The sequence below is a fragment of the Hevea brasiliensis genome, chromosome 17 (genome assembly GCF_030052815.1).
Source record: "Hevea brasiliensis isolate MT/VB/25A 57/8 chromosome 17, ASM3005281v1, whole genome shotgun sequence".
Classification (NCBI taxonomy): Eukaryota; Viridiplantae; Streptophyta; class Magnoliopsida; order Malpighiales; family Euphorbiaceae; genus Hevea; species Hevea brasiliensis.
Window position 1 is genome coordinate 23,995,356 of NC_079509.1, and position 72,089 is coordinate 24,067,444.

Below are 72,089 nucleotides of genomic sequence, written 5' to 3' on the forward strand. Positions count from 1 at the left end.
TGCCTAAAAGTTTTAAATCAACAGTTAAAGGAGATCAGAGGAGAGTTCTTATCTGGTCTCCAATCCGAAATCCCAATAAAAGAAGATCGGAGGAGAGTTCTTATCCGGTCTCCAATCCAAAAATCTCAATACTCTTAAAGGAGATCGGAGGAGGGTTCTTATCCGGTCTCCCTTCAAAATTTTAATAAACATTAAATAGGGATCGGAGAAGAGTTCTTATCCGGTCTCAACTCAAAACATTAATAAATAACTCTAAAAGAGATCGGAGGAGGGTTCTTATCCGGTCTCCCCTCAAAATTTTAATAAACAACTTAAAAGAGATCGGAGGAGAGTTCTTATCCGATTCTCACACCCGTTCACTGAGGTTATCTCATTTACTTATGTATCTGGGTGATCCAAATTTAGTGAAAAATCAAATATTCCTTCTACCAAAAGGATTAACATTGCCGCCTAAGCCCTCCTAACTAATTTATAAAGGACGCAGAATTAAATCTACTTACCCTTATTAAGGGACGAGGTGGGGTGCCTAACACCTTCCCCACCCGTTTACGGACCCCGAACTTAGAATCTCTGTTTTGAAGTGGTTTCATTTTTAATTTAACTTCTCAAATGGTTTTCTTTAGTTTCCCTCAAAACTAAGGTGGCGACTCCTCACTTTTTCCCACTTCAGTGAGTGATCGTCCAGGCGACCGCAAAATCTATTGCGACAGCTTGGCGACTCCGCTGAGGATCTATTCCCGGTCTAGTGGTCCAAAAGTAGATTTAATTTTGTCTGATCAAATTATAGTTAGATGGGTTCACTCGGCGATGTCTTATATGTTGATTATCATTACTGCTAACTATTTTGTTTTGCCTGTTCTATCTCTTACAGTGCTCTTCATTTCAAAAAGGAAAAAATGGAAAAAAATGGAAAAATAAAATCCCCCTAAATTGGGAAGAGGTAAAGGTGTCCCTTCACACACCGAACACTCACACAATGTCCTCACACACTATGCTCCTAACCCGGGCTTTCTTACCCTTTTAGGAAAAGTAGGAGGGAGTCATGCAGCGGTACCCGTGGGTTTTACCCCGTTAGTATCCGTGAAGGCTTCTGCTCAAATTGAAACTCGCTCTATCCACTGTGATACTCGTGGAATTTTCCCGATAACATCATGGGGGTAGAATGGGGCTCTACTGTTTACAGTAGAAGCAATTTGGGAACCTGTGGCTTTTAGAAAATTAGTTCCTGAGCTAAACTATCACAATAGTTGAAGGCCGTAGTAAACTACCTCATAAGATAGAACTATCCAGGTAGGTAGCACTCACCCGGTGTTAGGAGTCTCCCTACTATAGGACAAAAGGGGCATACTTTCTCTTACCCTATTCTGCTTTAATTTCCTTCTGTTCATTTCTTTTGAGGGTAATCTTGAATCCTACTAGAACACCTACACATTTTCCTACTTTGATAAATGTGTACATGTCACTCTATCAACAGTATGATTCAAAGTTACCCTAATTTGTCTTACTAACGAATTTTCTCACAGGCATTACCAAACCAAGAGTCTGTAAAAGGATAGGCATCATTTTTATCATGGCATCCTCGAGTCAGTCGGCAGAAAAGGTTCAGAATGCTAAACTTTGGTCCAAATCAGCTCATAGTCCGGTACCCTCGCAAAATGATGCTTCCGAGGCACCTGCTGGCTCGCTACCTTCGCTAGATCTGAATAAAATAGAGGTCAGAATGAACATCCTAGAGGGTCTGTCTAACGGATGGAGGTCGCTTCCCGATCAGGCCAAGGTACGTTTTGAAGAGAAGTACGGGAGGATTGCAACCTTAATGCAAGTCAAGGTCCAAATCCCGGCATTAAAAGCCATGTTGTCGGTTTGGAATCCTAAGTACGGGGTATTCTCTTTCAATGACATTGATACGGTCCCCACTATGGAAGAATATCAGGCATTCTTTGGGGATCCCATACTCATTGCGAGCGGATTTACTTACACCTCGAGCATAGGCAAACACGAAGCGGTTGGCACATATGTTGGGTTCTCCCCGGAAGAAGTAAAGTCAAAGAAAGCGCCAAGGAAAAACACATGGTTAGTATTGGACATACCTCCGAAATGTTTAGATCAATGCCTCCAGAAAGCAGTGGGGCCAGGGTAGCTCTCGCTTTGGGAATCTACGGTCTGATTACATTCCGGGACCATTGGGAATCATAACTTGCAATGCGGTGGAAGTGTTACGGGCGGTGGAAAGCGGCAGATTAATCCAATACTGCAATCCTTGCGGAGACTTTATTAACCCTTACCTCTGCGGACAACAGGCGGAGGATCCCTTAAGTGTTGTTCTCAATGTTATACCTCTGGACTATCGGTCACATGTGTCTGTGGAGACAAAGGATTGACTTGGTACCTTGACCAGCCTCCCATTGAGAAGATGATCCGGTTAGTGATCAGCCGAAAAATGAAAAACGATGGTGGGAACGGATTTTGAGTTTCAATAGCCATGATTCTTGTTGGAGGAAGTCGTGGGCGTCAAGCCAACCCGTTTTGATCGATGCAGGGGTATTCAGTCGGTTTCCCTGATCGGAGTAACCGGATACACAAGTTACACTCCGGCATTGGTAATGAGGCAGTTCGGCTCAACACAGTCTGTGATCAACATTGAAGAATACCACCAAGGTCGCTTCTACCACGAGCGCAAAGGAGAAGAAGGGTTGAAAAAGGCTCGCAAATCTTGGGAAAACGTCACTCTGATGGAGAAATCGCCTAAGGGCCCAAGCACCTCAGGCGATTATCTTAAATGGAGAGCTGACAGGGACCGAGAACATTCAACTGTGAAATTCGAAGACAGTAACCCGCTCCGAGATGTCCTATTAGAAGAAACGAATGGCCATCTGGATGACTCACTACGAGAGGCTAATACTGAGAACTCACAACTGCAGGAATAAATAAAACAGCTGAAGGACCAACAGCAGAGATTTAAAAGGAGAGAAAGAAGACTTAAGGAAGAGGTAAGGGCCGAAAGGATGGGGTTCGAGGAGCAAGAGGTGCAGTGGGAAAAGGAAAAAGACTCTCTTCAAGCTGAAACCAAAGAAATAAAAGTGCAGAATAGTAAGCTTCAGGAAAAGATGAAATACCAAGAGATACTCATCGAAGAGTATGAGCAAGAAAACAAAAAGAAGAAGCTCGAATCGAAAGAACAAGCACTACTCATCAACGATATCTTGAAAGAGTGTGCTAAAGAAAGGAAAGAGAAAGAAAAACAAGCTGCTCTCTATCAAGGATTGAAAGAGAATGTTGACCAGCTGGAGAGAACAATATACAGTGGAAAGCGAGAACTATTACAGAATCAAGTGCGCTCACGAAAGCATTCGACCCCGCCAAGCAAGAAGAAAGGTTATATGAGTATCTCAGAAAATGTCATCTTATTATAAAGAACCTTCCAGAGCTTAGGCCAATGTAAAAGATACGATGTACAAATTACTCAGTTAATGAAGTGATTTTTGGACCATTGTTTAGCAAAATTTGTGAATGAATAGTATGACTCCCGTAGGAACTTCCTCGCTAGGGTTATGTGAAAAAATGAAATGCGCCATATGAACAGGTATCATAAATGCGCATTCAATCCCGTCATTCACGGTCAGACTATCGAACGATGCCATGATAAAGCTGAGGCGATTATCCTTTTTACAGATTTCAACCTGGCTCTCAAATGCCACTGTATCCTTCATCCAGACCAGGACTTTTAGTTTATTTGCAAAATTCGAAGTTTATTTAAAATTTTCTTTTTTTACTCCTTACAGGAAATCAATATTGCTTCTAACAACGCAAGTCTGACCAAGCACAGTTCAACCCCAGAGTGTACTTAACAAGATCTCGAACAAGAAAACTAATGGAAGACCAGGAACAAGTACAGAACCTACAGGGGCAAGTGTCTGAACTAAAAGACCAGGTTTCAAAACTTATGAAGATGATGAGGGAGATGTCCCAAAATAGGCCCACTTCTGACCCTAACCTACCATTACCTCCCCCACCTCCTACAACGGTTGATTCTCACTACGCTTCAACCTCCTTCACTTTCCAGCCATCAATCCGGACGGCCGTCACTGTCAATCCGGTGACCATAAATAATGACCTACCTTTTTCCTATTACCGGCTATCTCAAATGCCGAGCCTCACCCTTCAATCCGATCCCTCAGTTTACTCCACCCTCGGCTCCCAGTTGGAGGAGCACATCATACGGTGGAAGGAGAATATAGGCGAGAGAAAGCGAGAAACTATCGACTCTAGAAGAAAGGCGAGAGCAATAGAAGGGTGAACATGTATGGTTCGATCGATGTGTCATCACCGAGATTGGTGCGATGTGGTGGTACCACCCAAATTCAAGGTTCGGATTTCGACAAGTACAGGAAACTCAGATCCCGCATCCACTTGGCAACCTACATTGCCAAAATGTCCGCCTTATGAGAAGGCGATAGACTTCTCATTCACTTCTTTCACGAGAGCCTCTCTGGGCGGCTACGAGATGGTGTATACAATTGGGCAGAGCAAGTTGCACTCTGGAAGGATTTAGCCGATACCTTTCTAAAGCGGTACAAATTCAATTGTGATGCGGCACCCACAAGGAGGGACCTCGAACACACGCAGAAAGACGGGAAGGTTTCAAGCGGTATGCCCAACGATGGAGGGAGAAGGCTGCGAGTATATCCTCCGGTGTCGACAATGAACTCTGCTCCTATTCATCGAAACTTTGAAGGCTCCTACTTCAACCCGATGATTGGAAATACCTCCAACGACTTCTCGGATATCATCCAAGTGGTGAGAGAATTGAAGCTAATCTGAGAATAGGAAGACTACAGGAGTTGGCTGAGAACCCTGTAAAGAAGACTGCCAGCTTTGGCAAGAAGAAGGAGGGTGATGTACACTCTATCACCCGTCAGAATAATTACCCCCAATTTCCCCAAAATAACTACCGGCCATATCCTCCCTCTCATGGCGGACCATATAAACATTCCACCTTCTTTCCCTAATTATCCACAACCACGCTCTGTCGCCCCACCTACAAATTTCCAACCAAGACCACCTCCTCCTCCAGCTCAACCTAGACCACCACAAAACAACCCGAGACCTCCAAGGAACCCTGATCCACCTCTTCCCCTCCCTCTCAGTGAAATATACCGATACCTTGTCGGTATAAACCAAATTGTACCAGTCCCCTTGGACCCAATCCAGCCGCCATATCCCAGGTGGTATGATGCCACTGCCCGTTATGAGTATCATGGAGGAGCACAAGGGCACTCAACCGACAACTGCGGGGCACTCAGAGGAAGAGTGCACGCTTTAATCCGAAACGGGTGGTTGAAGATCGAGGGAAATGGTTCCCTCCCCAATGTTACCTCAAACCCACTGCCTAACCACAATGCGGGCAGTGGTGTAAATATGATAGAGTCTAAGGGAGAGGGATCAACACCAGAAGTGGATGAGCTAGTCCCATACTTCGAGGAGATTTTTACTGTAGCAACGAGGAAAGGCTACCTTTGCCCTAAGGTAGCGGGATTCGAAGAAAGTACGAGGTGTCCTTACCATGGAGCGGCAGCTGACCATGAGCTGCGAGATTGTGAGGGGTTCAGGCAAGAAGTCCGGAACTTATTATCACTCAAGGTTCTGAGATGCCAGACAAGGCTGAAGACGGAAAAAGGAGTGAACACCACTGGATACAGCCAGAACGCTTCTACCTCCAAACCCAGAATCACCTTCTCACCCCCGGTAGCCTCACCGCCGGTAACAGTTATCCGAACTCCACCTCAGCTCCCCATCACCAATACTCACGCTGTCCCTTGGAACTATAACTTCCAAGTTTTCACTCAGGGAGCGTCAAGCAGTACATCCGCTCCTAGTCTTGCCTCACCTCCGGCACCACCAAAACCATGTTTCGCTCCTCACGAGCACTTCAGAATGACTTATGCTAGACCTGCTAGCAACATTACTCCCCAAACCAGTTCTCGGCCCGTTATTGCAACAAAATCCTCTCCACCTGAGCAAGAAGTCGAGTTTATAACTCGAAGTGGGAGGTGTTACGGGAACGAAGAAAGAGAAAAGAGAAAAGGGAAAGTAAAAATGGGAGAGTCATCCAGAAACACGGAAGAGGAAGTTGAGAAAGCAGGGGAAGCAGAGCCTATTGAACACAAGGAAGATGAAGAACTGCTGCTCCAAATAATGAAACAGAGCGAGTATGATGTGGTGGAGCAGTTGAGAAAAACACCCGCCCGGATTTCACTGTTATCACTGATCCTGAGCTCGGAAGTGTGCAAACAAGCCTTACAAAGAATCTGGATCAAGCCTTTGTGAACCAGACATTACTCGGGACAATTTGAGAAGATAGTAGAACAAATCCAGGCATCCAGCTTTGTAGCCTTTTCTGAAGAGGAGGTAGACCCCGCAGGCTTAGGGCACAATAAAGCTCTGCATGTAACTGTGAAATGCAAGGGTTGTATAGTGGCCAAAGTTCTCATCGATAACGGATCGGCCCTTAATGTACTGCCTAGCGCAACCTTAGCCAGGCTGCCGGTCGACCAATCATATATACGTCATAGTGCTATGGTGGTAAGAGCCTTTGGCGGTACCGGAGAGAGGTCTTTGGGAGACATTGACTTGCCAATCAAGTTGGTGCATGTACTTTCAATGTCACGTTCAGTCATGAACATTGGTAAACTTACACTATCTTTGTTGGGAAGGCCGTGGATCCATTCTGCGAATCTTTGTTCCTTCGACTTTGCACGGAAGATCAAATACATTAAGGACGGCAAAATCATCACTGTGAGGGGCGAAGAGGCCATACTGGTCACCAAGCCGCAATCACTTCCCTATGTGGAAGCGGCCGAGGAATCGTTGGAGAGTTCTTTCTAGGCCCTTGAACTGCAAGATACCGGGAAGGAGGGGGCTATGGCTATGGTAGCCAAAATGCTGTCAAAGAACGGGTATGAAGAGGGTAAAGGCCTAGGCGCCACATTACAAGGGATCGTGGAACCCATACTGGCTATTCAGAAGGTGGGCCGTAGTGGTTTGGGATATGAGGAGGATGCCCTCGTGGATGGGCGATTCTGGATGAGGAAAATACTTCGGGATCAGAGGTTTGACCAGAAGATAGGAAAAATGAAAATAGTCCCGAGGATCACGGAGATCTTCACTAAACCGGTCATTCAACATCCGGCAAATGCAGAAGAATCACCCGATGATCCATCCATCGATGTCATCCAACTGGACTCCTTGTATGAGGCCCTAGTCTCGCTTGATGGTTGAGGCAGGAGCTGAACAACTGGACAACGGAGGATATCCCTGTACTCAATCTCGAGTAAAGTACCTCTGGTTATCTACACTTGATCACTTTGTCCATGGTGACAAGTGTAATACTGTAAATGGACCTTTTCTTATGGCATTAATATTATTAATGAATTGATAGCGCATTTTTAAATCCAACACTCTCTTTCTTTCCTTTTTAAATTCCATCCTTATAACATGTTCTATTCTTTATTCATTCAGGACCATTCATCAATTAACACCTAATAATCCAATAGACTCGTAAATCCCTCAGTTAATTTTGAAATCCCCATAAGCGCCATTACTTCAAGTGATTACGAGGAAGACCTCACGAGAAAAGACAATGAAAAGATGAACCCTCCCTCATGCCTTGTGAAAGCAACGCGCACAATAAACTTAGGCACGGAGGAAGTAAAGGGAACTTAAGGTAGTGGAGAGTGAGGAATTGGGAGATATGATCATGCAGCTTAAGGAATTCCTCGGCGTGTTTTCCTGGAGCTATGATGATATGGTGGGTTTGGACCCTCGGATAATGCGCACAAAATTCCCTTAATCCGGGAACAATTCGATGCGAGAAACTAAGGAGAATGAATCGATACACCGCTCAAGGTTCGGGATGAAGTCAAGAAACGATATGGCGGATTCTTGGAAGTGGTCAAATATCCCCAATGGGTGGCTAACGTCGTTCCGGTAATGAAGAAAGACGGGAGAGTCAGAATGTGCATTGACTACAGGGACCTTAATAAAGCTAGCTTGAAAGACGATTTCCCTCTCCCCCACATTGATGTGTTAGTTGACAATGCTGCGGGATTGGGCAGGTGTTCGTGTATTGATGGGGCATCAGGGTACAATCAGATCCCAATGGACGAAGAAGACAAGGATAAAACTGCTTTCATCACTCAATGGGGAGTATTCTGCTATCGGATTATGCCCTTCGGGTTGAAAAATGCAGGGGCTACTTACCAGCGCGCAATGTTCACATTATTCCATGACATGATGCATAAAGAAGTGGAGGTGTACGTGGATGATATGATCATTAAATCCAGGGGAGAAGAGAGCCACGTTCAGGTGATGAGGAGGGTATTCGAAAGGCTCAGGAAATACCACTTGAAGCTGAACCCTGCTAAATGCATATTCGGAGCTAAATCGGGAAAGTTGTTGGGATTCATAGTAAGCGAGAAAGGGATAGAAGTAGATCCAGACAAGGTTCGAGCTATTCAAGAAATGCCATCCCCAAAAACAGAAAGGGAGGTGCGCAGTTTTCTGGGAAAGCTGAATTACATTTCGAGGTTTATTTCTAATCTTACTGCCAAAGCTGAGCCTATTTTCAGATTACTCCGGAAAAACGACTCTACTCAATGGGATTCAGTTTGTCAAGAGGCTTTTGAGAAAATCAAGCAGTATCTGTCAAATCCACCGGTATTGGTTCCACCTGGGGCAGGCAGGCCTTTGATACTGTACATGGCAGTCCAGCAGAATTCAATGGGATGTGTTTTGGGACAACATGATGATACCAGCCGAAGAGAGAGGGCCATTTATTACCTAAGCAGGAAATTCAACGATTGTGAGTCAAGGTATTCTTCCTTGGAAAAGACTTACTGCGCGTTAGCCTGGACAGCAAATCGCCTCAAGCACTACATGTTGAATCACAAGACATGGCTCATCTCCAGGATGGATCCTATTAGATATGTATTCGAGAGCCCATTCGTGCCAGGAAGGATAGCCAAGTGGCAGGTTATACTCTCCCAGTACGACATAGTCTACATGACCAGGAAAGCGGTGAAAGGCAGCGTAATTGCTGACCTCCTAGCAGAAAATCCTATCCAGGATTATGAAGCTCTGGATTTTGAGTTCCCTGATGAGCATATTAATGAAGTAGACTGCGAAGAGGAGAGGCCCGCCGATGTATGGGAAATGTATTTTGATGGAGCAGTCAATTTATCCGGAAACGGAATCGGAGCTGTACTGGTATCCCCGGATGGAAAACACTTCCCGATAGCTGTCAAGTTGAGGTTTGACTGTACCAACAATGTCGCAGAGTATGAAGCTTGTGTGATGGGTCTACAAGCTGCTATCCAAATGAAAATCAGAAAGTTGGAGGTGTACGGAGACTCGGCTCTGATAATTTATCAAGTCAAGGGAGAATGGCAAACCAAGGATCCCAAGTTGATCCCATATCAGAAGTACTTACTGGAGCTGCTCAAGGAATTCGAAGAAATCTCTTTCACTCATCTTAGCAGGGACAAGAATCAATTTGCTGATGCTTTAGCTACTCTAGCCGTTATGGCCCAAATGGAAGAAGGGCAGACAACTCAAGCATTGAGGGTTAAAGCAAGGGATGAACCAGCCTACTGCTTCACGATTGAAGAAGAACCCGATGGAAAGCCTTGGTATCATGACATCCTGGTCTACTGTAGAACCAGAGAATTCCCCTCAGGGGCAACCAAAAATGAAAAGAAGATGATTCGGAGATTAGCATTGGGATACTTCCCCAGTGGAGAAACCCTATACAAAAGGAGCTCCAACGGCGAATTACTGAGATGTGTAGATGCAAAAGAAGCAAAGAGAATCCTCTTTGAGACACATGAGGGAAATTGTGCAACCCATGCCAATGGACACATGATGGCTAAGCAAATCATGCGACGTGGGTATTTTTGGACCACAATGGAGAGGGATAGCATCGAGTATTTCCGGAAGTGCCATAAGTGTCAGATCTATGCCGATCCGATAAACGTCCCACCTCATAAACTGTTCAACCTCACCATGGCCTTTCGCAATGTGGGGCATCGATGTGATCGGTCCTATCAATCCTAAGGCATCCAATGGGCACAGATTCATCCTAGTGGCCATCGACTATTTCTCCAAATGGGTCGAAGCAACGTCGTATGCTCACATCACGCAGAACACGTTCCTTAAATTCTTCAAAAGCAACATCATCTGCCGGCATGGTCTCCCGAATGAAATTGTCACTGATAATGCCAAGAACTTGAATGGTCCGAAGATTCAGGAATTATGTGATCAATACAAAATCCGGCATCTCAATTCCTCCCCATACCGTCCCCAGATGAATGGAGCAGTGGAAGCTGCAAACAAAAATTTAAAGAGGATAATCCGGAAAATGACGGTCACATATAGGGATTGGCATGATATGCTCCCTTACGCTCTTCACGCATACCGGACTTCCGTGAGGACTTCAACCGGGGCAACTCCATACTCGCTGGTCTATGGTATGGAGGCGATGCCCATTGAAGTTGAAATCCCTTCCCTAAGAATCCTGAAGGAGTCAGGAATTGATGAGTCAGAATGGATTCAGTCAAGGTTGGATCAGTTAAACTTGCTTGATGAGAAAAGGTTAGCAGCGGCATGTCATGGGCAATTATATCAAAGGAGAATGGCTAGGGCATTTGATAAAAGCGTTCGCCCACGCGAATTCCAACCCGGGGACTTAGTTCTGAAGAAAGTGCTGTCGAACCAAAACGATCCACGGGGCAAATGGTCACCAACATGCGAGGGACCCTATGTGGTTAAAAGGGCATTTTCCGGAGGAGCCTTGATCTTGACCCAAATGGACGGCGAAGAGTTTCAGAGACCTGTGAATGCCGACATCACAAGAGGTATTATGCATAAACGAGTGAAGGATGATGAAAACCCAAAGGGCGTCCAAAAAAAAAAAAAAAAAAAAAAAAAAGCTTGGGGTGAAAACCCCAAAGGGCAACCCAAGGACCAAAACGGAGAAATAAAGAAGGGGGTATTAAACCAAGGAGGGAGACCGATTTACAGGAGGCTTCAGAGAACTGAAATAATGGCGATTAAAAGACTTCAAAACCAACTATAAGGATTATGTGAAATCTATCCTTGTACCTTCCCTTTCAAAGTCTATCCATGTTTCTCTTGAAGCCATAATAAAGTCATACTTTATTCCTTCTGCTTTTGTTTTCCTGTTTACTCACCTTTTAATACTATCCTTTATCTTTGTTTAATGTGCTATTAATTAGTTAAATTTTTGCCATAAGATTTGAATTCGAAAATTGATAACCTCACGTACTTTATTATGAGATTTGCAGGGAATGGCCGTTTAAAAAAAAAAAAAAAAAAAAAAAAAAAAAACTAGAGGTGAAAACCCGAAAGGGCGCTTCTGGTTAAATGGACGGAAAGAAAGTGAAAACCCCCGAGGGCGCTTTCCAAAGAATAAGAATAAAATCGAATGTAAGAGGGGCATTTGAAGAAATGGGGTTATAGGTCAAGTCTTGCAACTTCTTTTCCGTTAATCATCGGCCTTCGGTATCTTGTTAAGTACACTTCGTCAGGGAAAGAACTTCATGTGTCAGGGTTAAACTTGCCTTGTAAGTTGATTTTAATTTCATGCAATTTAAATTTTCTGTCATCAACCTCTGGTTCCTTGATCTAAGTTGATTTTAATTTCTTGCAATTCACATTTCCACCATCAACCTCTGGTTCCTTGATCTAAGTTGATTTTAATTTCATGCAATTTAAATTTTCTGTCATCAACCTCTGGTTCCTTGATCTAAGTTGATTTTAATTTCTTGCAATTCACATTTCCACCATCAACCTCTGGTTCCTTGATCTAAGTTGATTTTAATTTCCTGCAATTTAAATTTTCTGTCATCAACCTCTGGTTCCTTGATCTAAGTTGATTTTAATTTCTTGCAATTCACATTTCCACCATCAACCTCTGGTTCCTTGATCTAAGTTGATTTTAATTTCATGCAATTTAAATTTTATGTCATCAACCTCTGGTTCCTTGATCTAAGTTGATTTTAATTTCCTGCAATTTATATTTCTGCTATCAACCTCTGGTTCCTTGATCTAAGTTGATTTTAATTTCCTGCAATTTACATTTCCACCATCAACCTCTGGTTCCTTGATCTAAGTTAATTTTAATTTCCTGCAATTTACATTTCTGCTATCAACCTCTGGTTCCTTGATCTAAGTTGATTTTAATTTCACGCAATTTAAGTTTCCTGCTATCAACCTCTGGTTCCTTGATCTAAGTTGATTTTAATTTCATGCAATCTACATTATCTGGTTTTAATTTCATGCAATTTACATTTCCTGCTATCAACCTCTGGTTCCTTGATCTAAGCTGGTTTTAATTTCACGCAATTTACATTTCCTGCTATCAACCTCTGGTTCCTTGATCTAAGTTGATTTTAAATTTCATGCAATTTAAATTTCCTGCTATCAACCTCTGGTTCCTTGATCTAAGTTGATTTTAATTTTCTGGTACTTCAACTTCTGTTAACAATTTCTAGGTCATTAGTTCCCTAATTTCAAACACTTAATCGTCCAAAATATGAGTCTGAATCTTTACATAATTCCTACACGGAAATTTCTTTCCTTTAATAGAAATTATGTAAAGAGGGGCAGCTGTCGACACCATATTTTGGCCGATCCCCAAAATCAACAAGACTTTGAAACCGATCCCCAGCACTAGGTCTCCCTGGGCCAGCCAATGACATTTCCGACTTCTATTCATTTTTCTTTACCAGATGACCATATTTCCGAACTCTCCTTAAAAGGAATTGAATCAATGCTAAGTCCTAACATTCGTTAAAGCCCTGCCGATTTCTCAAATCATTTACCGATCTCTTGGGTATATCCCTGATCTCTGTTAGATCTTTTCTTACCAGTTTTAGTGCCGATCTCCTTTTCGGAAGATTAAGAGCTAAGGTTTTGGTTCGGTTTAACGAGGGTTCCGATCTTAAGTCTTCAAGTTAAATTTTCAATTTTAATCAAGTCCCGTTCAAAGATTTCTTCCCCACCGATCTAATGCTTATTGTGCTTTCCGATCTCTTATACTTAGATTAATAATTGCATTTTTGTCTTGCTGTGCTCATACAATCAAATACTCAAACAAACAATGGTTTAAAATTTTCCAAAGAGGCATTCCATTTCATTTCATAATTTGTACAAGTTATTCGGCTGGGGGATCACCCCCAGCCTGATTTACATTCTGCTCACTCTCTCTCTCACCCTCGGCTTCACTGTCCTCATCGTCGCCCTCAGGAGCCAGGTCGGCCATCCAGGAGAAGTCCTCTTCAGGGTAGCGCTTCTGGAGTTCGGCCAAGAGGTCCTTGTGAGCATTCACATAGGCTCCGGCTATCCCTGTCACCATCTCTTCATCCTTCTCTTTAAGCTCCTCATCCTTCGCCTTAAGCTCCTCGTCTTTTTCCTTAAGCTCCTCGATGAGTTGGGCGACTGGCAGCTTTCGTTGGCGTGAAGCGCCTGGACTTCCCCAAGAGCACGGTCCCTCTCAGCCAAAATATGATTCTGTTCGGCCAGCCTGTCTTCATGGAACTTTGCCCGTCCCTCGACTTGAGATATATAATCCCGAGCGGATGAGAGTTGGGATCGGAGAAAAGCCAATTCCTGATTTTTCTTCCCGATCTCCTTACCCAGACGCTGGACCTTTTCCCAAACCATGGTCTGATTCACCAGGCACTCCACATTCAGACTCATGGAGTGAGTCAAGATGTCATCAAGGCTGCTCGAGGATAGCCTGTCCGATCCCCGAAGAAAGATGGAAGACCCCAAGACTTGGGCAAACCGGGTTCTCCTGCAGTCGGTTATTCTTCAAAGACTCCATTAACTTCGGCGCCACGAGAGGAGGTCCTCCCGAGAAGATTGAGAAGGCCCCTTTCCGTGCTTGGGACAACCGAAAGAGTCGGAGGTCGCTCTTCCGTTCTAGGAGGAGATCGGACGACTTCCGAGGTCGGCGGACCAAGGTTGAGGCGAGTCTCTTTGTATCTCCCGTGCTCATGACCGGGTGTTTGAAGTCGTTCCGAACGCTTCATCTCCTTTATCTTCCGGGAGATCTCTCTTTCCTTCTTCCGCTTCCTAGAACCCTCACCACCCGCCATACCTGCACAAAGAAAAGGTTAGTGAGATCGCTAAGGTCGTGAGAACCGAGATATAGAAAATACCAATGCCGAGGTCAGAGAGCGGAAGTTCGCGGTCTTGGCCAGTGAGCAATTGAATAGTCCAATGGTGCATTTCGATCACCGCATCCAAACAAGAATACTTTTGAGTGGCGGCACGACTCTTCAGATCCATCACTATTAAACTTTCCTCCTGACTCAGGGTAATGTGCCTCGAAAGCAAGGGCCCCTGGTACCACCAGCTACGAGGGAAGTCCTCAAAGCAGCTCGGATCTTTGCTCCTCAGAATGAAGAAACGGTTCTTCCAATTCTTAAGGGATGAGGGCAAATCGGAAAAGAGCCCGCAATTAGGCTTCGCCTGAAAGAACCAGTGTTCGTCATCCTTTCGGCGAGTTAGTCTGTGCAGCTCGGCGAACACCTTAGCCGTAGGACTGATTCCCTTAGCACGGCATAGACCTCGGAAGGCTACCAAGATCCGCCACGAGTTGGGGTGAATTTGAACAATGCATGCTCGGTGAAGTTTTAAGACCTCCTTGTAGAAATCGTCTAGAGGGAACCTCAGACCGGCCTTTAACTGTTCCTCGTACACCATAACCATGTCATTCTCTTCAAAGGAGTGATCGACACGAAGATCGCCGTGGCACTTGATTAGCTCGCATTTAATCGGCCGAATATTATATTCTTGGCTGAACGATTGCAGATCGGATTCTCGAAGAACCGACGGTAGCTCGTCTATAGGGAGAGTCTCTCTCCCTGAAGAAGGTGCGAGCCTCGATGGTATGACCCGCCCCCGAGTTGGAGCGGAGGCCCTGGGAGGTTCTTGTTGAACGTTTGGCCCGACTGCCTCTTCTTCATCAGACGATGACCACGAGAACTGAATCGAAGGAGGGCTCGCCGCTCTCTGACCTTCGGCACCGTTCATTTTCAAAAGAAACAAAGAATTTAAATTAAAAAGAGGATCAAAGCCCTTACCGGAGTCTGATCGGCGTCGGAAGAACTTGAGAAAACGAGAGAACTTCGAAGTTGTGAGCAGGGGATTGAAAATGGAATGAGAGAACAACTGGCTAACCCTCCCACCCCTATTTATACTAGTCCGAGCATTTAATGCTCGGGAGGTTCTAGGCAGCGCATCGATTGGTGGGACTCGACAGTTGTTCTGACACTTCTCTCAAAATGTTCAGAGATCGGTTAATTGGAGATCGGCATAATAAGTTAAATATTTTGAATAAAGGATCAGTTAAGTATCATTCAGGTAAAGAACCAGATCGGATAACCACATTAGAGATCGGAAAAATAGTCAATAAGATGATAACCGATAAAATAAAGTCTTTATTTTCAAAAGATCGGATTACATCATTTGGGCGATCTCTAGGGATCGGATTACACTAACATTGGATCACATCATTTCTGTGATCTCTAGAGATCGGATTGCATTGAAAATAAAATACATCATTTGGGCGATCTCTAGGGATCGGACTACAATAAAGGTCTAACTACATCATTTGGGCGATCTCTAGAGATCTGATTACATTTTAGGATTACATCATTTGGGCGATCTCTAGAGACCGGTGGAACATCCTATCTAAAAGGCCTATGTCAAAGCCTAGTCTTGTGGCTGAATCAAAAGATGTGTTTGACCAGGAGACCGGCTGTTGGCATCGGATAGATGTGCAGCTCAGATGGGGTGACTATGACTCCCATGAAGATGAGAGACATCGTCACCGATGTTACCACCCGAAACCGACCCGCTGTCGGAACACCCAATGTGGAGGAAAACGTGTCGAACACTCAATGTGATGAGAAACCGAATGAACTTCGGTTGAGCGACTCGAGATCGCTACAACCAAGGTCCGCAATACAGACGGTCAAATCCATCCTCTCACCATCGTCGCTAAGGTCATTCGATCACCGGGAACGTGAATTTTCAGTAGGTGAGTAAAGAAGTTCATCGGACAAAGATCAAAGCCACAGTTATAGCCAGAACTTCCACAGTAGCACCTAGAACAGGGAAAGTAAGAAAGGAAGAGAGGAAAATCAGATGAAAGAAATGTCTCATCGACGGGAGTATATATAGGGGAAAATGAGCATTTATTGTCGAAGGTAAAACGGCTTAACGCCGGAATCGAGGACAATTAATACTTTGACCAGACCGGACCTAAAGAAGGGAAAAGATCGGAATAATAGATTGGAAGGTGGGAGACCAGCATGAAAGGTCGGAAAGAACATGTGAAAGAGATCAGAAAGAGGAGGGATCGGTAGGCAAAAAGAATAAGATAAATTCCAAATAACCGTCGTCAGAATCAGAGCCGAGGTAGTTAAGGCGTTGCAGACGAGATCTCCACCGCACGCCTAAGAATCGCCCGCAATGCTGACAGGTGCCAGGGTATGTCATGACACCTCTGACATCCCAATCTCCATCGTTGATCCCACTTGTAAGGACAAACCCGAACCCTTAGATCAAGAGAAGGCAGACGATGCAGCGTCTTTCGCTCTTAACCCTCGGATCGTTCCGGACAAGGAAATTTGGGACCGTCAGATGGAAAGAAGAAAAGGACAAATATTATGAAGAGTGATCTCAACCATTCATTTTGATTCTCTTTAATTCCTGAACCTCCGATCATGTCCTTCGAAATCTCGACCCTCCATCTCCCTCAAATAAATCCTGACCCTTCACGAAGAGCACCCGATTCCTATAAATACCTGCATAAAAACTGTTCAAGGGACGGGCAAGAAAAATAGACAAGAGGCTGTTATTATAGCAGAGGAACTCTGAAATTTCATTTAGTTTACTACTCTGCTACTTAGAAGTGTCAATCAAAAAGACTTTTGAAACAAGTTTTCTGAAGTGTTTTTCTTGAAAAGATTCTGAATACTGGAACTCTACATTTCCAGTTTGTTCATTATCTGGTCACACTCTCACTTTCTGCCTTTTATCATTTCTGTCCAAGCTCAACTTCATTCCATTCGGTTCTTTTCATCTTGATCTGATCGCATTTTAGCTAATCACCCTCCAGTTCACAAGGAACACCACCCTCGTGCCAATCAATCCTTGCCTTATCACTATTTGGCACCCCATAGTTATTTTAGTAGCTTTGGCTCCTCACAGGTAAGAGCTCATACTACTGTTTTATTAAATGCTTACATTTACTTTCTGCATTTTCTTTGTTCTTCTCACATCTATGACTTTCTACTTTTGCACAAACGATCCCCAAAGAATGTTACTGTAAGAGCTCATATCACTGTTTTATCGAGTGTCTACATTTACTTTCTGCATTTTCTTTGTTCTTCTCACATCTGTGACTTTCTACTTTTGCACGAACGATCCCCAAAGAATGACACTCTCAAATCATCTATTTAGTGATCAGTTCATTTTTATTAATCTTCATCCTTTTTGAAAGTAAGTTTTCTAACTCCTAGTAGTATGTAAGTGGTTGGGTAAACGTAGGTAACTGCAACTTAGGGGTCTCTTTTTAAAAGAGAGAACATGAATAACACGTCAGGAAGATAGCCAAACTATTAGGCTGACGTAAACAGCAATTCGGCAAGATGTCATAAAGCGAAATAGAACCAAAGTAAACATAACAGAATAGATCGGATGTTAATAGATATTGGTAAAATGACTACATGAAAAGGTCAGTGAATCAAGTCTAGTGTTCCCCGTTCAGCCACGTGGTATCCGAAACCTTATCCCGGCATTTTTGAATGCGGAATTCTTAGTTTTCGGTTCTTAGGACCCGTAGTCGTGGTTAAATTTTTAAAGGTCGGAAAAGTCTTTGTCGAGTCCGTCAAAATAGAAGAGGTCGGAAGAGTCCTTATCCTATCCTTGCCTAAAAGTTTTAAATCAACAGTTAAAGGAGATCAGAGGAGAGTTCTTATCTGGTCTCCAATCCGAAATCCCAATAAAAGAAGATCGGAGAAGAGTTCTTATCCGGTCTCCAATCCAAAAATCTCAATACTCTTAAAGGAGATCGGAGGAGGGTTCTTATCCGGTCTCCCTTCAAAATTTTAATAAACATTAAATAGGGATCGGAGGAGAGTTCTTATTCGGTCTCAACTCAAAACATTAATAAATAACTCTAAAAGAGATCGGAGGAGGGTTCTTATCCGGTCTCCCCTCAAAATTTTAATAAACAACTTAAAAGAGATCGGAGGAGAGTTCTTATCCGATTCTCACACCCGTTCACTGAGGTTGTCTCATTTACTTATGTATCTGGGTGATCCAAATTTAGTGAAAAATCAAATATTCCTTCTACCAAAAGGATTAACATTGCCGCCTAAGCCCTCCTAACTAATTTATAAAGGACGCAGAATTAAATCTACTTACCCTTATTAAGGGACGAGGTGGGGTGCCTAACACCTTCCCCACCCGTTTACGGACCCCGAACTTAGAATCTCTGTTTTGAAGTGGTTTCATTTTTAATTTAACTTCTCAAATGGTTTTCTTTAGTTTCCCTCAAAACTAAGGTGGCGACTCCTCACTTTTTCCCACTTCAGTGAGTGATCGTCCAGGCGACCGCAAAATCTATTGCGACAAGACAGCGAGAAGAGGCTGAGACTTCTGATGTGGTAGCTGGTACATTCTCTATCTCTGATCAAGAAGTATTTGTATTGTTTGATTCGGGTTCAACCCATTCATATGTTAGTGCTAGCATAGTCAGTTTACTCGCTGTTCCATGTGTGCAAATGGGTTTTGAAGTGCTAGTAACTAGTCCATTAGGACAAGAGGTCCGGGTCAACAGAATTTATAGAGACTGTCCTTTGGTGATCCAAGGACATGTTTTCCTGTCAGACTTGATTGAAATGCCCTTCAGAGAGTATGATATTATCTTGGGCATGGATTGGTTAGCCAGGCATCATGCTATGATTGATTTGTAGGCGAAGATGTCACTTTTGGTCTCCCTTTGTACGGTGATGTGGTAATACATGGGGAGAGGCATTTACTGCCATCAAACATCATTTCAGCTGCATTAGCAAGAAGGATGATCAGAAAGGGGTGTGAAGCATACTTGGCACATGTGATAGACACCCAGGTGGGGAGTCCAGCACTAAGGGACATCCCTACGGTATGTGACTTTCCGGATGTATTTCCTGATGAATTGCCAGGATTACCTCCAGAAAGAGAGGTGCAGTTTGAAATTGATGTTATGCCTGGTGTGGACCCAATCTCCATAACGCCATATAGAATGGCACCTGCAGAATTGAAAGAGTTGAAAGTGCAGTTGCAAGAGTTGCTTGACAAGGGCTTTATCCGCCCTAGTGTGTCACCTTGGGGAGCGCCAGTATTGTTTGTAAAGAAGAAGGATGGCACTCTCCGGTTATGCATTGATTATCGGCAGTTGAATAAGGTGACAATAAAGAATAGATATCCATTACCCCGCATTGATGACTTGTTTGATCAGTTGAGGGGTGCGGTATGTTCTCAAAATTGACTTGAGATCGAGTTATTATCGGTGAAAGTACAAGAGCAGAGTATTTCTAAAAGCGCCTTGAGAACCCGCTATGGCCATTATGAGTTTTTGGTTATGCCATTCGGGTTAACTAATGCTCATTTGCTTTTATGGATCGATGAACACTATCTTGAGACCATACCTCGACCGGTTGTTGTGGTATTCATAGATGATATATTGGTCTATTCGAGGAATGCGAGAAGAGCATGATAGACATCTGCGGATTATCTGCAGACTTTGAGGAGAAAGCACTATATGCCAAATTGTCGAAGTGTGAATTTTGGTGAAGGAGATATCTTTCTTGGGGCATGTAGTATCGTAAGAGGGCATTAAGGTAGATCCAAGTAAGATTGAAGTCCTTAATTGGAGGCCACCCGAAATGTCACGTAGATTCGCGATTTTAGGTTTAGCTGGATACTACCGTAGATTTGTGAAGGATTTTCCATGTTGGCATCTCCATTGACCAAGCCGCTTAGAAAAGATGTGAAATTTCATTGGGACGGATAAATGCCAGTGAGTTTTGATGAATTGAAGAGATGTTTGGTGAAGCTCAGTCCTAACTTTACCCACACGGGTAAAGAATATACTGATTCTGATCCTTCTCACAATGGGTTAGGCTGTGTACTGATGCAAGATCAGAATGTCATTGCTTATGCATCACGCCAGCTGAAACCGCATGAGAGGAATTATTCGACACATGATTTGGAGCTTGCAGCCATTGTGTTTGCTCTTAAGATCTGGAGACATTATTTGTATAGGGAGAAGTGCTACATCTACACAGATCATAAGAGTTTGAAGTATTTGGGCACTCAAAAGAGCTGAATTTGAGACAGAGGAGATGGTTAGAGTTGATAAAAGACTATGATTGTCCGATAGACTATCGGCCGGGGAAAGCTAATGTTGTGGTGATGCACGAAGTCGTAAGACTATGGCAAGTTCTTGGTTACTCCTTTGTTTTTGGTACATGAGTTAAGATCATTGCATGCCCGGCTTAGGGATTAGTGATGATGGGCGGGCGATTGCATGGCATGTACAGCCTGTGTTGATTGATCAGATTTGATTGGCTGCTCATAATGATCGAAGTATCGAAATTGTTGGAAGAAGTCGGCGGGGCAAGAAACCGAATTCTCAATCGAGAGATGATGGTTTCTTTGCTACACTGAGGCGAATATGTGTTCCTAATGATGTTGATTTGAGGCAGATCATTTTGAAGGAAGCACATGAGTCTCCTTTTGCCATGCACCCTGGTGGCACAAAAATGTATAGGGGGCTAAAGGAGCATTACTGGTGGATGGGTATGAAGAGAGATGTGGCGAGTTTGTGTCCAAATGCCTAACTTGTCGCCAAGTAAAGCAGAGCATCAAGTACCCGCTGAGTTGTTAAATACACTACCAGTTCCAGAGTGTAAATGTGATAGAATAACGATGGATTTTGTGTTGGGACTTGAGGACACGAAAAGTCACGATGCGATTTGGGTCATTGTTGTGATGACTAAATCTGCTCATTTTACGTCGATCGGATGGACTCTGATTTAGAAAGATTGGCCAAGTTATACATCGATGAGATTGTGAGATTGTATGGAGTGCCAGTATCTATCGTGTCAGACAGAGATCCTAGGTTTACTTCTAGATTCTGGGGTAGTCTTCAGAGAGCCCTAGGAACTAGATTGAACTTTAGTACTGCATTCCACCCACAGACAGATGGCCAGTCTGAGAGGGTAATTCAGATTTTGGAGGACATGCTACGGGCTTGTGTGATTGAGTTTGAGGGTAGTTGGGATACCCACTTGCCTTTGATTGAGTTTGCTTACAACAACAGCTACCAATCAAGCATTGGGATGCCTCCATATGAAGCTTTGTATGGCAGAAAATGTAGAACCCCGTTGTGTTGGGATGACGTGGGTGAAAGAAAGATGATCGGACCCGAAATTGTCCAACAGACTGAAGAGAAAATTAGGGTGATCAGAGATCGACTTAAAGCTGCATCAGACCGTCAGAAGTCCTATGTTGATTTGAAAAGAAGAGATATTGAGTATGTAGTGGGTGAGAAAGTTTTCCTCAAGGTTTCTCCTTGGAAGAGGATTATGAGATTCGAGAAAGGGAAGCGAGTCCTCGTTTCATTGGGCCATATGAGGTTCTGGAAAGAGTGGGTCCTTTGGCATATCGGTTGGCACTACCTCCAGAGTTGGAAAAGATACATAATGTCTTCCATGTGTCTATGTTGAGGAGGTATCGATCAGACCCATCTCATGTACTACCAGTAGATGAAATTGAAGTGAATCCAGACCTCACATATGAGGAAGAACCCATAGTGATTCTGGCTTATAAGGTGAAGCAGCTACGGAACAAGCAAATACCGTTGGTAAAAGTCTTTGTGGAGCCATCATTCGGGCAGGAGGCTACTTGGGAGCGAGAAGAGGACATGAGAGACAGCACCCACGGCTATTCAGAGATTAGTACGGTAAAATTTGAGACGAAATTTATTTTAAGGGGAGAATTGTAACACCCCGTTTGCATAACTGGTAGATTTCAACATTCGTGGACCGATGTCGGTTCGGACAATTAAGGAGATTAGAGCCACATTTAAGACAACAGAGAAGCCATAAACACAAATAATTAGTAATGTTTAATTAGTTAACTACAAATAAGAAAAAGCAGAACATAAGAGGTTAAGCGAGCGAGAGTCACGGCGATGAGTGACCTTCTCGAACGATCACAAGTCGTTTTAAACTCAAATTTGAACCGTAAAAAGTGACGTTGCGGTCCTTAGGACCCTTATGGACACAGTGGAAAAGAGAAAATCACGAAAAAGAGCTGTTAAGTCAGTCAAATAATTAGGTCAGGGAGCCGAAAGAAATATTGGATTATTTGCAAACAGGGATGAACAAGCGAGGGCAATTTGGTCAATTGACCCGAGTGACTCTGACCTAATCACAAATAAAATCGAGAAAAGAAAATTTCAGAATCGAAATTAAATTAAAAACTAATAGAAAAAAAGAAAAAAAGAAGAAGAAGATAGAAAAGTTAAAGATGATGACATCATGAATGATGTCAATAAGAAATTAATTAAGTTATTTATTAAATGGGATTTTGTGGTCTTCCATCAACTAAAATAAATTAAGAAAAGAAAAAAATTAACAACAAAAAGTCATCTTCATCTTCTCAAAAACGTCACTCTCTTCTCTCCCTCACAAAACCACCATGAAAGCTCATTTTTGAGCTTGAAAAACTTAAATCATAACATACAAATTTGTTCTACCATAAGTAGACCTTGTTTGGGCAACTAAGAAAGAAGATTCAAGGAAAAGAAAGAAAAAAATTTGAAGAAAAGGAGGAAGAAAATTCTGCTCAAGGTATAGTACTATAAACTTCAATTTTTATTGTTTAATTAGTGTTAGTGTGGCATCAAGAGCTTGTAAATAAACTTGAAATGAAATAAAATCATGGGAGAAGGACTAAACTAAAATTTTGGCTTGGTTGATGGGAGTATGATTGGTATGGTTTGATGTGTTTAAAGGGAATTAAAGATGTTAATAAACTTACATTAGTATGGTGTTAAGATGGAAATGCACCAATTGTGATTGAATGAGTGAGTTAGGGTTTCAATGCTAGGGTTTATGAACCAAAATTTGGAGAAATGCATAAATGGCATGTTTAACCTATTGTGAAATGAAATAATGGTCAATTATGACCAAATAACTTGTGTGGGAATGATAGGAATGAAAACTAAATTCGGAGGTAAATGGTCATCTTTGCTGTGACATGACCAAACCCACTTTGAAGGACCAAAACTCAAATTTTACAAGTCCAATTGATATGCCACCAATTGGAGATGAAAATAGACATAAAAGAGCACAATTTTCATTAAGGAACCATAGCCAAAAACTGACCAAAACTTGGTGAAACAATTGACCAAAGTGAGTTGATAGCAGGCTGCCACTGCACCAAACTGACTCATAATTCGAGCTAGACAGGTCAAATTGACCTGAAATTTTACCAACAATTAGATAAGATATAGATATAAAACTTTCATGAAGAACACCACCCCAAATTATGCCATTAACCCATTCAAATTATTGAGCAAAGTTAAGTTACTGTACCTGCAACTCTGCAGAATTGCCATTGAGCAGTAAAGTTCCAATGGCTATAACTCTCTCTGGAAAACTCCGATTTAGCCAATTCTTGAACCGATGGAAACCTAAGACATAGAAGAACATTTCATATGAAGAAAGTTAGACCAAATTATGAACTTAACTTGATCAAATTACTGAACAAAGTTGGACCAAAAATCTACCAGAACCAAAATCTCAGCATGAACAGTGCACATGAACAGTAATTGTATTTTGGCTATAACTTGAGCTACAAAACTCCGATTGAGGTGATCCAAAAATGAGAATACATTTAAGAAAATAAGGAACATTTTCTATGAAGGAAGTTTTGTCAAATTCCAACAGTAGATCGACCAATGGAACAGTGCAACTTCAGAGAACCAAAACCGAAAATTGGCAATTTTGCCAAAATGACCTAAGCTTTAAACAAATGACCAAAACCAACAAGTTTGGTGACCAAAATGTGGTATGTGGGTGAAGTTGGAGTTCCCATACCCATTAAGCCTTAGAAAGTCAATAATTTGACTTGAATAGTGCAGTGAATAGTAACCCGAAACACAAAATTTCGAGAACGTCGAATTTAACACGTTAGAGCTAGGTAAATGTGAAGTTAAGTTTATTTTGGATTTATTTTAAGTTTTAGTACTGAAACATTGGAAAATTTCGTGTTTCAGTGGAAAAGAATACCGGGACAGAACCCGAGGAGTCGAGTCAAGGCCAACAGGCGACTCGTTTGAGGTTTGTGCACAACATATACTTTTATAATCATCTTTTGCATATCGTTTTGAATAATATGAAATATTGGATTATGGCATTTTTATGATGTTTGATCTAAATTATTGAAAGTTATTATGTATATTTGAAAAGACAATGTTTAGCAAATCGTTAAGATAAGTTTTGAAACCACAGTGTCATGACCACATATTTGAACACCTCACTAGCACGACTAGTGGGGGTAATTAGTTTTGAATTTTGATTCCTTCTCTGGAGAAGTGTTGAGGTGTGCCAGTAGAAGAGGATGTGAATGGATATCCATATATGTGAGCTAGCTAGCCTTGTGATATGATTTCTCTTTAGTCTCTGGCTATTGAGATTCTATTTGTTTCGAATGGCGTGATCTAACTGTGGGTTTTATGAAATGTGTTTTGATACTTTGAAACGAACTTGGTTTACATGTAAAACCTTACAATGCATGATTGTATTTAATTTTCATGTTTAGCCAAATTTTTGAATGAATGTGCTTTAAGTTTTGCATAAAGATTATTTTAGTATATTGTGCACCACTGAGTCCTAGTACTCAGCGATAGCTTTATTCTTTGTCATGATCTGAGAACTAGAGGAGCAGATCGAGGCTCTTGAGGTGTGAGAAGCTACCAGCCTAAAGTTTTCGGGTATAATTTATACCCTAACTGTAAATATTTCTTTTGATGTATATATTGCACATAAATGTATGGACATGTACATGGGTCTTGAGCAGCTTGTACAAAGTTTGTATAAAAGTTGTAATAAATTTTAATTCGGACTTTTTGAATGTAAATTTTAGTATGACGAATATATAAATTGTTTATCTTGAATGGAATATGAATAAATGATATTGATGGACAGTATTTTGAGAATTTTTGAACTTGTGAATTTTGAGAAATTGGTTGAAATTGAGTATGAATTTGAAGCAGTGGTTAGATAATTATTGGAAGTGCTTTTATTCAGGTATTTGAAGAACGGTTTTCTCAAAATACAGAGGAAACTCTGTCAAAATTTTTATAAGATTTGCAGAAAACTAAAATGGCCAAAAATATTAATTAGTTTTAATTTCAACTAAATGTTTTAAATACTTATTAGAAATGCTCACCACTTGTCAAAGATAAGAAAATTGTTTTAAAATCCCTTGTAGGGTACTTAATGAGTTATCGGTAGGTGAAGTTCGGTAGTTCATTAGGTATTCTACGGGATCATGTTATGCCTTACAGAGGGGTAAGGTGTGACAGTTATTACCCGAGTCCTCTTAACAAAAATTCTAATATACACATTTTAAGAGATTGGGAGAGAGTCCTTACCCGAATCCTCTTAATAAAATTTTGATAAACACATTTTAAAAGATCGAGAGAGAGTCCTTACCCGAATCCTCTTAACAAAATTTTGATATACACATTTTAAAAGATTGGGAGAGAGTCCTTACTCGAGTCCTCTTAATAAAATTCTAAGATACACATTTTAAGAGATCGGGAGAGAGTCTTTACCCAAATCCTCTTAACAAAATTTTAATATACACATTTTAAGAGATCAGAAGAGAGTTCTTACCCGAATCCTCTTAACAAAATTATAATATATACATTTTAAGAGGTCGGGAGAGAGTCTTTACCCCAATTCTCTCGGCCAAAATTCTAATAACAATATTTTAAGAAATTGGGAGAGAGTCCTTTCCCAAAATCTTTTCAATCAAAATTTTAATATTTAAATATCGAGATACCTAACATGTGAGCCGAGAACCTTTCTCATTCGTTATGAATCTTTAGGGACTCAAATAACATCTCTTTAAAATTAGAATCCCAAATTCAAAGCTAAAAAATTAGATAAGCTATGCAACAAATCAAACAAAAAAAACATCAATTCACCGTGGGGACATCCCATGTACCCATGTTCTTGAGAAACTCAAAATGGTGAGATATTGAACGCTCCTTCTGTTAATAAAAGGACCAACAATATGACTCCAAAACCCCCAAATTATTAATCATAAGTAATTAAGAGCACATCGTTAAATTTGCTAACCCTCGTTAAGAGACGAAGTGGGTTGCCTAACACCTTCCCCACCACGTGAACGGACTCTGAACCTAGAATCTCTGTTTTGGAAGTAGTTTTTATTTTCAGTAATGGTGTCCTTTAATTTCCCTTAAAATTAAAGTAGCGACTCCTCACTTTTTCCACTTTAGTGAGAATCGTCTGGCGATCGCAAAGTCCTTACTACAATGGTCTTTATTGATGACATCCTAGTGTATTCCAAGAACAAAGAGGAGCATGATGAGCATTTGAGGATTATTCTGCAGACCTTGAGAGAGAAGAAGTTGTATGCTAAGTTGTCCAAGTGTGAATTCTGGTTGAATGAGATTGCTTTCCTTGGACATATAGTATCAGCTGATGGGATTAGAGTGGATCCCAAGAAGATTGAAACTGTAAGAGAATGGAAGCCTCCCAGGAATGCAACTGAAGTCAGAAGTTTTTTGGGGTTAGCTGGGTATTACAAAATATTTGTGAAGAGGGTTTTTTTAATAGTTGCTCCACTGACCAAGTTGTTGCATAATAATGCAAAATTTGACTGGAACGATAAGTATCAAGCCAGTTTTGAGAAGTTGAAAATAATACACATTTACCTTCCTTAGAGGACAATAGAAAAACCTACTTCATGGGTTTATACAGTTGAAAGAGGTGAGCAGTGCAACAACCTCATTGTGCACAGGGCAACACACTCGAGCAATAGTACCAGTTGAGCTAGTAGCACCAGTCGACCCAGTACCACTGTTGGCAACCATTGTCATTTAATCCTTTCACACAAAATGCACACACAAGTTTTCCGATGGTAATGTCAGTAGAAGAAGTCAACAATGGCATTAAACAACTATCATTTGGTGGAGAGAAGTTTTAATTTGGGGATTTCTTCAGTTGTGATCTTACAATTTCTTTGGCTCAATCCTCTCTCTCTCTTTCTTTCTCTCTCGTTCATCAAAGAAATAAGGTTGAGGATTTAGGGATTTCACATTTCCTTTCTGCACACATGATTTGGGGATTAGTAAATAAACTATCTATCAACACAAGTTTAGTTAAGCTAACTCACCCATTCTAACTGTGGCTATTGTCAACTAATCTTATTTGTTAACTAATTTCAACCATTTATAATAAAAAAAAGCCACATTGGATGCCACATAAGCAATGGACACACTCACCTAATCCTAATTTCAAAATTGGATAAAATTTAACCAAAAATTAAAAATCCAGTCATTTGATCCAAAATTGAAAGATTTGGATTAAAATGCCAAAAGTAAAAAATGTTTGGATTTATTGAGCCAAAACCCCTAATTATAATCAAAGTAAGGTAATCATCATTACGTATAAAAATAGATGTAATCATGATTACTTGTTTTGATTTTTTTTTTATTATCAATACTACCAATACTATTCAACTATCTCTATTACTACCACCACTACTACCATTACTATCCTATTAATACTGTTGCTATCACCATCATCACCACTACCATTTGACCACCACTATCACTATTTAGCCACTGTCATCTCTACACCATCTGGTCACTACCATCACTACTATCTCATATTGCCATCATTACCACCATCTAATTACGGCTGTTGCCGCCACCACTACCACTCGATTACCAATCAACACAATTATTGTCAATTATTATTAAACACCATAGATAAATTAAAAATTAAAATAAAAATTATCATTGCAATACACTACTTATATTTTCATTTTATAACCAAACATAAGAATATAATGATAATTATATTATGTTATAAATTTAATTGCATTATATAATTGATTAGATTGCATATTATATTAGACTCTACCAAAACATAGCCTTCTTGTAATAAATTAAAATTAAAGAATAGAAATGAAATTCCCAAAATTAAGAAATAATTAGTGAAATTTAGTGAAAATATATAAAAAAAGTTTAGATTTTAATTATTTGGACTTAATTTCATTAATCACAAATATTTTAAAAATTATATTATTGGATTATAAAATATTTTAATCAATCCAATTATGATATCTATAAAGGGATTTATTAATTTTTAAGTTGCAATAAAGAAGGTATCTTATATGATCATTATATAACCAAAAAAACAAAAAAAAACACCACAGATTCGTGAAGGAAAATTTAAAATGCATAGGACAGAGAGAAGTTTTGACATAAATGATAAATGTGTAAATAATAAGTTCAGAAATTAACCCATAGGGATTTGGTTATTTGGAACTGAGCAGTAGGATAATAGTGCTTCGCATTTGGTGAAAGACGAGATGGATATTATCGTCAATCCGTGAAATACAAAGAGACTCGTCGGCAATCTCCTTCCCAAGGGACAAAAAACCATATAAATCCTCTGGGCGTGCCTTCCACTTCCAATCCTTCACTCTCTCCATCCAAAAATTCGAGTCTCCGGAAGTTCCCAGTATCTTTGTTTGGTGTTCATTGAGGCCCTCCTCTCAATTTCTATCTTTGTATCACTATCTTCGCAAGGTTGGTTGATCTGTACTTCTGTTTATACATAACCCTTTTCAGTTTTTGATTTCTGTTTCTGTTCTTCTGCATCCTTTACTGCTCAGTTTTTTGTTGTTTTTGAATTCTTGCTGAAATTCAAATTCCATTTTTTGCTTATACACTCGTTACGTGATCTGGGTCTCCCGGATCTGGCACTATTCACCACAGAACTCCTCAGAAATGGACTATTTTTCTCATTTTAAGATCTGGGTCTTGACCCTTAGCTTGATATTCCAATCCGTTTATGGGTTTTACCTTCCTGGTAGTTACCCTCATAAATACAATGTTGGTGAAGCTTTATCGGTGAAAGTGAATTCCATCACTTCTATTGATACCGAGATGCCATTTAGCTATTACAGTTTACCCTTTTGTCAGCCCCAAGATGGTGTCAAGGATAGTGCTGAAAATCTCGGTGAGCTCCTTATGGGAGATAGGATTGAGAATTCCCCATATAGGTTTAAGATGCATGTGAATGAGAGTGAGATCTTTTTGTGTAGAACTGAACCCTTATCTGCTGATAACTATAAGCTTTTGAAAAAGAGGATTGATGAGATGTATCAGGTAAACTTGATTCTTGATAATTTGCCGGCAATAAGGTATACCAGGAAGGAGTCATACCTCTTGAGGTGGACGGGGCATCCTGTTGGAATTAAGGTCCAGGATACCTACTATGTGTTTAACCATTTGAAGTTTACAGTTCTTGTTCACAAGTATGAAGAGGCCAATGTAGCACGTGTGATGGGGACTGGAGATGCTGCCGAGGTCATTCCAAGAATTGGGAATGAAGGGTCAGATATTCCGGGGTACATGGTTGTGGGATTTGAAGTGGTTCCCTGCAACTTCATGCATAATGTTCAGTCAGTGAAAAACTCAAAAATGTATGATAAGTACCCATCTCCAATTAAATGTGATCCTACCACTGTGGCTATGCCAATTAAGGAGAATGAGCCTATTGTATTTACCTATGAGGTCACATTTGAGGAGAGTGATATCAAGTGGCCATCAAGATGGGATGCCTATTTGAAGATGGAGGGGTCAAAGGTGCATTGGTTCTCAATCATGAATTCTCTGATGGTTATCACCTTTCTTGCTGGTATTGTACTTGTCATTTTCTTGAGGACTGTGAGGCGGGACTTGACACGTTATGAGGAACTTGACAAGGAGGCTCAAGCACAGATGAATGAGGAGTTATCTGGGTGGAAGCTTGTTGTGGGGGATGTTTTCCGTGCCCCAACCAATGCCTCACTTCTTTGTGTTATGGTTGGAGATGGAGTTCAGATCCTTGGGATGGCAGTTGTGACAATCTTATTTGCTGCACTTGGATTCATGTCACCAGCTTCCCGTGGAACTCTTATTACAGGTATGCTTATATTCTACATGATACTTGGTATTGCAGCTGGCTATGTGGCAGTCCGCCTTTGGAGGACTATTGGATGTGGCGATCACAAAAGATGGATTTCAGTTTCCTGGAGGGCTGCATGTTTTTTCCCTGGTATCGCCTTTTTTATTCTAACCATTTTGAATTTCCTACTGTGGGGTAGTCACAGCACAGGAGCCATTCCATTCTCATTGTTTGTAATTCTGATTTTGCTCTGGTTCTGCATCTCTGTTCCTCTTACCCTAATTGGGGGATACTTTGGGGCAAAGGCACCCCATATTGAATACCCTGTTCGAACCAACCAGATTCCTCGGGAAATACCAGCTCAAAAGTACCCATCTTGGCTTCTAGTTCTTGGTGCCGGAACTCTTCCCTTTGGTACACTTTTCATTGAGCTCTTCTTTATCATGTCTAGCATCTGGATGGGCCGTGTTTATTATGTTTTTGGGTTTCTGTTTATTGTTTTTATCCTTCTGGTGGTGGTTTGTGCCGAAGTGTCTCTTGTTTTAACTTACATGCATCTTTGCGTTGAGGACTGGAAATGGTGGTGGAAGTCCTTCTTTGCTTCTGGTTCAGTGGCCATCTACATTTTCTTGTACTCCATTAACTATCTGGTATTTGATCTCAAGAGTTTAAGTGGGCCGGTCTCGGCAACGCTGTATCTGGGGTATTCTCTTCTAATGGTTCTAGCAATTATGTTTGCAACCGGAACAGTTGGGTTTCTTTCATCATTCTGGTTTGTGCACTACTTGTTCTCTTCTGTGAAGCTGGATTGAGCTGCCAAAAATTAGCACTTTTGGAGAGCAGAGTTGTCTCTGTGAGCTGAAATGAATGCAACCCTTTACAGTAGTAGTATATCTTGTTTTACTTTTCTTTTCAGTTTACCTTCAGTAGGGAGCTTAACAAAATGTAATAACAATAATCTCAGCCAGTTTTTGCATTATTCTTTTATTAAATGGGAGATCTTGACGTTAATAGTATTAGTATGTATATGACAGTGAAAATTAATTATAGTTGGTGGGTTTCTGGTATTTATTTTCTGTGATTTAGTTTTATTATGGATTTGAAGGCAAGAATAGTTATCACTTGCAATAATAATTGTCCTAAGCCAACGAGCCTCCCTAATCCTTCCTCTCTTTGATAATTTTATTTTTAGGATGCATCAGATAGTTTTCATAGCATAAAACAAGGTAATCACAGAATCTGCCTAATTTGAAAGATATTTTCGGGCATACTTGATATTTCTATCATACCCTAATCGACGCTTTTATTTGTGTAGGTATGATACAACTAACCAATATGTGAGCACCCTTCTAACGCACTGTTTGGATGGGGTGGGGGAATGGTAAATAAAGGCACTCTATTTGGATGGAGTGAGGGAAGGGTAAATAAGAATAAGGAGGAGTAAGTAATTATTATACTCTTGTTTGAATGAGGTGAGGGAAGGGTGAATAAGGGCATGTAAGTAACTATTATACTCTTGTTGGGAAAGAGGTGAGTTAGTAAAGGGTAAAAGTAACTGAGGGTAAGGCTTACCTACTCTTATCTTTCTAATAAGGGTAAGGCTTACCCACTATTATCCTTCAAATTTTAATTTTTCTTACACTTCAAATTTGAGTGTAAACAGAGGCCGATAAGAATTGAAAATTATTTTATTTTTTATTTTCCTATTATGTCATTAATTTTTTTATTAAAAATTCAATTATACTCATTAAAAATAAATCTAGTTTACCAATACTAACAAATGTTTCCTCTATCAAGTGGTCGTACCTGATCTCTCCGTCTTCTATCGTAAATTTCGAATTTTTACATAAATAATATTAGTTTTATTTTTCTATTTAATTTCAGTTGTTAAATCATTTGTTCTTTCAATAGTTTATTGTAATTATTATACTTCAATTATCATTTTTTTTCTAAATAATTCATTTTAAAGAATAAATTTTTATCTATTTTTGTACTTCTAATAATTATTTACCATTTTTCATCTCTTTCCAAATATAAAGAATATACATTATCTCTACTTACATTTTTATTAATTCACTTCTTTTTAGATATAATATATATATATATTTTTTTTTATTGTAATCCTCTTTACTCTTCTCTCTCCTTATCCTCCCATTAATTATTCCTCCCTCACTCCATCCAAAAAGAGCCTAAAGTGAGAGAGAGAGAAGGGAGGTATATTCCTGTGATTTTTTTTTTTCTTTTCTATATAATGACTTAAAATAATTGAGATTATATTAAAAGGTTTATAATTTTAAATACTAATATAAAATTAATCTCAAATATAATTAAATGATTAAAAAAAAAATTCATATACTCAATTTCAACTAAATATAAAGTTTATTTATAATTAATTAACTCGATTTCAATAATTTAATTTGATTTTTTTAATTTATTCAAATAAAATGAAAAAATTTAATAATTTCTCATATATATATATATGAGAAAGAGAGAGAGAGAGAGAGAGAGAGAGAGAGAGAGAGAGAGAGAGAGAGAGAGAGAGAAATATTTATACATGAAAAAAAAGACGCACATTTTATATGTTTGTTCTCAACAGGCCACATTTCAACCTGCTCCTGTGATTTCATGGAACTAGTTTTTTTCAAAACATGCATTTATAGCATTTTTTCATATTTGTAATTTAATTTATTTATATATAATTTTATATTAATTTATTATATGTAACAAAATATTATCATATAATATATTTATTTTAAATGATTAATTAAACTTAGTCATTTATTATTATAATATTAAATTATCATTATTATATTTTAATCCTAATTTTAAAATATTTTTATTATGCTTAAAATATTTTATATTTTTAAACATGCATCATGCAAATATCATTTTATATTATTTTGTAATAGTTATATTTTATGAAGTAAAATAATTAATAATCTTATTGCTAAAAGACAATAATAAAAAATAATAGTAAAAATTTTTATTAAAAAACTCTCATAGGCATTCTGAATTCTTATTAAGTTCAAATTAAAATAAGTCTAAAATCAAATAAAAAAAATTAAGTGCAAATTGGAATGCGATTTTTTTTAACAATTATTAAATAAGGTTTAGTATGACACTTATTTAATAAATTAATTCTTATATTATATATATATATAAGTCAACTTTCTTTTTTTAAATTAAATTTATATTTATATAATCCTAATTTTACTAAAACTAACCTTAATATTACTAAACATTCATTTTTCTTTTTAAATTATTCAATATCTAAGTTAAAATTATAAAAAAGGAGGGCTTTTTTTTTTTTTTTTATAAAAAGGTAATTCTTTTATTTTAATAGGAGATAATTTCCTTTTAGTCATAAAATTTTATTTGTAATATAATTAATTTAATTCATTATTTAATTAGAAAATAATATTAATAAATTTTATAATACATAATTTATTTGTTTTTTAAAAAATATTTTATATATTTTTAATTTAGTTAGAAAGATAAAATGTATAAAACATCGGAGTGAATTGATATGTCTTTTTTTTAAAAAAGAAATTATAAATATTAACAGAGAATTTTTAGGCCCGTATTATGAGATAAAAAATAGCATAACATAAAATAGAATTTTATTATAATTAAATGTTAATTATTAATTTTTTTAAAAAAATTTAACGATCAATTTGATTATTTAACGTTTTAAAAGTTATTATTAAAATAAACTTCAATATATGATTTATATTTTAAAATTATCATGCACTAAATATTATAATAGTTGAAAATTTTATTACATAATAGTTTTCCTGCTAATGGGATAATCCACTGAAAATTAAATGACATATTTTTAATATAAATAAATAATTATAACAATTAGAATATAATGATAGTAAAAGTGATAAGATAATAAAATGATTGAAAGAGTTAAAATTTAGAATTTAAAATTATACCTTATAAAATATATTTTTGATAATAAATTTCATTTTTCTATTATAATTATTTGAGGATAATAATTAAAAAATAATAGTTAAAAATTACATAATTTTTTAACACATTAATTAAATTCAAATTAAAATATAATAAAAAAAAGTAATTAAATTTTGAGGTGCCTTACGGTTATAGGTTAAGAAAATGAAAACCAAGTTCAAATTATTGGTGTTGTCTTTGCTTTCTTTCTTGTTTTCTTGTTGTTAATTGATGTCCTCTGTGCCCAGATGATGGATTCCTTCGAATTAGGTTTCAAATGATAAAATTGAATTCAAATAATTGGTTTGTTAATGCTTGAGTCTATATATGCAGAGGCTTTAAGTTATTGAGGTTGCTTTTTTATTTTTTATATCTATAGTATTCTGTTAATTGAATTGTGTCAAATTTAGAACGCACACACATAAAATAAAATTATAAAAGCATATAGTATAATTTAGGAGATTTCATCTCCATTATTAATTGATTATCATCACAATTCTCTTTAGAATATATCGATATCTCCAATTATGGCTACAAAAGAATGAATGAAATCATTTCCCCATATCACTTACATTTCTTCTCTTATTTATAACTCTTCCAACCTCATTTATACTTCTCAAAAAAATAAAAAATAAAAGAACACTGGTTTGATCCAATAGCTGAAGGCATATAACTCACTACTCCCCAAATCCCCTACTAAAAAAAATTAATTTTGAATTACTTAAGTTAGAATAATAAAATTCTACATTTTGACTTAAAAAGCGAAACATGAATCTTTATTGACTTTAGCTTCAAATTTATGCTTTTAAGAAAGAAATTTTGGCAAAATGTAAAAAAGGCATAACCCATGAAAAAGTGTTCAATGGGTAATGATGCTACTGGAGGGATTCTGGTCCTAGTCCTGGTGCCATGTAGTCATGCAATAAAGAGAAAAAGTGAGGTGGATGGCCTACTAGCAGGCCACTCCGACACTCAAGTCAGAGATCTTAATTTTAGAGAGTATTCAAAGAGTATTTAGTTAAAATGAATTACAAATTGAGTATGCATACCTGTTTCTGGTTACTTGGTTGATATTTATAGGTTTTTTAGGAAAATAGTCGTTACTTCATTTGTGGGTTTAATCTTGGCTGAATCTTCGGGATTGCCTCTATAAAATCCGCTTTTAGCTTGATTGCTAGAGTGATTATTACTCAGTCCATAAGATCTAGGCTTTTGCTTGATTTTTGGTATGGTTACTACTTGATATAAACTTTGTTTGCCTGACAGGGCGAATGAAGGTCTTGCTTGATCCACCTTTTGTTTGGCTCATTTGACCTCTTGACCATCTAGACATCATCCGACTTTTTTACTACCATGCTGGACAAGTCTGACTACTTGACTTGGATTTTTAGGTAGGTAAGATTATTAGTCCTCCCCACTGGTCTTTACAAAACATTTATGTTCGTGTTTGTTAGTTCATTCGGTGCAACTAATTATGTGGTTCCCTAGGCTATCACGATTATCCTTGTGGATAGCTGTCATCAGATATAAAGTCTTTCTTAGGAAGATAAATGCTTTGACGGCGTAATGATGATGGTTTTTAAAATTCAAAAAGACACTTAATGCTCTTTCTATAAAAGCGAACCTCTTTTCACATTCTTTCATTTTCCTGTTCCTTCATTTTCTCTGGTCATAGATTTCTTGTTATTTTCCTGCTTCCTTTTCCTTGTAATGTCTCTGACAAGGTCTTTTTTGACTTCATCCTTTTCTTTTCCAAAAGGTAATTAACTTCTCTTCTCTTTCCTTTTTTTTCTTTTAAAATATGAGTGAGCTTAGTGGGAATCAGGGTTTGAGTGCTACTCCTACTTTGTTGGTGGCTTTTTATAGTCAATATAGTAGTACCAAAGAGCTTTTCTCTGAATCTAACCAGCATTGCCATGACCTTTTAGAGGTGACTGGCCCTTCTGCTCCGTTGAAAGCTACTAGGTCTCAGCCTCCTACCAATGTTGGTTCGAGTTCTTTCGAGGCGACTGCTATTCCTGGGGTCTCTAAGCTTGAATCTTGCTTGACAGGTTATGATCTTCTAGATATGTGCAAGACGTATGGGATTGATAAGGATAGATATTGGTTATAGCTTACTGGTTCTCAGGGTGGGGTGGATAGTTTCCTTTTGAACCCTGTCCATGTGGCTCTGTATGAAGAGCAACTGAAATAGGGTCTGAGACTGCCATTGGATCCTCTGGATATGGATATTCTCAAGTATTATCGGATGTTCATCACCCAACTACATCCAAACTCATGGAAATTAATGTCTGCCTTCAGGGCATTATGTTGAAGAAGAAGGTTTCATGCTTCATCCCGCATCTTTTTCGCCTTCTTTTAATTGAACACTCGGGACAATGAAGAGTTCTAGCACTTCCATACTCGAAAGGGTATGGGTCTCTTCACTGGTCTTCTATCCTACTTAAAGAAATGGAAAGATAGATTTTTCTTTGTGGATGATACAGTGGACGAGCAATGGAAAGGAATCCAGATGAGCTGGAGCTTCTTGGTTGAGAAAAGAGTGGGAAAAGTGTGGCTTAATGTCGAAGAGAAAGTCGTGGACTGGGAGATACAGACCGCTGTTCGGCTAGACAAGATATCAATTAAGACTTTGCTCGATTGAGTCCCAGTGGTGGTCTTCTATTTATGTTGAGGGGGACCCAGTGGCTACCGAGCATTATAACAACATCCCGGTCGAGGGTAAAAACTTAAAACTTGCTCTCTATGAATTTTATACTTACTAAGATTTCTTTCTCTATGTAGAGATGTCAAGCTAGGCAAAGAACATCGAGGAGATGATCCAGAAGAAAAAAAGGGCCAGGGTTCATCCTGCTGGGGATTCTTCCACTCCTCCAACAACTAAGAAGACCAAGATGACAAAACCAATGGCTTCCCCGGCTGGGGATGATCAGACAGTGGTTTCCCCCATAACAAAGACCCGAACTAAAGATGTTAAGCTTGCCACTTCCTTGCCTGTCGCTCTGAAGGAAAAATGCACCTTAACAAGCCTTAGGGTGCAAAGTTAGCAATTTTCAAATTTTATAACCCTAAGTTTCATACAACATATAAACACTTTATACTATTGCAAAACACTTTGTTTTTGTCATAAAACATAGTTCTCAATTGCTAACAAACCTAATTGGCCATTAGGAAACAAAACTCCTAAATTTATAAGTTAGGGTTTATGGAGAAAACTCACCCAAATAGGTGAAGAATCAAAATTTCACCTCTAATCTAGGTAGTGAAGCCACCAAGTGTTAGCTCTCTAGCTTGTCCATATAAGCCCCTTGATCAAAGCAATCTTGGATCAACAAAACCCCTTGAATCTCTCTTTTTGCGATTAGCCAAGGATGGAGAGAAGATATCTTAGAGTTTTCTTGGTTTCCAATAGATGGAAGAATAGACAAAAACTTTCTGTAGGTTTAGTTCAAGTGTATTAACACTTAACACTCTTGAATCAAGTAAAGGAGGAAGAAGAATTTCTCTTGAAATGGAGGAAGATGGTTTAGTTGGTTGGAAGAAAAGAAGAAGAAGATTATTTTTGCCTTCTTTCTTTTCTCTTTTATTTACTTTAATTTACTTAATTAAAATTAAATTGACAAGTGTCAAGTAAACAGTCAACCATTAAATGTGTTTTCTCAATCCAATTGGTACACTTGTTAATTCCTTAATCTTAATTAAGAAATTAATTTTGATTAATTAGTATTCTCAATACTAATTAATTTTTCTCCCATATTTGACCAAGTCAACATGGTCAAAGTAGTCAAAATTTGATAAGTCAAACTTTCCAAATTTTGACCAAGTCCATAATCCAAATTAATCAAATTAATTTTCTTCCTTAATTAAGTTTATATTTAAACAATTTAAATATTAACTTGAAAACTTCAATTAGTAAATTTAGTTTCAATTCATGCTAGGGACTTTGTAATCTAATTACAAAATAAATTTATTAATTCAATTAATTAATTAAACTAATTAATTAATTAATTAATTAAATTAAATTATACTTTGATGATGTTGCTTATGTATGTGATTTACTAGGTTCATTACTAATTGGCAATGAGAATAATATTAATCCCTTAATATTTTTGGAACCATTCCAAACTTAAAATGAAGTTTCCTTTTCATTTAAGTTCTCATAAATCATGATTGACATGTAGCATAATGTACCATGACTACCCAACTAGTTATGAATTAATTTCCCAATTCATAAACCTTGATCATACATGCTATGCACTAAAATCTCTTCATTACAAAATTCCAATTGCAGCTAGAGTCATGGTTCATGTCAAACTCTTATGCTTAGAATCATATGTTCTTTTTTAATTCCAATTCTTGATTAATGAGACTTTCCTGTCAGAAACTTTTTTCTTACTAAGTCTATCTGTCCTGGCCAGAAACTTGACTTATCAAGAATAATTTAAATGGACATAGGATTTTATCACTATTTACTTATGATAACGTATCTTATCTTGACTAACACTTATTGTAACACCCCCATATTAAGTAGTCTATACATTCTACTATTTCGGTGACTAGTGTCTATCCGGACAGTCAGGATGTCTAAACTAATATCTGTGTCATCTAGAAAAGTCATGAATAAAAATCAATAGAAATTATATGAAGGTGAAATACAAATAAGAAAAATAAAACATAATCAGTTAAATGAGCTGAGGTCCCAACGATGAGTGACCGAACTGAGAAGTGACTGCGAGCTCAGTTGTTGCCCTAATTTCGTGTGGGACTCTGTGACACCCCAGGCCAAGGGATAATTGCAAAGCTAATGGTATTGTGAAAACCACAGAAAAGAATAGAGAACAAGTTCAAATAATCAAATCAGAGTTCAGGAAGCAACTTAGTACTATTGGAAAATTTGCTCAGACTGATAAAGGACAATTTGGTCAATTCACCTTTAGAGGTGACTCTTGGCCTAAATGTCCATTAAAATGTAGGAAATTAAAATTTTGAAAAAGAATTAAAAACCTAAAGAGGTGTATGGAAGAAAAGAGAAAGGAAAAGAAAATTCCAAAAATTTAGTGCTTTATGAGATCATAATGATGCAAGCATGACTTAATTAAAATTTTAGTTTTTATTTATGAAACTTTAGGGATAACTATCATAAAAATGAGATAAAATTTAAAGGAAAAAAACAGCCCATCTTCTTCAAAAATCCAGCGGGCTACCCTTTTCATTTCTCTCTCTCTTTTCTTTTCCTTCCCACCATTAAAGACAACCAAGCTTCAAAAATCACTAAAATTTCCCTTAGAATCTTATAATTCATCAATAGAAAAATTATTGGGGACCTTGATTGAGAATTTGGGAGAAAGAAATTTAGAAGAAAGTGAAGAGATTGAAGTTTGGGAAAAGCTTTATAGAGGTAAGTTGTAACACCCCTATTTGCATAGCTTAGTATATTTCACTGTTCCGGTGACGGGTATCGGTCCGGATAATTAAGGGGATTAGAACCATATCTAAGACAACTAGATAAGCCCTGAAAATAAATAATTAGTAATTGTCAAATAGTTAAGTATAAATAAGAAAAATAGAACACAAGAAGTTAAATGAGCTGGGAGTCACAGCGATGGGTGACCTTCTCGGGAAGGACTGCGAGGTCGATTTAAACTCGAATTTTGAACTGTAAAATGTGACGCCGCGGTCCTTAGGACCATTTTAAACACAGTGGAAAAGAGAAAATCACAAAAAAGAATTGTTAAGCAGGTCAAATAATTAGGTCAAGGATCCAGAAGAAATATTGAATTACTTGCAAACTGATCGAACCAGCGAGGGGCAATTTGATCAATTTACCCCTAGAGCTGACTCCTGACCTAACCGTCTAATAAACTTGGAGGAAAGAAAATTTTAGGATCAAGAATTAAATTAAAGAACTAAGGAAAAAAAAAAGGTTATTACATCATGGATGACATCAATTATGATGTCATAATTGATTTTATTCCCACCAATTTTGACTAAGATAAACTCTATTAGTTAAAACAAAATAACATAAAAAAAAATCTCATCTTCTACCCTCACCCAACTAGCCGAACCCTCTCTCCCTCTCATCTCCATGATTGTCTACCATTAAAGAGTTATTCAAACTTGAATAACTTGATGTTCTTTCACAAAATCTAATCCTAAACACTAAAAAGCTTCTCAAGAACCATAGACAAGAAGTATAAAAGAAAGAAGGAGGAAGAAAGATAGAAAATTGAAGTTTTGGAAATCCAAAGCAAAGGTTAGTGTTTTAACTCTTTATTTCCTAGATTTAATTCATGTGTAGGTAATGAAATAGCTTGTAAATTATGAGAAAATTGAAACAAATTAAAAGTGTGGACTATAAGTGAAATTCGGCCAGCAGTAGGTAGGGTTGAGAATGAATGAATTTGATGCATTTGAATGATTGTTTAGGTTGAATTATGTATGTAGACAATGGATAGATGTTTAGAATGCATTAGAATTGAATTTTATGAATTAGGGTTCTTGGCATCTAGGGTTTGGGGAGAAAAGTGTGAGAATTAGCCAAATGATGTAGTTAACCTTATTTGAGTTGAGTAATGGTCAAGTGTGACCAATTGAGGTGTGTATGAAGTATTGGGACTAAGTTTAAATTCGGATTGGTTATGGTCATCCTGCAGGCAGCATGACCTAAGTCCTTTTCAGGAACCAAAACTGAAAATTTACTAATCCAATTGGTGTGAGGCCAATTGGGAATGATACTAGACACAAAATGGCACATTTTTTCATTCAGGAATCATGCCAAAAAGTGACCATAACTTAGTGAACAATTAGGCCAAATCTGGAATTGGGCACACTGCCTTGTACAAAAATGACCAAATGAACAGGCCATAACTTGGGCTAGGCAGGTCCAAATGACCTAAAATTTTATCAATAGAAAGCTGAGATATATCCCTACAACTTTCATGGAGAATACAAACCCAAATTATGTCCTTAACCAAGCCATTTAGCCACCCAAATTTAGTGACCCAAAACTGCCAGAACCAAATTAGGTGCCCAGAAAATCTGGGTTAGACCAATCCGGCCAGCCATATTCAAATGGCTATAACTTGGGCTACAAAACTCCAAATAGAGTGATTCAAAAAGGAAAATAAATTTAAGACAATAAGGAACAACTTTTATGAAGAAAACTTAGCCAAATTATAACAGCAACATGACCAGTGGAATTGTACAAAACAGGACACCAAAACTAAAAATTTGAAATTTGTGCCTAAAAGACTTAAGATATGAGAAAACAACCAAAACCAACAAATTAGGTAACCAAAATGTGGTATGTGAGTGAAATTAGAATTCCCATACCTATTAAACATTAGAAAGTCAACAAATTGACTTGAATAGTATTGTGAATTGTAACCCCGAAATACAAATTTTAAAGAACGTCGCGTTTAGTATATTAAAGCTAGGTATAAGTAGATTTGAATTTATTTTTGGATTTATGATAAATTGTGATACTAAAACAATGTGAAACTGTGTGTTTCAGTTGAAAAGAATACTGGGAAAGAACCCGAGGCATCGAGTCAAGGCCAAGAGGCGACTCACATAAGGTTTGTGCACAACATAGAATTTTCTATAAATTTTCTTCTGCAAATTATTTTGAATGATTGGTGACTTAATTGTATTGAAATATTTATTATACTTTTGACTTAAATTGTTGAAAGTTTACTTGTATGTGTTTGAAATGGCAATAAATGTTTGATAAATTGTTAAGATAGTTTTGAAACCACAGTGTCATGACCATATATTTAAATACCTCACTAGTGGGAGAAATCAGTTTCGAATTTTGATTCCTTCTTTGGCTGAAGTGAGGAGGTGTGTGCTAGTAGAAGAAGAAATTGAATGGATATCCATATATTTGAGCTAGCTAGCCTTGTGATGTGATTTCTCATAAGCCTCTGGCTATTGAGATGATTATTGTTTCGAATGGCATGATATAACTGTCTGTTTTTATGAAATTTGTTTGAGACTTTCGAAATGAAATTGTTTGGATTAAAAGCTTATAAATCATGTTTTATATTTATTGCTCATATTCATTTCAGTTTTTGAATAAGTATGATTTAAATCATGCATAAAGGTTATTTTAGTATGTTGTGTACCACTGAGTCATAGTACTCAGCGATGGCTGTTATTGCTGTCGCAGATATAGAGACTAGAGGAGCAGCAGAGTGAGCTACTGAGGATCGTAGAGCCACCTTCTCTAAATTTCTATCGGGTATATTTTATACCCTGATTGTAATAATTATTTTAATGTATGTAGATATATGTACATGTAGAACTGGTCATGAGCAGTGTCGCAAGGTGTTTTGCGGTCACCTGGACGAACACTCACCAAAGTGGGAAAGAGTGAGGAGTCATCACTTTAATTTTGAGGGAAATTAAAGAAAACCATTTGTGAAAATAAATTAAAATGACACCACTTCAAAAACAGAGATTCTAGGTTCGGGGTCCGTAAACGGGTGGGGAAGGTGTTAGGCACCCCACCTTGTCCCTCAATGAGGGTGAGCAGATTTAACTTTACGTTCTTTATAAATTAAAATCGATAGTTAAGAGGTTCGAACGGAGATGTTAGTCATTTTAGTAAAAGGGAATATTTGATTTTTCACTAATTCGGGTTACCCAAATACATAAATAAATGAGACGACCCTTAGTGAGTTGTTGTTGCGTATCAGTTTTGTTTAGGGGGTTATTTTGCATAGTTGTTAAAATTCGATTTGAGAATCGGATAAGAACTCTCCTCCTATCTCTTTTTAGATTAAAATTTCGATTGGAGATCAGATAAGAACTCTCCTTAGATCTCTTTCAGATATTCCTTAGAAATTTTGATTGAGAATCTGATAAGAACTCTCCTCCGATCTCTTTTAGATATTTAGTAGAATTTTTGATTGAGAATCGGATATGAACTCTCCTCCGATCTCTTTTAAATATTTATTAGAATTTTTGATTGAGAATCGGATAAGAACTCTCCTCCGATCTCTTTTAGATATTTATTAGAGTTTTGATTGAGAATCGAATAAGAACTCTCCTCCGATCTCTTTTAAATATTTATTAGAATTTTTTATTAGAATCGGATAAGAACTCTCCTCCAATCTCTTTTAGATACTTATTAGAGTTTTTGATTGAGAATCGAATAAGAACTCTCCTCCGATCTCTTTTAAATATTTATTAGAATTTTTGATTGAGAATCGGATAAGAACTCTCCTTCGATCTCTTTTAGATACTTATTAGAGTTTTTGATTGAGAATCGGATAAGAACTCTCCTCCGATCTCTTTTAGATATTTATTAGAGTTTTTGATTGAGAATCGGATAAGGATTTTTCTGATTTCTCGAAATCTGATTACGGCTACACATCATAAGAGCCTAAGACTTAGAGTTCTGGCATTCGAAGATGCCGGGGACCCGAATAAGGTTTCTTTTAACTCATTGGTACCTCATGACTAGATAGGGGATACCAGACTGAATTTTACCGACCTCTTGTGTGATCACCTTACCAATACCTTTCGGTAAGCAACATTTGCTCTATTTCATTTGCTATTCTGAAATTCAATTTTACTCCGACCTTCGCCATCTTTACCCAGTCATCTTCTCGAGCTAGTCTAGTGGTTCGACTTCATAACTCTCTGATTTATTATCCGAATTTTTATTTAAAAAAAAAAAAACTCTTATGTTAAGACACTGCTACCAACATTTTATCAAACTACCTATACGTTACCCGTAAACAGAACACCTACATTAGGAGATAATAAAAGACCAAGAACAAATAAATAACATGAACTGATATCAAAGATAAACTCGAGAATAACCACCTACGTGGGACCTTCTAACATAAAACAAACTTTAACGAAAATTATAAGTGTAAAAAGAAAATAAAGACTAATACTGGATAAGGCAACGGTTCAGACACTCACCTGCAGGAAGTTGAACCTATTGAACTAACAATGGAGTTACGAATGTTGCAGAGTTTTGGGCTAATAGTCTGGGAACTAATGCTTGCCTTGAAATGACGAATGCCTAGTTAGCATGTAATCGAATCGGAATGATAATGAATGAGATTGAGCTCAGAAAATAAAAGTGGGTATAAAGGTGGTGAAAACAGAACTGAAACTTAAAAAAGGGTATCACAGAGCAATGAACAAACTGAAAATCAAGAGTTCCAGTGTTCAACACTTCTTCGAAGAAAATACTTTAGAAAACTGGTTTCTAAAGTCTTTCTAGCTTAAAAATAGCAGAGTAGCAAAACTGAATTAATTTTTAGAGCTTTTCCACTATAATCACCACCTTTTTCTTTGTCCCCCCTTTCAATAGTTTTCATGCAGACATTTATAGGGAACGGGTTCTCCCAATGAAGGGTCAGGATTTTCTTTGAAGGAGTGGAAGGTTAGGATTTTAAAGGACATGATCTGATGCTTGGGAATTAAAGAGAATCAGAACGAACGGCTAAGATCCTTTTTAGAATATTTGTCCTTTCTCTCTTCTAATCTGATGGCCCAAAATTTTCTTGTGAAGGGCGATCCGAGGGCTGGGAGTGAAAGGCGCTGGTCTGGTCGTCTTTTTCTTTGATCCAAGGGCTCCGGACTTGTCCTTACAAGTAAGATCAATGGTGGAGATTGGGATGTACAGGACTGTCATGACATACTCTAGCGCTTGTCAGCAATGTGGGCGATTCTGTGGATGAGGCATGCGGCGGAGATTTGATCTCGTCTGCAACGCTTTAACTACCTCGGCTCTGATTATGACGACAGTCATTGGAAGTTGTCTTATTCTTTTTGCATTCCGACCTCCCCTCCCTTCCGATCTTTCTAACACGATCCTTTTCCGATCTCTCATGCCGGGCTCCCCTCTTCCGACCTCTCCTACTCTGGTCTTCTCCTTTATCCGGTCCGATTCAGTCAAAGCATTTATTCCTTCGATTTCCGAGGCATTCGCTTCGTTTTTCGCTTGCAATAAATGCTCAGACTTTCCCTATATATACCTTCAACGGGAAACCCCTCCGCATTTGATTTTCTCCTCTTTCCTTCTTTCATTTCCTGTTCTAACCGCTCCGGCAATAATCCCGGCCATGATAGTTGCTTTTGATCTTTTTTCGATTGTCCTCTTTATTCCTCGACTGAAAATTTACGATCCCGGTGATCGGAGAATTATGATAACCTCATTTGATGACATTGAGAGAACGGGACTAATTTGCCGACCTGGATCGAGGACCTCGATCGTGTCGATCTCGAATCGTTCGACTGATATAATCGGCGAACTGATTTCTGGCGAGAAGACTGCTAATATTCCTCTTAACATTAGTGACTGCCCCTTGAAGTTCATTTGGCTCCTCACCACATTGGGCGTCCCGACTATAGCTTGGTTCTGGTCGATGATAGTGGAGATGACTCTCCATCCTCATGAGAGTCATAATCACCCCATCCGAGCTGTACGTCTATCCGCTGTCTATGGACGGACAAATCTTTTGATTCAGTCACGAGACTAGGCTTTAACATAGGCCTTTATTAGATAGGATGTTCGATCTCTAAAGATCATCCCTATGACGTAATCAGATCTTTAATGTAATCCAATCTCTAGAGATCGCCCAAATGATGTAATCCGACTTTTAATGTAATCCGATCTCTAGAGATCGCCCAAATGATGTAATCCGAATTTTCGGAAATAAAATTTTATTTTGACAACTATCATTTTATTATTATTGCATTGATTATTTTCCGATCTCTGATGTGTTTATCCGATCCGGTTCCTAACTGAACAGCCCTTATCCGATCCGGTTCCTAACTGAACAGCCCTTATCCGATCCGGTTCCTAACTGAACAGCCCTTAACTGATCTGGTTCCTAACTGAACAGCTCTTAACCGATCTCTAACTAGCCGTTCTCTCCTTATTATGGAATTTCTGGAATATTTGTGAGATGTGTCAGAAAAAAGCTGGCGAATCCTGCTAACCGATGCACCGCTTGGAACACTGTGAGCATTAAATGCTTAGATGGGTATAAATAGGGGATGGGTCAGCCAGTTGCTCCCTTATGTCATTTTCAGCATCCTGCGAGCGATTCCAAAATTCTCTCGATTTTTCAAGTTCTTCCGACACCGATCAAGCTCCGGTAAGGGTTTTGATCTTTTTTTTAGTTTAAATTTTCTCTTTTCTTTGAAAATGAGCGGCGCCGAGGGTCAGAGAGCGGTAAGCCCCCCTTCCGTTCAGATCTCGTGGTCGTCAGATGAAGTAGAGGTGGTCGGACCAAGCGGGCGACCTGAACCTCCTAGGACCTCTGTTTCAGCCCTTAGTCAAGCGGCACCTTCGAGGCAAACACATTCTTCAGGGAGAGAAAACCTCCCCATGGACGAGCTGTCGTCAATCCTTCAAGAAACTGACCTGCAGTCGTTTAGCCAAGAGTATAACATTCAGACCGATTCATACGAACTCATTAAGTGTCACGGCGATCTTCGAGCCGATCACTTCTTCGAAGAGAATGATATGATCATGGTATACGAAGAGCAATTAAAAGCCGGGCTGCGGTTCCCTCTTGACGACTTCTTCAAGGAAGTTCTAAAATTCCACCAAGTGTGCATAGCCCAAGTTCACCCGAACTCATGGCGGATCCTAGTAGCCTTCAGAGGGCTCTGCCGAGCTAAGGGGCTCAGTCCTACAGCTAAGGTGTTCGCCGAGCTACATAGGCTAACTCGTCGAAAGGACGACGAGTATTAGTTCTTTCAAGCAAAGCCTCATTGCGGGCTTTTCACCGATCTGCCCTCCTCACTGAAGAATTGGAAGAATCACTTTTTTATTCTAAGGAGCAAGGTTCCGGGCAGTTTTGAAGGTTTCCCGCGTAACTGGCTGCATCAGGGCCCATTACTTCCGAAGCGCATCACCCTGAATAGGGAAGAGGGCATAATGGTGATGGAGTTGAAAGATCAGGCGGCCACATAGAGGTTCTCTTGTTTAGACGCAGTGACGGTCGAAATACACCATTGGATAATGCAGCTGATTACCGGCAAAGAACGCGGGCTTCAGCTCTCTGACCTCAATCTCGGTACTTTCTATATCTCTGATCTCTGGGCCTTAGCGAACTCACTGACTTCCTTTGTGCAGGTATGATGAGCGGCGAGGCTTCAAAGGAGAGCCGAAAATGGAAGAGAGAGGTCTTCAGGAAAGTATGGGAGATGAAATGCGCCGAGGCTTCTCAGACGCTAAGGCACGATCCCGAGGAGATGCAAGGAGGCTCGTCTCAACCCTCGGGACCTCCGATCCCTGACATAGAAGTGGTTCGGTCTCCTCCTCGTCAAGAAGAGCTGCCACCACCCCCTCCAGTTGCTTCGAGTGCGGAAGGGGGTCCTTCCCAACCTACCTTGAGGACCCTCTCCCGTGGCGCTCAAGTACTGATCCATTCCCTGAAGAAGAACCGAACTGTTCGGGAGAATCCGGGTTTGGCTAAGGTTTTGGGGGCCTCTATCTGCCTTCGGGAGGATCGGGATAGGCTAACCCCGAACAACCTCGATGATATCTTGACCCAGACTATGAGCCTGAGCGTGGAGAGTTTGGTGAACCAACACATTGTCCGAGAAAAGGCTCACCGCTTGAGGCAGGAGGTCGAGAAGGTGGGTCAGGAAGCCGCTTCCCTCCGATCTCAACTTTCATCCGCCCAAAACTACATATCTGAAATTGAAGGGCGGATGAAATTCTATGAGGATAAGCTGGCCAAACAAGCTCATGTTCTTGAAGAGGTTCGGGCACTCCAAGCCGATGACGTCGCTCTCCTCACTGAGGAACTCAAAGCAAAAGAGGAAGAGGCAGTGACAAGGGAGGTCGGTGCCTATGTGAACGCCCATGGGGATCTCTTAGCTGAGCTCAGAAAGCGCTATCCCGAGGAGGACTTTTCCTGGATGGTGGACCTGGCTCCCCAAGACGAAGGGGATAGCGAGGAGGAGGCTGAAGGTGATAGAGGGGATGAACAAAATATAGAACAGGCTGGGGGCGATCCTCCAGTCGAATGACTTGTACATATTTGAAATGAAATGAAGTTCCTTTTTGTTTAATGACTGGATGAGATCGAAAAGTATCTAAGTTAAATAAGCGCTTGATTGTCTGAACATATTAGAATAACTTGAAAGCGATTATTAATCTGTATGAGAGATCGGTAAAACATTGTAAACATGAGATCGGCCTAAACTGAGAACAAACACTGAACGAAACCTTAGATTATTAAAATTGGAAACCTAATCTGAACACTTAAGATTGGAAGCACCGTTAAGCCGGATTAAAACCTTAACTTTATTGAACAACTATCTACTATATTTATGAAAGGGGGATCGGATGGCATGAAGTTCTAATATCGGTTCAATTCCGTTTGATAAGTGATCGGATGTGTGATTGACTAGCCAGGAAACTTGGTAATTGATTTGAGAGATCGGATAGGATTTAAATGATATGGAGACTTAGTACTAATTTGATTCCTTTTGAAGAGAGATTGGAAATGGGATTAACTGGCAAAGAGAGGCTTGGTGTTGGGGATCGGTTTCAAAGTTTATTGATTCCAGGGATCGGCCAAAATATGGTGTCGACAAGCAGTTGTATAAAATTTGTAATAATATTAGTTTGATTTTTCTAATGTAAATTCTAGATTGATGAATGTAAATTGTTTTAACTTTAATGAAATATGAATGAAGTTATTTTGTTTTAATTTGAACGAAATTACTTAGTATTATTTTTTATGATATTTGAATTGGAAATTGTTGATTTAAATTTTGGAGTTTGAGAAATGATGTGGTAGTTGTTGAGTCGATGAAATAAATCATTAGAAGTGTTTTTATAGGTATTTGAAGAACTGTTTTTTTAAAATACAGATGGCACTCTGCCGAAATTTTTCTAAAATTTACGAACAAATAAAAAGGAATAAAAATTTTAACTAGTTTTCAAACTCTAATTAAATGTTTTTAATACCTATTAAAAAATGCTTACCACTTCTAAAAAGTAAGAAAATGATTTTAAAATCTCTTGTAGGGTACTTAATGAGTTATCGGTAGGTGAAGTTTGGTAGTTCATTAGGTATTCTACGGGATCATGTTATGCCTTACAGATGGGTAAGGTGTGACATAAGTGATTTTCCAAGCCTTCTCTCTTCTTCTTTCTTTGAAATTGAGTATAATTGTGAGAGTTTAAGATGATAAATTAAAAAATTATGCTTATTTAAGGAGGAGTAAAATTTGGCCAGCCATGAAACATTAGGGTTTTGAAGTGTTTCATTTAAATTGAGCTTGAATTCTACCTTAGTTAAAAGTGTATATAAGATTTGTAAGTTGAAATTTATATGAATTTACATAAATTGTGAAATTGTGAAGATGGTGAATTAAGGTTTTGGGTGGAAATTAGGGTTTTGATGAAATGTTGACCAATTAGTGTTATTATGCCTAATTATGGTCATTTAGTGTGTTTTGAGTTGAGAGTTGATGAATGGAATTGAAATAAGTGAGTGATGTTGAGTTGTTGAATTCTGGACCAATGAGTCTAGCAGAGTTAAGAGGTTATAAGTTGAATTGTGTTACTCCAGTTGATATGAGGCTGATTGGAGATGAAATTAGAGTCATAATGCTACAATTTTGATGAAAAAAACCTTGCCTAAAAAGTGACTACAAGTTGGTCTAAAATTAGATTGAATCCAGAACAGGTGCCCTAATTCTGGGGCAGAATTGATCAAATGAACAGTACATGTTCAAATGGTCATAACTTTGTGTAGAGAGGTCCAAATGACCTGATTTTTGAACCATTGGAAAGCTTAGACATAATAGAACAAATTTTAAGAAGAACACAAATCCAAATTCTGATAATAAAATAATCAAATTGCTAACTAAAATTAGGTCACTAAAACTGCTAGAAACCTAATTTGCCCAGAAAATTTGAAAATGACCAATCCGGCCAGTTATAGTAAAAATGCCATAACTTGAGCCAAAAAACTCCAAATGGAGTGATTAAAAAAGGGAATTAAATTAGACACATTAAGGAACAACTTTGATGAAAGAAAGTTTAGCCAAATTTCCACTATAAATTGGTCTGATGGAATAGTAAACCTAAGTGACCAAATCTGAAATTTTAGAATTTCATCTAATAGGCCTTGAATTGTAATTGGAAATAATGCTAACAAATTTGTGATCCAAAATGTGGTATGACCATTTGTTTAGAAATGGTATACCTATTAATTATGAAAAAGTCAATATTTTACATGAATAGTCAAGTGAATAGTAACCACAAATACGTCAAATATAAAGAATTCAACCCTTAGGAGAAATTATGAGCAAAATTAAGTAGGCAAAAATTTAATTGTTGGATTTAGTATTAGAAATTGTTTGAATGGGTATTGAAACACTTTCAAACTATGTGTTTCAGTTGAAAATGAGCCCTCCAAGGAAGGAGGAAGAGGGGACTAAGTCAAGGCAAACATAAGAGGTTTGTGCACAATAATTTTAATTCTTTGTTTTCTACTTGAAAATCCATTTGAATAAATGTTATGAATAAATTGTGATTATTTTGGCTTTGAGAATTTTATTTGAAAAATAGTGTGTTGCCCACTTTGTAACTGAGAATTTTGAAATGAAATATGATTTGTGATTGATATAAAATAATTGAATTATGTGATTTGAATGTGATTTGGAAATCACACTTAGCATGACAGTTCCATTGTGTTCTTCCTCCATTTATGGAGTTGAGATTGATTTTATTCTTCCCTCTCTGGCTTGCCAGTTTGAGATTGAGATCGGATGAGTACTCATATAGTTAGCTAGCCACCTCTCTCATTAATTTTGGTTAGTGAGGTTGTAGATTGCTTTGTCACGGTGTACAACACGACATTGATCATGAAATTTTATATCATGACTTAAGTTGTGTATTTATTGACAACACCATGGTTTACAATTTATTTTGATAAATTGTTATTAAAAATCTTGACAACAATTTTGTGAACTATGATTGTGAAAATTTTAACTTCTTATTATCAATGAATGATTATATTTTTTATGGCTTTAGAAATTATTATCGTGCACCACTAAGTAAAATTACTCAGTGATGGCTTTTTCTTACTATCCCAGATAGGGAGAAGGATAAAGCAGCAGAGTGAGCTGCTAAAGTTGTAGGACAAAAATCTATTTTTGGGTTTTGTACGGGTATAACACTTTATACCCTTGTAAATTTCTTTTGATGTAAATTTTTATTTATATGTATCTATTGAACTAGAAGAATAGTTGTACAATCAAAATTGTAATAATAATATTTTATTCTATCCTTTTAGAATTGCAAATTTTATATTTGAATTGCATTAAATTAAATGAGATTGAGATTTTCTGAAAATGTGTTGGATTATGTTGACATTAAATGGTGTTGCGAGTATTTATATGCATATTGGAAGTGTTTTTAATAGGTTTTGAAGAACTGTTTTCTCTATTTCTAGTCGGCACTTTGTCAAAATTTTTATAAAATTTTCATAACACTGAATTAATTAAAAATTGTAGCTTATGTTACAACTTCAATTAAAGGCTTTTAATAATTATTCAACATTACGTTACATTTTAAAATGATTGGAAATCGATTTAAAATCTCTTGTAGTATATTTAATGGGTTATCAGTAGGCAAAGTTCGATAATTCATTAAGTATACTACGGGATCTTGTTATGCCTTACGGAGGGGTAAGGTGTGACATGTTTTAGTGGTATCTGAGCAACGTTTTGAAATGAGTTTTGAATTATGAATTTGAAATATTTTCTTGATTAGTACAACTACTCAAATGCCCTTAATTGATACATATGATGCATTTACCTCATGAATGTGAACTAACGGGGATAATTCTCCTTGTGTTGCTTGCTAGGGAGTAGAATTTCTATAAGTTGAAATGGAAGAAGGAGATCACTCAATTGAACAATCAGTTGAGGCTGAGGCACAAGGGGAAGCCCCAGCTCTTCAGAATGTCAGTGGGTTAGCTACACCAGCTCCACCCATGCCGCAGTTTCCTACTCAGTTTGCTCTGCAGATGGCTGCCTTATTCCACCAAATGGCTGGGTATATGCCAACCCAAGCCCCAATTCAAGCACCAGCAGTGCAACCACAGCCTCCAGCCAAGCAGTATGATAAGCTAATAAAGTTTGGGGCTATTTAATTTAAGGGTACTGTGGATCCACTAGAGGCAAAGTAGTGGATTGAAAGAAATGGAAAGGGTATTTAAAAAGCTACACTGCATGGAAGAACTAAAGTTTGAATACTCAATCTCTCTGCTACAAGGGGATGCGTATGAGTGGTGGAAGACTATGCCACTTAGTTTAGTAGAGGCCCCAGTCTTAACATGGTTAAATTTTCTGAGAGAGTTCAGATAAAAATGAGTCTCTGATACGTATGTCGACATGAAACTGTAAGAATTTCTGAGTTTGAAGCAAGGGAACAGAATAGTACCAGAATATGAGAGGGATTTCTCTAGGCTGAGCCACTATGCTGGAAGCCTACTTACCACTGCTAGAGATAGATGTAAACGCTTTGAGGCTCGGTTAAGGCCTAGTTTGAGAATGCAAGTTGTGAGGTTTAGACATCAGAACTTTTCAGAGCTGATTTCATAAGCCCTGGAGCTGGATAGAATTGAAATGGACGGGGCACCTGAAAAGGGATCAAAGGAAAAGGAGAAAGGTGGAAAGGCTACTGGTCAAGCTTTTGATAGTGGATTAGGAAAGAGGAAAAAATTTGAAGGATCCAGATCTCGCAAGTCTGGTAGAGGTAGATCCTCAGGATAGAGGCCACCCAGGTCTACCCAACAAACATCCAAGGGGACATTGTCAGTCTACACCTGTGAAACATGTGGAAAGGTGCATGGTGGGATATGCTATAAAGCCACAGGGGCATGTTATAACTGTGGCAGCACTGGTCATTTTGCTAAGGATTGTACAAGTGCATGCCATTCTGGACCACCTGCTACTTCAGAGGGATCAGTGCATGCCATTCTGGACCACCTGCTACTTCAGAGGGATCAGCCCAAGTTTCTACCCCCAGAAGTTCACCCTCAATTGGCAGAGGTAGAGGCAAAGGTAGGGTAGTACACCTGGTAGCCAAGGTATAGTAAATTAGCCAGAGCCAAGTGGCGCACCAACCAGAGTGTACACTATGCGTCAGAGAGAGGAGGCAGAGACATCTGATATTATAGCTGGTACATTCTCTATCTTTGAATAAGATGTGTGCATGCTATTTGATCCCAGATCTACTTATTCTTATATTAGTGCCAGCATTACTTGTTTTACTGCTGTCCCTTTTGTGAAAATGGATTTTGAGGTGTTATTAACTAGTCCATTAGGACAGGAGGTTAGGGTAAACAGAATATATAAGGATTGTCCTTTGGTGATCCAAGGACATTCTTTTCTATCCGATTTGATAGAAATGTCCTTTAGAGATTATGATATCATCTTAGGCATAGATTGGTTAGCCAGGCATCATGCTATGATTGACTGTAGATTGAAAACAGTCACTTTTGATCTCCTTCAACATGGTAATGTGGTAATACATGGGGAGAGGCAGTTATTGCCATAAAATCTCAGTTCAGCTGCACTTACTAAGAAAATGATTCGGAAGGGGTGTGAAGCATATTTGGCTCACGTGATAAACACCTAAGTAAGGAGTCTAGCATTAAGGGACATTCTTATCATATGTGATTTTTCGGATGTGTTTCCTGAAGAATTGTCAGGGTTACCTCCGGAAAGAGAAGTGCAGTTTGAAATAGAAGTTATGCCTGGTGTGGACCCAATCTTCATTACACCTTATAAAATGGCACCTATTGAATTGAAGGAGTTAAAGTTACAGTTGCAAGAATTGCTTGACAAAGGCTTCATCCACCCCAGTGTGTCACTTTGGGGAGCACCAGTGTTGTTTGTTAAGAAGAAAGATGGTACTCTTCATTTGTGTATCGATTACAGACAATTGAATAAGGTGACTATAAAGAATAGATATTCACTGCCTTGCATAGATGATTTGTTTGATCAGTTGAAGGGTGCAGCTGTGTTCTCTAAAATTGACTTGAGATCAAGTTACTATCAGTTGAAGGTGCAAGAGCAGAGTATTCCAAAAACTACTTTTAGAACTCGATATGGCCACTATGAGTTTCTGGTTATGCCATTCAGGTTGACTAATGCTTTAGCTGCTCTTATGGACCTGGTGAACACTATCTTCAGACCATATTTAGAATAGTTTATTGTGGCATTCATCGATGACATTTTGGTGTATTCAAAGAGTGCAGAGGAACATGATCAGCATCTGAGGATTGTGCTACAGACCCTAAGGGAGAAACAATTGTATGCCAAGCTATCGAAGTGTGAATTTTGGCTGAAGGAAATTACTTTCTTGGGGCACATTGTATCAGCTGAAGGCATTAAGGTAGATCCCAGCAAGGTAGAAGCTATCCTTAATTGGAAACCACCCAGAAATATTACAAAAGTTCACAGTTTTCTGGGCCTAGCTGGTTACTACAGCCGTTTTGTAAAGGGGTTTTCTATGTTAGCATCTCCACTAACCAAGCTGCTTCGAAAAGATGTAAAATTTTAGTGGACTAATAAGTGCTAGCAGAGTTTTGATGAATTGAAGAGATATTTGACTAAAGCTCCAGTCCTGACTTTACCTACATCAGGTAAAGTATATACTGTTTATAGCGATGCTTCTCACAATGTGTTAGGCTGTGTACTAATGCAGGACCGAAATGTCATTGCTTATGCATCACGTCAGCTGAAACCTAATGAGAGAAACTACCCTACACATGACTTGGAGCTTGCTGCCATAGTATTTACTCTGAAGATCTGGAGACACTATTTGTATGGGGAGAAATGCTACATCTACACAGATCACAAGAGCTTGAAATATTTGGGCACACAGAAAGAGCTAAATTTGAGACAGAGGAGATGGCTACAACTGATTAAAGACTATGACTGCTTGATAGACTATCAGCTAGAGAAAGCAAATGTGGTAGCAGATGCCTTAAGTCGCAAGATTATGGCTAGTTTAAGGGTTTCTCCTTTGTTTATAGTGCATGAGTTGAGAGCACTGCATGCTAGTTTGAAACTAAATGATGAGGGACCGATCATAGCTACTTGGCAAGTGAAGCCAATGTTGATTAATTAGATAAAAATAGCAGCACAAAATGATGAAAAGTATCAGAAATTGATTGAGAAAGCTCGAGATGGCAAGAAACCTAGATTTTTAGAGGATGATGATGGCTTATTGTTACACCAGGGCAGAGCGTGCGTTCCAAATGATGTGAAATTGAGGTAAATTATTATGAAGGAAGCACATGACTCTCCTTTTGCTATGCACCCTGGTGGAACTAAAATGTACAGAACGGTAAAAGAGCACTATTGGTGGATGGGTATGAAAAAGGACATAGCTGAGTATGTATCTAAATGCCTGACTTGTTAGCAAGAAAAGGCAGAACACCAAGTGCCAGCTAGTTTGGTATAGCCATTGCCAGTTCCCAAGTGGAAATGAAAACGAATAACGATGGATTTTGTGATGGGACTTCCTAGAACATAGAAGAATTATGATGCAGTTTGGGTCATTATAGATAGATTGACCAAATCTACTCACTTTCTGCCAGTGAAAATGGACAATAGCCTTGACAGATTGGCTAAACTATATATTAATGAGATAGTGAGACTTCATGGAGTGCTAGTATCGATTGTGTCAGATAAAGATCCAAGGTTCACTTCTAGATTCTGGGGTAGTTTACAAAAAGCCCTAGGAACTAGATTGAACTTTAGCATTGCATTCCATCCACAGACAGACGGCCAGTCTGGGAGGATAATTCAGATCTTGGAGGATATGCTAAGGGCTTGTGTGATTGAATTTGAAAGTAGTTGGGACACATACTTGCCTTTGACTGAATTTGCTTATAATAACAGCTATCAATCAAGCACTGGGATGCCTCCATATGAAGCTTTGTATGGCAGGAAGTGCAAAACTCCTTTGTGTTGGGATGAAGTGGGTGAAAGGAAACTGATTGGCCCAGAAATTGTTCAACAGAGAGAGGAGAAGGTTAAACTTATCAGAGATAGACTCAAGGCTACATCAAATCGTCAGAAGTCCTACGTTGATTTAAAAAGAAGAGATATTGAGTATGCAGTGGGTGACAAGGTATTCCTTAAGGTTTTTCCTTAGAAGAAAATTATGAGATTAGTAAAAAAGGGAAATTGAGTCCTCACTTCATTGAGCCGTATGAGGTTCTGGAAAGAGTGGGTCCTTTAGCATATAGTTTGGCACTACCTCCAGAGCTAGAAAGGATACACAATGTCTTCTATGTTTCTATGCTGAGGAGATACAGATCAGGCCCCTCTCATGTTCTACCAGTAGAAGAAATTGAGATAAATCTAGACCTCACTTATGAGGAAGATCCTATAGAGATTCTGGCATATGAGGTGAAGCAGCTGAGGAACAAGCAGATACCATTGGTTAAGGTCCTGTGGAACCATCATTTGGGCCAAGAGGCTACTTAGAAGCGTGAGGAGGACATGAGAAGACAACACCCACAATTGTTCAAAGACTAAACCAAGTAAAATTTCAGGATGAAATTTATTTAAGGGGGGGAGAATTGTAACACCCCCATATTAAATAGTCTATACATTCTACTATTCAGGTTATTTGTGTCTGTCCGGATAGTCAGGATGTCTAGAATTATTTCTGTGTCATCTAGAAAAGTCATGAATAAAAATTAATAGAAATTATATGAAGGTAAAATACAAATAAGAAAAATAAAGCATAATCAGTTAAATGAGCCGAGGTCCCAGCAATGGGTGACCGAATTGGAAAGTAACTGCGAGCTCAGTTGCTACCCCAATTTCGTGTAGGACTCTGTGACACCCTAGGCCAAGGGATAATTGCGAAGCTAATGGTATTGTGACACCACAGAAAAGAATAGAGAACCAATTCAAATAATCGAATTAGAGTTCAGAAAGTAGCCTAGTGCTATTAGAAAATTTGCTCAGACCGATAAAGGGTAATTTGGTCAATTCACCCTTAGAGGTGACTCTTAGCCTAAATGTCCATTAAAATGTAGGAAATTAAAATTTTGAAAAATAATTAAAAACCTAAAGAAGTGCATGGAATAAAAGAAAAAGGAAAAGAAAATTCAAAAAATTTAGTGCTTTATAACATCATAATGATGTAAGCATGACCTAATTAAAATTTTAGTTTTATTTATGAAAATTTGGGGATAATTATCATAAAAATGAGATAAAATTTAAAAGAAAAAAATAGCCCATCTTCTTTAAAAATCCAGCCGGCCATCTTTGTCATTTCTCTCTCTCTTTTCTTTTTCTTCCCACCATTAAAGACCACCAAGCTTCAAAAATCACTAAAATTTCCCCTAGAATCTTATAATTCATCAATAGAAAAATTGATTGGGGACCTTGATTGAGAATTTGGGAGCAAGAAATTTGGAAGAAAGTGAAGAGAATGAAGTTTGGGAAAAGATTCATGGAGGTAAGTGGTATTCCAAGCCTTCTCTCTTCTTCTTTCTTTTAAATTGAGTATAATTGTGAGAGTTTAAGATGATAAATTGAAAAATTATGCTTGTTTAAGGAGGAGTAAAATTCGGCCAGCCATGAAACATTAGGGTTTTGAAGTGTTTCATTTAAATTGAGCTTGAATTCTATCTTAGTTAAGAGTGTATATAAGATTTGTAAGTTGAAATTTATATGAATTTATATAAATTGTGAAATTGTGAAGATGGTGAATTAGGGTTTTAGGTGGAAATTAGGGTTTTGATGAAATGTTGACCAATTAGTGTTATTATGCCTACTTATGGTCATTTAGTGTGTTTTAAGTTGAGAGTTGATGAATGGAATTGAAATAAGTGAGTGATGTTGAGTTGTTGAATTATAGACCAATGAGTCCAGCAGAGTTAAGAGGTCATAAGTTGAATTGTCCTAATCCAATTGGTGTGAGGCCAATTGAAGATGAAATTAGGGTCATAATGCCACAAATTTGATGAAGAAATCTTGCCCAAAAAGTGACCACAAGTTAGTCTAAAGTTAGGTTGAATCCGAAATAGGTGCCCTGATTCTGGGCAAAATTGATTAAATAAATAATACATGTTTAAATAGTCATAACTTTGTGTAGAGAGGTCCAAATGACCTGATTTTTGAACCATTGGAAAGCTTAGACATAGTAGAACAACTTTTAAGGAGAACACAAATCCAAATTCTGACAATAAAATAATCAAATTGTTAACTAAAATTAGGTTACCAAAACTGCCAGAAACCTAATTTGCCCAGAAAATCTGAAAATAACCAATCCGGCCAGTTATGATAAAAATGCCATAACTTGAGCTACAAAACTCCAAATGGAGTGATTCAAAAAGAGAATTAAATTGGACACATTAAGAAACAACTTTGATGAAGAAAGTTTAGCCAAATTTCTACTGTAAATTGGTCTAATAGAATAGTAAACCTAAGTGACCAAATCTGAAATTTTGGAATTTCATCTAATGGGCCTTGAATTGTAATTGGCAATCAATGCCAACAAATTTATGATCCAAAATGTGGTATGACCATGTGTTTAGAAATGGTATACCTATTAATTGTGAAAAAGTCAACATTTTACATGAATAGTTAAGTGAATAGTAATCACAAATACGCCAAATATAAAGAACCCAACCCTTAGGAGAAATTATGAGCAAAATTAAGTAAGCAAAAATTCAATTGTTGGATTTAGTATTGAAAATTGTTTGAATGAGTATCAAAACACTTTCAAATTATGTGTTTCAGTTGAAAATGAGCCCTCAAAGGAAGGAGGAAGAGGGGACTAAGTCAAGGCAAATATAAGAGATTTGTGCACAATAATTTTAATTCTTTGTTTTCTATTTGAAAATCCATTTGATTAAATGTTATGAATAAATTGTTATTACTTTGGCTTTGAGAATTTTATTTGAAAAATAGTGTGTTGCCCACTTTGTAAATGAGAATTTTGAAATGAAATATGATTTGTGATTAATATGAAATATTTAAATTATGTGATTTGAATGTGATTTGGAAATCACACTTAGCATGACAGTTCCATTGTGTTCTTCCTCTATTTATGGAGTTGAGATTGATTTTATTCTTCCTTCTCTGGCATGCCAGTTTGAGGTTGAGATCGAATGAGTACTCATATAGCTAGCTAACCACCTCCCTCATTAATTTCTATTAGTGAGATTGTAGATTGCTTTGTCACGGTGTACAACACGGCATTGATCATGAAATTTTATATCATGACTTAAGTTGTGTATTTATTGGCAACACCATGGTTTACAATTTATTTTGATAAATTGTTATTAAAAATCTTGACACAAATTTTGTGAACTATGAAAGTGAAAATTTTAACTTCTTATTATCAATGAATAATTATATTTTTTATGGCTTTAGAAATTATTATCATGCACCACTGAGTAAAATTACTCAGTGATGGCTTTTTCTTGCTGTCCCAGATAGGGAGAAGGATAAAGCAGCAGAGTGAGCTGCTAAAGTTGTAGGACAAAAATCTATTTTTGGGTTTTGTACGGGTATAACACTTTATACCCTTATAAATTTCTTTTGATGTAAATTTTTATTCATATGTATCTATTGAACTAGATGAGCAGTTGTACAATCAAAATTGTAATAATAATATTTTGTTCTCTCCTTTTAGAATTGCAAATTTTATAATTGAATTGTACTAAATTAAATGAGATTGAGATTGTTTGAAAATGTGTTGGATTGTGTTGACATTACATGGAGTTGCGAGTATTTATATGCATATTGGAAGTGCTTTTAACAGGTTTTGAAGAACTATTTTCTCCATTTCTAGCCGGTACTCTGTCGAAATTTTTGTAAAATTTTTGTAATACTGAATTAATTAAAAATTGTAGCTTATGTTACAACTTCAATTAAAGGCTTTTAATAATTATTCAATATTACTTTACATTTTAAAATGATTGAAAATTGATTTAAAATCTCTTGTAGTATATTTAATGGGTTATCGGTAGGCGAAGTTTGATAATTCTTTAGGTATACTACGGGATCATGTTATGCCTTACGGAGAGATAAGGTGTGACACTTATCTCCATATATAACTAGTCAAAGCCAACATATGCCCATATACTTATACATAGTACAAGCATGAATGCAGTATCAAACTCAAACCACCTATATACAAGATAACTGTGTTATCTCATGTCAAGGGATTCTATGCACTATTATGATCTAGATGACTTTGTATTGATAAGAGTAAACTCTATGTACAAGTCATCTTTTGTTACTGATTCGGCCTACTTATCTCATAAGTGCCCATCATATTTGTCTTATGGCATGAGATTCACCATTCCATCCCATTAGTATCTCATACTAATCCATGGAAACAAATATAAGTGACAATCTATCAGGATAAGTCATCCCCAATGAAGTATCCTAGATTGTGAACCAAATTTATAATACTTGTACTAGAATGTTTTGTCACTCATATTCTTAACAACTTAATAATAGAACATCTAACAAGATATTAAAGGACATTTTCAATTAAATTCAAAGTATTCAAATTTAATAGAAAATATTATTTGCCATTAATGGGAAATAATTGTTTACAAGATACAATACAATGATATGCTCCATGGCATATTACTAATAATCTCCCACTTACACTAGAGCTATTCATTATAAAATCTTAGACCCATCTTCTCAAGATGTCGATCTAGCTAGTTTTGTGTCATGGCTTTGGTGAAAGGGTTAGCTAGGTTATTAACTGATGCTATTTTCTGTATGGCTATATTGCCTCTCCTAACTATTTCTCTGATAATGTGCTAGCGCCTTTCTATGTATTTGGATTTTTGGTGAGACCGAGGTTGCTTTGCTTGAATAACAGCACCATTATTGTCATAGTATAATGGAATTGGTGACACAATCAAAGGAACCACTCTAAGTTTTGTTACAAACTTCTTTATCTAAACAGCTTCTTTTATAGCATCTAATGCAGCAACAGACTCAATCTCTGTAGTAGAGTATGTAGTTGTTGCCTGCTTAGAACTCTTTTAGCTAACTACGCCTCCATTACATATGAACACAAAACCGAAGATAGACTTTCAATCATCCACATCTGATTGGAAATAAGAGTCTGTAAATCCATCTAGTTGCAAATCACCTCCTCCATATATCAAGATTAAATTCTTTATGCTTCTCAAGTACTTAAGGATATTCTTAACAGTAATCCAGTGTTCTAATCCTGGATTAGATTGAAACCTGCTAGTCAAACTAATGGCATAAGAGATATCTGGCATTGTACACAACATTGGTTACATAAGGCTTCCAATTGCAAGCATATGGAATCCTTGTCATTTTCTCTCTTTCCTCAGGTGTCTTTGGAGACATCTCCTTAGAAAGGTGGATACCATATCTTACAAGTAATAATCCTTTCTTGGAATCAAGCATGTTAAACTTCTTTAATACCTTTTTCAAGTATAGACTTTGGGACAAACCTATCATTCTTTTTAATCTATCTTAGTAGACATGAATTCCCATAATATAGGTTGCATTCCCTAAGTTTTTTATAGAGAAAGTGTTGGACAACTAGATTTTTACTATAGTTAGCATACCAACATTATTACCCATCAATAAGATATCATCCACATACAAGACCAGGAAAGTGAGTGCACTCCCACTAACCTTCTTGTATACACATGGTTTAACTTTGTTCTTGATAAAACCAAAAGACTTAATGGCTTCATCAAAATGGATGTTCCAGCTCCTCAAAGCTTGCTTAAGATCATAAATAGATCATTTCAGCTTGCATACTTTGGAATGATATTGGGATTCAAAACCCCTAGGTTGTTCCATGAATATGTTTTCCTCTATGTATCCATTGAGAAAAGCAGTTTTGACATCCATTTGCCAAATCTCATAATAATAGTATATTGCTATAGCTAATAAAATTCTAATGGATTTAAGCATGGCTACAGACAAGAAGATCTCTTCATAATTGATCTCCTGCTTCTGGCGAAACCCTTTTGTAACTAGCCTTGCTTTGAAGGTCTCTATCTTTCTATCAAAACCAATTTTCTTCTTGAAAACCCATTTGTTCCCTATTGGTACAATACCTTCAGATAGGTCTATAAGATCCAAAACTTGGTTCTTATACATGAAATCCATTTCAAATTTTATTATTTCAATCTATTTTAAAGAGTCTATATCTGATATAGCTTCTTCATAGATTGTTAGATCATCACTTTGATCAATTTCCTCATGAATAAACAACTCTTGTTTATTCTCACAAAGAAAACCATATCTCTCCGGAGGATGAGATATTCTTATTAACCTTCGAGGAAGTGTTGTGGATCCATCATCAATAGGTATAGGCTTATTGGATGGATCTATATCCATGTTTCCTGTTGGTTGTTCAAAATTCTCTAATTCCAATTCTATCTGCCTTCCTTTGCCACGTTTTTGAATAAACTCTTTTTCAAGAAAAATTGTATCTCTGCTTATCACAACTCTTTGTGATGAAGGAAGATAGAAATAATATCCAAAATTATCTTTTGGATACTCAACAAATTGTCCCTTCTTTGATTTAGTTTCCAATTTATCAGTCTTTAGTTTTTTAATATAAGCTGGACAATCACAAATTTTAACATGCTTAAGACTTGGTTGCTTCCCATGCCATATCTCATATGGGGTGGAAGATACTGATTTGGAAAGGACTTTGTTAAGAATGTATAAAGCTGTCTCTAATGCGAATCCCCATAAGGAGATTGGAAGATCAGTATAGCACATCATGCTTCATACCATATCTAATAAAGTATGGTTTATCCTTTTAGATACAATATTTAATTGTGGCATTCCTGGAGAAGTCAATTGAGAAACAATGCCCTGTTCTTTCAAGAACTCGAATTCAGTACACAAGTATTCACCTCCTTAATCTGATCTTAGAGTTTTAATACTTTTTCCTATTTGTTTCTCTACTTCTGATTTGAATTCTTTGAAATTTTTAAAGGATTCATGTTTGTATTTCATAAAATACAAGTACCCATACCTTGATTTATCATCAGTAAAGATAATGAAGTAGTGATAACTGCCTCTTGTCATTTTTTTAAATGGACCGCATACATCACTATGTATCAGTTCCAAAATATCTTCAACACTTAACCCTTGTCCAACAAAGGGAGATCTAGTCTTTTTGCTTTGAAGGTAGGATTCACAAGTTGGAGTAGGTTCACAACCCAATGAAGACAAAATCCCCATTTCCTCCAATTTTGTAATCCTATCTTCTGCAATATGATTCAATCTTAAGTACCATAGTGTTTTGGACTTGATTTGGTTTCAATGATGGCATTAAACTCAATTTAATTGCTTGGAGCTGTTTTGTAATTATTATCCAAATAATAAAGACCATCTTGTAAATTACCCATGCTGATAATTTTATTTCTAAAATAAATATTGCAAACATCATTGTCGCAAGGGGTTTTGCGGTCGCCTGGACGAACACTCACCGAAGTGGGAAAAGTGAGGAGTCGCCACTTTAATTTTGAGGGAAATTAAAAAAAACCATTTGTGAAAGTAAATTAAAATAAAACCACTTCAAAAACAGAGATTTTAGGTTCGGGGTCCGTAAACGGGTGGGGAAGGTGTTAGGCACCCCACCTCGTCCCTCAATGAGGGTAAGCAGATTTAACTTCGCGTCCTTTGTAAATTAGAATCGATAGTTAGGAGGGTCGAATGGAAATGTTAATCTTTTTAACAAAAGGAATATTTGATCTTTCACTAGTCCGGATTACCCAGATACATAAGTAAATGAGACAACCTTAGTGAGTGGCCATTGTTTTAATTTTACTTCAGGGGGAATCATCTTACGTATTTATTAAAATTTAATTTGGGAATCGGATAAGAACTCTCCTCCGATCTCTTTTAAATATCTAAAAAATTTTAGGTTGAGAATCGGATAAGAACTCTCCTCCGAATCTCTTTTAAATATTTATATAATTTTTTTTGGTTGAGAATCAAATAAGAACTCTCCTCCGATCTCTTAAATATTTGTTAAAGTTTTTAAGTGAGAATCGGATAAGAACTCTCCTTCGATCTCCTTTTTAAATATTTATTAGAATTTTAGGTTGAGAATCGGATAAGAACTCTCCTCCTATCTCTTTTAAATATTTGTTAAAATTTTAGATTGAGAATCGGATAAGAACTCTCCTCTGATCTCCTTTTTAAATATTTATTAGAATTTTAGGTTGAGAATCGGATAAGAACTCCCCTCCGATCTCTTTTATTTTAATAGGAATCGGGTAAGGACTTTTCCGATCTCTCGAAATTTGATTACAGCTACCCGTCACGAAATCCTAGAACTAAGGGTTCTGGCATTTAAAGATACCGGGGCTTGGAATAAGGCTTCTTTTAACTCATTGGTACCTTGTAACTAGTCAGGGGATACCAAATTGAATTTTTCGACCTTCCTATGTGGTCGCCTTACCAGTACCTTTTGATACCCGATCTATCCCATTTGTCTATCTTAAGGTTCGGTTTTACTCTGCCTTGTAACGTCTTACTCTTGTCTTTTGCATTATTCTAGTGATTCGGCCTTACTATTTTCCCGACTTATTGTTCAGACCTTTCATTATTTTAAAGAGACCCTTAAGATACAGTTACCTAGATTTTATCCGACCACTTATATGCTACTCGGGACTAGAAGACCTACGTTCAGGAATAACAAAGATTAACAAAAAGAATGGACTGGTCAACACGGAAGTAAACTCGAGAATGACCTTCTTCGTGTTCTTTAGCACAATATAAACTTGGAGAAAATTATATATATATAAAGAACAAAGGAAATACGTAAAATAAGAATGAGCACTTAACAAAAAAGCAATATGAGCACTCACCTGTGGGGAGTCGGATCTATTGAACTAACTACGAGATCACAGAACGTAATGGGGGCCGCGGGCTGATAACCTGAAGACTAAGGTTCACCTTGAAATGAAGAATACCTTGCTAAAATGCAGACTGATCAAAATTATAGCCGAGTATGAATGAAGTTGAGCTTGGACAACGGGAGTAGAAATAAAGATAACAAAGACAATAAGTGAGAATGTCACAGGATAATGAACGAACTGAAAATGGAGAGTTTCAGTATTCAGAAATCCCTTTGCAAGAAAATACTTCAGAAAACAGGTTTCAAAAGTCTTTCTTACGAAAGCTCAAGGATAACAGAGTAACGAGCTGAATTAAGTTTCAGAGTCCTTCCGCTATAGTCACCACCCCTTTTTTTCGTCCCTTGAACAAATTTTCATGCAGGTATTTATAGGAACCGGGTGCTTCCCCTGAAGGGTCGGGATCTATTTTAAGGGAGATGGAGGGTCAGGATTTCAAAGGACATGATCCGAGGCACAGGAGTTAAAGAGAATCAGAACGGACGGCCGAGATCCCCTTCAGAATATTTGTCATTTTCTTCTTCTAATATGACGGTCCCAAATTCTCTTGTCCGGGGCGATCCGAGGGCTGGGAATAAAAGGCGCCGGTCTTGTCGTCTTCTTCTTTGATCCAAGGGCTCCGGACTCATCCTTATAAATGAGATCAACGGTGGAGATTGAGATGTACAGCACTGTCGTGTCATACCCTGGCACTTGTCAATAATGCGGGCGATTCTGAGGCGTGCGGTGGGGATCTCGTCTGCAACACTTTAGCTACCTCGACTCTGATTATGATGACGGTTAGCTAAAGTTTGTCTTATTCTTTTTGCTATCCGACCTCCTTTCCTTTCCGATCTTCCTAACACGCTCCTTTTCCGATCTTTCATGCCTACCTCCCTTCTACCGATCCCTACCACTCCGGTCTTCCATTTTATTGGGTTCGGTCCAGTCAAAGCATTTATTTCCCTCACTTCTCGAGGCGTCCGCTTTCGTTTTTTATTTGCAATAAATGCTTAAATTTTCCCTATATATACCTTCAACCGGGAAGCCCTTCCTCATTTGACTTTCTCCCCTATTCTTCTCATTTTTCCTGTTCTAGCTGCCCCGGCAACAATTCCGGCCATGGTGGCCACTTTTGATCTTTTTCCGATTGCCCTCTTTGTTCCTTGCCTGAAAATTTATGATCCCGGTGATCGAAGAATCATGATGACCTTATCTAATGACAGTGAGAGAACTGGACTAATTAACCGATCTGGATCGAGGACCTCGATCGTGCCGATCTCGAGTCGTTTGACCGGTATAATCGGCGAACCGATTTCGGGCGAGAAGACTGCTAATATTCCCCCCAACACCGGTGACTGCCCTTTGGCGTTCATCTGGCTCTTCTCCACACTGGGTGTTCCGACAGTGGCTCGGTTTCGAGTGGTAACTTTGATGACGACCTCTCTCATTCTCATGAGAGTCATAGTCCCCCCAGCCGGTCTCCTAGTCAAACACATCTTTTGACTCAGCCACGAGACTAGGCTTTGACATGGGCCTTTTAGATAGGATGTTCCACCGATCTCTAAAGATCGCCCTTATGATGTGATCAGACCTTTAATGTAATCCGATCTCTAGAGATCGCCCAAATGATGTAATCAGACCTTTAATGTAATCCAATCTCTAGGGATTGCCCAAATGATGTAATCCAACCTTCTGGGAATAAAACTTTATTTTGTCAATTATCATTTTTATTATTATTTTATTGGTTATTTTCCGATCTCTGAAGTGTTTACCCCATCTGACTCTTAATTTGAATGACCTTATCCGATCCGTAATTCAAAACACCTTAATCTGCCGCTCTATAGTTAACCGATCTCTTTATGGAATCTCTGAAATATTCGTGAGACATGTCAAAACAGCTGGCGAGTCCCGCTATCCGATGCACTACCTGGAACATCATGAGCATTAAATGCTCGGACGAGTATAAATAGGGGTGGGGTTAGCCAGTTGCTCCCTTATGTCATTTTCAGTCTCTCGCAAACAACTTCAAAATTCTCTCATTTTCTCAAGTTCCTCCGACACCGATCAAGCTCCGGTAAGGGTTTTGATCCTTCTTTTAGTTTAAATTCTTTATTTCCTTTGAAAATGAGCGGCGCCGAGGGTCAGAGAGCGACGAGCCCTCCTTCTCTTCAGTTCTCGTGGTCTTCTGATGAAGTAGAGGTGGTCGGGCCAAGCGTGCGATTTGAACTTCCTAGGGTCTCTGCTTCAGCTCGGGGGCAAGCAGCACCATCAAGGCATGTACCTTCTTCAGGGAGGGAAAATCTTCCCATGGACGAGTTGCCATCGGTCCTTCAAGAAACCGATCTGCAGTCGTTCAGCCAGGAGTATAACATTCGGCCTGATTCATTCGAACTGATTAGGTGTCACGGCGATCTTCGTGCCGATCACTTCTTTGAGGGGGACGATATGATCATGGTCTACGAAGAGCAATTAAAAGCCGGTCTACGGTTCCCTTTGGACAACTTCTTCAAGGAAGTTTTAAAATATCACCAAGTGTGCATCGCCCAAGTTCACCCGAACTCGTTGCTGATCTTAGTAGCCTTCCGAGGCCTATGCCGAGCTAAGGGTCTCCGACCTACAGCTAAGGTGTTCGCTGAACTGCACAGGCTAACTCGTCGAAAGGATGACGAGTATTGGTTCTTCCAGGCGAAACCCCATTGTGGGCTTTTTACCGACCTGCCTTCCTCCCTGAAGAATTGGAAGAACCGCTTCTTTATCTTGAGGAGCAAAATTTCGAATGGTTTTAAGGGATTCCCTCGGAGCTGGCTGCATCAGGGTCCCTTGCTTACGAAGCACATCACCCTAAATAGGGAAGAGGGTGCAATGGTGATGGAGTTGAAGGAACAGGCGTCCAGAGAGAAGTTCTCTTGCTTGGATGCAGTGACGGCTGAGCTGCACCATTGGACTATGCAGCTGGTCACCGGCCAAGATCGCGGGCTTCAGCTCTCTGACCTCGGCATCGGTATTTTCTATATCTCACATTTTTGGACCTTAGCGATCTCACTGACCTCTTCTTTGTGCAGGTATGGCGAGCAGCGAAGCTTCCAAGGAGAGCCGGAAACGAAAGAGAGAGATCTCCTGGAAAGTGCGGGAAATGAAGCGGTCCGAGCTGCTTCAGACTCCCAGTCATGAACCCGGGGAAATTCATGGGGGCTCATCTCAACTTTCGGGATAGCCGATCCCCGAGGTAGAAGTGATCCGGTCTCCTCCTCGCCAAGAAGAGCCACCTCCACCTCCTCCAGTCGCTTCGAGTGCGGAAGGGGGTCCTTCCCAGCCTACCCCAAGGACTCTCTCCCGCGGTGCCCAAGTGCTAATCCATTCCTTGGAGAAGAACCGGACTGTTCGGGAGAATCCGGGTTTGGCTAAGGTCCTGGGAGCTTCTATCTGCCCTCGGGAGGATCGGGACAGGCTGTCCTCAGACAACCTTGATGACATCCTGACCCGATCTATGAGCTTGAACGTGGAGTGCTTAGTGAACCAGCACATTGTCCGGGAGAAGGCTCACCGCCTGGGTATGGAGGTCGAGAAGATGGGTCATGAAGTGGCTTCCCTCCAATCCCAACTCTCATCCGCTCAGAACTACATATCTGAAATTGAGGGGCGGATGAAGTTTTACGCGGATATGCTGGCCGAGCAAGCTCATGTTCTGGCCGAGCGAACTCGTGTCCTTGAAGAAGTTCAGGCACTCCGGGCCGATGAAGTTGCTCACCTCACTGAGGAACTTAAAGTGAAGGAAGAAGAGATAGTGACAAGAGAGGCCGGCGCTTATGTGAATGCCCACAGGGATCTCTTGGCCGAGCTCAGGAAGCGATATCCCGAGGAAGACTTCACTTGGATGGTAGACCTGGCTCCCCAAGACGAAGGTGAGGACAGCGAGGAGGAGGCTAAGGGTGAGAGAGGAAGTGAGCAAAATGTAAATCAGGCTAGGGGTGATCCTCCAGCCGAATGACTTGTACAAACTTTAATATGAAATGGAATTCCCTTTTGTTTAGTAAATGGATGTGATCGGAAAATCTCTAAATTACTTATGCACTTTGATTGCCTGAGCATATTAAAACAACTAAAGGTGATTATTAATCTAAGTGTAAGAGGTCGGAAAACACAATAAGCATGAGATTGGCAGGGAACCAACGCTAAACGGAACTTGATTAAAATTGAAAATTTGGCTTAAGCACTTAAGATCGGGAACATCGTTTAACCGAATTGAAACCTTAACTTTTATTATTCCCAAACTTTTAAAATGAGAGATCGGCGATAAGACCGGTGACATAAAGATCTAGTGTTGGTTCAATTTTATTTGACAAGAGAGATCGGCGAGGCTTTAAATGTCATGGGGGTTTAGTATTGACTCGATTCCTTTTAAGGAGAGATCGGAAATGTGGCTGTTCGGCAAGGAGGGATCGAAAATGTAATTGGCTAGCAAAAGGGGACTTAGTGCTGGGGATCAGTTTCAAAATTTATTGATTCTGGGGATCGGCCAAAATATGGTGTCGACAATCATCTATGAATCGAAATTCATATCCATTACTAGTCAAACTAGATACAAAAATAATGTTCTTAAAAGCATTATATACATATAATACATGATCCAAATACAAAACATGTCCATTTAGATACTAAGGCTACAACTGTTGCTCTATTGCAAATTCTGAGTCTAACATCCTATGCAACCAAACATATCAAAATATATGTGAGAACTTGCACTAGTATCTAAAACCTAAGCTATAGATAAACTAGGAGTATTATCTGAATCTAAATAACAAGATATGGGCATACCTTCAGAAGGCTTGTCCTTCTTGTCTTCATAATCACCAAATACTTAAGGCAATTTCTTTTCCAATACCCTTCTTTCTGACAATTGAAACTCTTTCCCTTGTCTGGAACAGCTTCAAATTTCTTCTTCTCAGACTGGTTCTTGGCAATCTTGCCAGATGGACTAGGAACATAATGTTTTTTTCTTCGTGTTACTTTTCTTCTTTATGGACTTTTCACAAGAAAAATGTCACACCTTACCCCTCTGTAAGACATAACATGATCTCGTAGTATACCTAATGAATTACCGACTCCGTCTATCGATAACCCATTAAATATACTATAAGGAATTTTAAAATAATTTTCTTACTTTTTGAAAGTGGTGAGCTTTTCTAGCAGGTTTTAAAAACATTTACTTGAAGTTTAAAGATTTGATAAAATTTTTGTCCATTTTTATTTTTCCGCAAATTTTGGAAAAATTTCGGCAGAGTGCCAGCTGTATTTGAGAAAATTGAAAATTTTACCTGTAGAAAACACTTCCAATATAACACTTCATCAATTCACAACCACCATTATAACTCAAATCAGCACAATTTCCTCCAAACTCCATAATTCAATCAATATTTCATAACTCAAAATTTCAATTCAATTATTTTCAAAAATAGTAATAATTAATTTTATACACATTGCATTAAAGAAAAATTAATTTACATTTATCAATCCAAAATTTACAATAGAAAATCCAAAATAATATTATTACAAAATCTGTATAACTGCTCATTACCACTTTACAAATGTACATACAGTCAATTACATCAAAATAAACATGTACAATCAGGGTATAAAATTATACCTGACAAAAGGTCCAAAAATAGCTCTGAAATCCTCAACAGCTCACTCCGCTGCTCTACTAGTCTCTCTTTCTGCGATAGCAATAAATAGCCATCGCTGAGTACTGTGACTTAGTGGTACACAACATACTAAAATAAAACCTTAGGCATAAATCAAATCACGTTTATTCCAATATGGTATTGAAAATGAAAACAAATGTCGCAAGGTATTTTGCGGTCTCCCGGACGAAGCTCTTCACCGAAGTGGGAAAAGTGAGGAGTTGCTACTCTAATTTTGAGGAAAATTAAAGAAAATCATTTTGTGAAAATAAATTAAAAGAAAACCACTTCAAAAGAGAAAAAGAGATTCTAGGTTCGGGGTCCATATACTGGCAGGGAAGGTGTTAGGCACCCCGCCTCGTCACTTAATGAGGGTAAACAGATTTAATGTTATGCTCTTTGTAAATTAAAAGGATAATTAGAGGTTTGGGATAGGATGATGTTAATCCTTTATGTATAATAAATGAGTGTTCAATATTTCACTTATTTTGGGTTACCCAAGAACACGAGTTCATGAGATGACCCTTTAGTGACTAGGTGTCAAGTGAAGTTATCTTGCATATTGGAGTTGTGTTATTTTAATTTGGATTTTGTTAAGAGAGCTCAGACAAGAAGTTTCTACTGATCTCTAGATATGTTTTTTTAAGAGTTTTAGGTGGAAGATTTCGGATGAGAACTCTCATTCGATCTCTACATATTTTATTAAGGTTTTGGTTGAGAAACGGATAATAACTCTCCCCCGATCTCTTAAAGTGTTCCGTTCAAAATTTAAATGAAGGATCTCGGATAAGAACTCTTCTCCGATCTCCGTATTTTATTCAAATGAGAATCGGGTAAGAACTCTCCCCCAATCTCTTAAAGTGTTCAATCCGAAATTTAAATGAAGGATCTCAGATAAGAACTCTCCTCCGATCTCCGTATTTTATTTAAATGAGAATCGGGTAAGAACTCTCTCCCGATCTCTTAAAGTGTTCGGTCCAAAATTTAAATGAAGGATCTCGGTTAAGAACTATCCTCCGATCTCCGTATTTTATTTAAATGAGAATCGGGTAAGAACTCTCCCCCGATCTCTTAAAGTGTTCGGTCCAAAATTTAAATGAAGGATCTCGGTTAAGAACTCTCCTTCGATCTACGTATTTTATTTAAATGAGAATTGGGTAAGAACTCTC

General features: G+C 38.2%; 1 protein-coding gene across 1 annotated transcript; it reads left to right on the forward strand.

The window, feature by feature from the left end:
* Window positions 1-28,742: 28,742 nt before the first annotated feature.
* Window positions 28,743-31,378, forward strand: LOC110657723 (transmembrane 9 superfamily member 11). Its single transcript, XM_021815059.2, has 2 exons — window positions 28,743-28,999; window positions 29,189-31,378. Exon 2 carries the CDS (start codon window positions 29,201-29,203, stop codon window positions 31,172-31,174), a length of 1,974 nt encoding a protein of 657 aa, XP_021670751.2. The 5' UTR covers window positions 28,743-28,999; window positions 29,189-29,200; the 3' UTR covers window positions 31,175-31,378.
* The last annotated feature ends 40,711 nt before the right edge of the window (window positions 31,379-72,089 follow it).

Excerpts from the sequence above, each read along its gene's own strand:
- LOC110657723 (XM_021815059.2), top strand. The coding sequence starts at position 29,201 with ATGGACTATTTTTCTCATTTTAAGATCTGGGTCTTGACCCTTAGCTTG.